Source organism: Medicago sativa, chromosome 6 (genome assembly GCF_051527215.1).
Source record: "Medicago sativa cultivar Bolivia chromosome 6, Bolivia_mono, whole genome shotgun sequence".
NCBI classification, from domain to species: domain Eukaryota; kingdom Viridiplantae; phylum Streptophyta; class Magnoliopsida; order Fabales; family Fabaceae; genus Medicago; species Medicago sativa.
Window position 1 is genome coordinate 31,129,403 of NC_140754.1, and position 72,089 is coordinate 31,201,491.

General features: G+C 34.8%; 4 long non-coding RNA genes across 5 annotated transcripts; 3 read left to right on the forward strand and 1 right to left on the reverse strand.

Moving 5' to 3' along the window:
* The first annotated feature begins 25,952 nt into the window (after positions 1–25,952).
* On the forward strand, positions 25,953–33,453 carry LOC146914507 (uncharacterized). Its single transcript, XR_015016769.1, has 2 exons — positions 25,953–26,092; positions 33,158–33,453. It is a non-coding gene; the product is annotated as an uncharacterized LOC146914507 (long non-coding RNA).
* On the forward strand, positions 27,710–30,022 carry LOC146914508 (uncharacterized). Its single transcript, XR_015014243.1, has 3 exons — positions 27,710–28,205; positions 28,975–29,035; positions 29,809–30,022. It is a non-coding gene; the product is annotated as an uncharacterized LOC146914508 (long non-coding RNA).
* On the forward strand, positions 30,642–32,954 carry LOC146914509 (uncharacterized). 2 transcript variants are annotated; one of them, XR_015014245.1, is made up of 2 exons: positions 30,642–31,137; positions 32,741–32,954. It is a non-coding gene; the product is annotated as an uncharacterized LOC146914509 (long non-coding RNA). The 2 variants fall into 2 exon arrangements; XR_015014244.1 differs by lacking the exon at positions 30,642–31,137 and adding an exon at positions 31,149–31,967.
* Positions 33,454–35,137: 1,684 nt separating the features above from the next.
* Positions 35,138–36,393, reverse strand: LOC146914510 (uncharacterized). Its single transcript, XR_015016771.1, has 2 exons — positions 36,071–36,393; positions 35,138–35,415 (listed from the first exon to the last, which is right to left on the reverse strand). It is a non-coding gene; the product is annotated as an uncharacterized LOC146914510 (long non-coding RNA).
* Positions 36,394–72,089: the final 35,696 nt, after the last annotated feature.

The window sequence follows — 72,089 nt, forward strand, 5'->3', positions numbered from 1 at the left end:
TATTAGCATGTATGAATTCACCACCAACAATCAACATTTAACATGTTCAACAAACAACATGACATAAACATGTTCATCACCATTCAATTAGTATATATATGCATCGACAACAATTCACCACCACTTGACATATATACAATCACCAACAACATCCACAATTCAATCAACATATATTTGTCACATATATATACATCATCAATCATCTCCACATAAATCAACATATAGTTGCCACATTTCCACATAATTCCTTACAATCCAAATAAAGGAACAAATACAACATATGATCACAAACATCATATTCATCACTCAACAACCATTCATACATCATCTCATAATCATATTAATCTATTCATAAAAGGGTTCATAAGCAATTGACTCTCAAAAATCATTTTCTACCAAGTTCGTCTCCAAAAATCACAACATTGAAAATAATTGAGTCATCTAACCAAAACCAAGTAAACAAGTTCCAATGCCTCAACTAAGCACAACTCTAGGCCACATACGAGTGCAGTAGAGGATACCTTGGCGTTTCACCGGCCAAATACGACTAATTCATAAAAATCACAAAGTTCGTCTCTCTTTATCATTTTTCATGAAAAATCCCATTTTCTAATCAAAACAAGTTAAATCCATCACATCATAGTTTAAATGTCATTAAACACCTTAGCTGAACTCATAAAACTCAAGTTTCAAAGTTTGGAAACAATCCATAAGGTTTGGGTCGACTTAGAAATAGTTATGCCGAATTTTCGTAAAATTTCACCAAGACCACCTTGGAGTATTTTCATCATAACTCAAAAACCAAAAATAATTTTCAAGTCAAGCCAAAGCCACTGGAAAGCTAACAAAATTATCTACAACTTTCATGTTTACACAGAAAACCAATTCAAAACAGAAACATACGAAAAAGACGCAAGAACGCGAAACAGAGGATGCTGCCACTATGCAGATCGCCACTGCGAGTAAATCACTCGCCACTGCGAGTAAATCACTCGCCATTGCGAGTTATGACAGTCCAGTCTTGGGAAAAACCTCATTTTCACCCCAAAACCCCAATTTTGACTTCCCAAAGCTCAAATTTGATCCCAATGTTTGTTTAAACATTTCTAAACATGAAAAGACACTCAATTCCATATAAAATTTGCCCCAAAACATCCTCCTAACAAAAATCACCATTTGCCCCATCTTTCACTAAAACTTCAAAAACAACACAAAGTCATAGCAAACTCCACAATTATGATTACCCAAGATTTTAATCATCAACAACAACATCTCTCAGCAACAACAGCAACTAACTAGCATGAATTCATCAATAATTCATCACAACAACACCTCATATCATCATATTTGGACAATAATGCAAAGCACACATATAACCACAACTTAAGCATGAACTTTCATCATCAACAATTCAATTAACATTCAATTTACATACCCAAACATTGCATCAAAACATAAGCACGAATTTACAATTAATTAGGTTCAATTCATCAATTTCACAAAATGGGTAAAAAGAAAAAGTTATGAAATTATGAGTGAAGCCTAACCCTCTTACCTCTAGCACCAAGATTCTCTAACCCAAGCTTCAATTTATCTCCTAGATGATGAATCCCTCTTGCCTCTAACCCTTGTTCTTGTTCTTCCCTCTAGCCTCTATCTCTTCTCTTCTCAAATGAAAAATGAAATGAAAATGTTTGTAACCCTATCTCTTCACTAACATTAGTTTATAAAGACTCACTTAATTGGGCTTATCTCACAAACCTTAATGGACCTAACCCATTTCTATGTCAACCTCAAAAATGTTACTACTCACTTACCGGTAAAATATAACACTAACAGTCACTTAACGGTAAATAAAATAATTACTACACCCTCTAGTAACTTGGTAAAATAATAACGCTCACTAAACACTAAAAAAATAACTTTCTGCAAAATTACAAAATTACCCGTACTCTTAAAATGACCAAAGTGCCCCTAAGTCCAAAATGACTAAAATACCCTTCTAACGCCGAATTCTACGATTCCCAACCAAAAATACACACAGAAGCAATAATCACATAAGAGCACATATAGCACACATAAATAATAAATAAAATAAATCTAGCGAAAAATCGGGCTGTTACAACTCTCCCCCACTAAAAAGAATTTTCGCCCTCAAAAATTACCTGAAGGAAACAACTCCGGGTACGCAACCCTCATTCAACTCTCCGATTCCCAAGTGGCACTCTCACCAGTCGGTCCAACCCAAATCACTTTAACGAAAACGATCTCCTTGCCACGCAAACGCTTCACTTCACGATCCTCAATCCTAACTGGCCAAGTCTCAACAGTAAAATTATCTCTTACTTCCAATTCATCCACTTGAATCACATGAGACACATCATCATACACATATTTCCTCAACAGAGACACATAAAACACATCATGAAGATTCGACAAAGATGGCGGTAATGCAATCCGATACGCTACAACCCCAACCTTCTCAACAATCTTAAAGGGTCCAACAAAACGAGGAGTCAACTTCCGACACTTCAAAGCATGACCAACACCGGTTACATGATTCACTCTCAGAAACACATGCTCACCAACCTGAAACTCAAGGTCCTTCCTCCTCTTGTCATGATAACTCTTCTGCCTACTCTGAGACGCTTTCGTCTTCTCTTGAATCATCTTAACCTTTTCCGTAGTTTCTTGCACAACTTCCGGTCCTAACAAAGCACTTTCACCTGACTCATACCAACACAATGGAGTCCTACACCTCGTACCATACAAAGCCTCAAACGGTGCCATTCCGATACTAGAATGAAAACTGTTGTTGTAAGTAAACTCAATCAACGGTAAACATTCGACCCAACTGACACCTTGCTTCAACACACAAGCTCTCAACAAATCTTCCAAACTCTGAATAGTCCTCTCCGTCTGACCATCGGTCTGAGGATGATAAGCGGAACTCAACCTCAACTTAGTCCCTAAAGCATCTTGCAAACTTTCCCAAAACTTAAAAGTAAACCTCGGATCCCGATCCGACACAATACTAGAAGGAACACCATGCAATCTAACAATCTGCTCAATGTAGATTTCAACCAACTTCGCCACAGACATACCGGTCTTGATAGGAACAAAATGTGCCGACTTCGTCAACCGATCAACAATCACCCAAATAGAGTCAAAACCCTTAACAGTCTTCGGCAACGCTCCAATAAAGTCCATTGATATACTATCCCACTTCCACTCTGGCACAAACAATGGTTGCATCAAACCTGACGGTCTTTGATGTTCAATCTTAGACTTCTGACAAACCAAACAAGCATACACAAATCCTGCAATATCCTTCTTCATTCCAGGCCACCAAAACAACCTCTTCAAATCCTGATACATCTTAGTCGCTCCTGGATGAATACTCAAACTACTTTTATGACCTTCTTCCGAAATCCTTCTCTTAAGCTCAATAACACTTGGCACACAAACACGATCACGAAACATCAAAACACCGTTCTCATCCAACTTGAAGTCTCCACCCTTACCTTGATTAACCAACACCACACGATCCACAAGTTCCAAATCTTCCTTCTGACCATTCTTAATCTCTTCCAAAATATTACTCGTCAGCTTCAACATTTCCAACCTCACACCATCCGGCGTCAACTCACTAGCAAAACTCAAATCTCGAAACCGCTCAATCAATTCCAACTCTTTCACCATTAAAGCAGACATATGCAACGACTTCCTACTCAAAGCATCAGCAACAACATTCGCCTTCCCAGGATGGTAACTCAACTGAAAGTCAAAATCCTTCAGATACTCTAACCATCTCCTTTGCCTCACATTCAACTCCTTCTGGTCGAACAAATACTTCAAACTCTTGTGATCACTGAACACCTCAAACTTAGAACCATACAGATAATGCCTCCAAATCTTCAACACATACACAACGGCCTCTAATTCCAAATCATGAGTCGGATAATTCCTCTCATGCACTTTCAACTGCCTTGACGCATAAGCTACAACCTGACGATTCTGCATAAGCACACCACCAAGACCCATCTTAGAAGCATCACAATACACAACAAACGATTCCTTCGGATTCGGCAAAATCAAAACTGGAGCTGAAGTCAACCTCTTCTTCAACTCTTGGAAACTCTTCTCACACTCAGCATCCCAAACATAAGCTTGTCCTTTCCGAGTCAACTGCGTCAATGGCAACGCCAACTTAGAGAATCCTTCAATGAACCTCCGATAATAACCTGCCAATCCAAGAAAACTTCTAACTTCAAAAACAGACTTAGGTGATTCCCACTGCAACACTGCATCAACCTTCGACGGATCCACGACAATACCACCTTTAGAAATCACATGACCAAGGAAACTCACTTCCCGCAACCAAAACTCACACTTCGACAACTTAGCCAACAACTTCTTCTCTTTCAACACTCCCAACACAATCCTCAAATGCTCGGCATGCTCTTCTTCAGACTTGGAATACACCAAAATATCATCTATGAACACCACCACAAAACGGTCTAGAAAAGGATGAAATATTCTATTCATATATTCCACGAAAACACCTGGCGCATTAGATACTCCAAATGGCATCACAGAATACTCATAGTGTTCATACCTCGTTCTGAATGCAGTCTTGGATATATCTTCCGCCTTTACTCTAATCTGATGATATCCTGATCTCAAGTCAATCTTGCTGAACACTTCTGCACCAACCAACTGATCCATCAAATCATCAATCCTCGGGAGCGGGTACCGATTCTTGATTTTCACTTTGTTCAACTGCCGATAATCCACACACAACCTCATGCTTCCATCCTTCTTCTTAACCAACAACACAGGAGCACCCCACGGAGAAACACTCGGTCTGATAAACTGTTTCTCGAGCAACTCTTTCGACTGCTTCTTCAACTCACCCAACTCTGATTCAGACATCCGATACGGCGCAATCGAAATAGGACTCGTTCCCGGAACCAAATCAATTGCAAACTCAACTTCTCTCTCCGACGGCAACTCGGTAATGTCGTCCGGAAAAACTTTTGGAAATTTTTGCACTACCGGCAAATCACCAACTCCTTTCTCACGACTTTCCTTCAAGGAAGCAAACTTCATGAACACACAAGCCTCACCATCCAAGGACCTCTTCACTTAATCTACGGTTAAGAACCTTCCGCCTTCCTCAGCTACCGGCTTAGAAAACGTTATACTCTTGGTCAAACAATTAATGTTAACACCAAAAGTCAACATCCAATCCATACCGAAAATCACGTCCATATGCTTCAACGGAAGACACACAAGTTCCAACTCAAAATCAATAGGAACCTTAACACAAACCACAACCAACTGAGCCTCCGCAGCCAAAGATATCTTCCCTTGCCATACCCAACGAACCTGAAACAACCTGCTTCTCCCCCACTACGCTCAAACCCACCTAAAAGAACGGAACAACACAACAAGTACCGACAGTACTTCCGTACATGTCGCATACAAACAAGAAATTCAACAGGTTTTGGTCTGGACAAGACCGACCACGGCTCTGATACCAACTTGTAACACCCTATTTCTAATAAGCGGTAAAACGCGCGAATATGCAAACATATTCTAGAAATAGATGCTACGTCTTCGAATCAAACCACAAAAATACATGCATAAAGATCATGTTACACAACATAGCAGCGGAACATACATATAATTCATAAAACGTCTCCAGATCTCAACAAAATACAATTGTATTCTCCAATTCTCAAATAAAAAATAACATCTCAACTCCAAACTACATAGTCCAAAAATAAAAACCAACATACAAGAACTACCATAGATCAGAGCCCTAACCTAGACACTTGCATATAAAAGAGGAACTCCACTCCTAGGCAACATCAAGCAAATAGACTAAGCATCCTGCACTCCATCTACCCGTCCATACGGAAAGGTAGGTGGTAAACCACTGAGGGTTAGCATTACATCATCATAATCCATATGAAAACATAGCATTCAAGGATTCAAGCATATCACATGAACATAAACATCCCTCCTAGAATACTAGCATCACATGATTATTATCCCCCATCACTTACGTTTCAAGCTATCACATTATTTACATGGCATAGCAAGTATATTTAGTCTCTAAACAAATCATCGACATAAGTTCATCAATTATCAATCAATGGAAGGATTACTCTCCTTATTCTCCACTTAGCATACTTAATTCAAAAGTACAATTCATCATTTCAAAGTCATAAGCAAGTAATCATCATCATCAAAGAAATCACCACATCTCATGTATATACATATACAATTCTCACCTCATCATTATTATCAAATTAATTATCATCTAATAGGTTCACCAAGTGTATATTCACAACCATCAACAATATTCACCAATGTACATATACACCAATCCACACAATCACAACATTCACCAAATTTCACCAATACACAAATTCACCAAGTCATATATTCAATTATGACACGACTCATCAACTAATCAAATGCATGCAATGTTCTAGACTCTTCTAGATGCATGTGGTACCAAATCACTTCAAGGTCGTCACCTTAACTAGACCACCAAAGGGTCTCTGCAAGGCCAAAGCCCAAAAACTAGATCACAAATGATCTCTGCAAGGCCGGAGCCCAATGATGCCAACTGAACATCATAATCACCTCAATTAGATATAAAATCCGCCACCATCAGTCATGAATGCATGAACATATGACTCGACTCAATGCATATGTTCACACAAACAATAATCACCTCACCATCACCATCATTTTACATACATGCATTCACCATCAATATTAGCATGTATGAATTCACCACCAACAATCAACATTTAACATGTTCAACAAACAACATGACATAAACATGTTCATCACCATTCAATTAGTATATATGCATCGACAACAATTCACCACCACTTGACATATATACAATCACCAACAACATCCACAATTCAATCAACATATAGTTGTCACATATATATACATCATCAATCATCTCCGCATAAATCAACATATAGTTGCCACATTTCCACATAATTCCTTACAATCCAAATAAAGGAACAAATACAACATATGATCACAAACATCATATTCATCACTCAACAACCATTCATACATCATCTGATAATCATATTAATCTATTCATAAAAGGGTTCATAAGCAATTGGCTCTCAAAAATCATTTTCTACCAAGTTCGTCTCCAAAAATCACAACATTAAAAATAATTGAGTCATCTAACCAAAACCAAGTAAACAAGTTCCAATACCTCCACTAAGCATAACTCTAGGCCACATATGAGTGCAGTAGAGGATACCTTGGCGTTTCACCGGCCCAATATGACTAATTCATAAAAATCACAAAGTTCGTCTCTCTTTATCATTTTTCAAGAAAAATCCCATTTTCAAATCAAAACAAGTTAAATCCATCACATCATAGTTTAAATTCCATTAAACACCTTAGCTGAACTCATAAAACTCAAGTCTCAAAGTTTGGAAACAATCCATAAGGTTTGGGTCGACTTAGAAATAGTTATGCGGAATTTTCGTAAAATTTCACCAAGACCACCTTGGAGTATTTTCATCATAACTCAAAAACCAAAAATAATTTTCAAGTCAAACCAAAACCTTTGGAAAGCTAACAAAATTATCCACAACTTTCATGTTTAGACCGAAAACCAATTCAAAACAGAAACGTGCGAAAAAGACGCAAGAACGTGAAACAGAGGATGCTGCCACTGTGCAGCTCGCCACTGCGGGAAAATCACTCGCCATTGCGAGTTATGACAGTCCAGTCTCGGGAAAAACCTCATTTTCACCTCAAAACCCTAATTTTGACTTCCCAAAGCTCAAATTTGATCCCAAAGTTTGTTTAAACATTTCTAAACATGAAAAGACACTCAATTCCATATAAAATTTGCCCCAAAACATCCTCCTAACAAAAATCACCATTTGACCCATCTTTCATTAAAACTTCAAAAACAACACAAAGTCATAGCAAACTCCACAATTATGATTACCCAAGATTTTAATCATCAACAACAACATCTCTCAGCAACAACAACAACTAACTAGCATGAATTCATCCATAATTCATCACAACAACACCTCATATCATCATTTTTGGACAAAAATGCAAAGCACACATATAACCACAACTTAAGCATGAACTTTCATCATCAACAATTCAATTAACATTCAATTTACATACCCAAACATTGCATCAAAGCATAAGCACGAATTTACAATTAATTAAGTTCAATTCATCAATTTCACAAAATGGGTAAAAAGAAAAAGTTATGAAATTATGAGTGAAGCCTAACCCTCTTACCTCTAGCACCAAGATTCTCTAACCCAAGCTTCAATTTAGCTCCTAGATGATGAATCTCTCTTGCCTCTAACCCTTGTTCTTGTTCTTCCCTCTAGCCTCTATCTCTTCTCTTCTCAAATGAAAAATGAAACGAAAATGTTTGTAACCCTATCTCTTCACTAACATTAGTTTATAAAGACTCACTTAATTGGGCTTATCTCACAAACCTTAATGAGCCTAACCCATTTCTATTTCAACCTCAAAAATGTTACTACTCACTTACCGGTAAAATATAACACTAACAGTCACTTAACGGTAAATAAAATAATTACTACACCCTCTAGTAACTTGGTAAAATAATCACTCTCACTAAATACTAAAAAAATAACTTTCTGCAAAATTACAAAATTACCCTTACTCTCAAGATGACCAAAATGCCCCTAAGTCCAAAATGACTAAAATAACCTTCTAACACCGAATTCTATGATTCCCAACCAAAAATACACACAGAGGCAATAATCACATAAGAGCACATATAGCACACATAAATAATAAATAAAATAAATCTAGCGAAAAATCGGGCTGTTACATTGTGCCCGATAGAGATCCAAGATGTACTTCTAAATTTTGGAAGAGTTTGCAAGAGGCTTTAGGTTCTATGTTAAGGTTGAGTTCGGCGTATCATCCGCAGACAGATGGTTAGTCGGAAAGAACGATTCAGTCGTTAGAGGAATTATTGAGAGTTTTTGTACTTGAGCAAGGAGGAACTTGGGATAGTCATCTTCCATTGATAGAGTTCATGTATAATAACAGTTACCATTCTAGTATTGGGACGGCGCCTTTCGAGGCTTTGTATGGTCGGAGATGTAGAACTCCGTTGTGTTGGTTTGAGTCAGGTGAGAATGTGGTTTTAGGACCAGAAATTGTTCCACAGATTACTGAGATGGTAAAGATGATTCAAGAAAAGATGAAATTGTCACAGAGTCGACAAAAGAGTTATCACGATAAGCGTAGGAAAGACCTTGAGTTTCAAGAAGGAGATCATGTATTCCTAAGATTTACTCCCATGACCGGTGTGGGTCATGCATTGAAGTCAAAGAAGTTGACTCCGAAGTTTATTGGTCCGTATCAGATATCAGAAAGAGTTGGAACGGTGGCTTACTGAGTGGGTTTACCACCGTACCTTTCGAATTTGCATGATGTGTTTCATGTGTCGCAACTTCGGAAGTATGTTCCGGATCCATCTCATGTGATCCAAAGAGATCGTGTGCAAGTTAGAGATAACCTTACGATTGAGACCTTACCAGTGAGGATCGAACGTCGTGAAGTGAAGAAGTTGAGAGGCAAAGAGATACCTCTTGTGAAGGTCGTTTGGGACGGAGCGACTGGTGAAAGCTTTATGCGGGAGCTAGAGAGTAAGATGCTGGAGTCTTATACAGAGCTGTTTGCTTGAGGTAAATTTTCGAGGACGAAAATTCTATAAGTTGGGGAGAGTTGTAACGCCCGTTTTATTTAATTAATTATTTTAATGAGTTTTAGCATATATTTATATGATTTATGTGATTTATGAGATTTATGTGATTTATATGTGATTTAATGTGATTTATAAGATTTATGTGAGTTATATGATTTTTAGAGATGTTATGAGGTGTTGTGACTTATTTTATAATTTAATAAAATAAGATTTGAAAATAAAAATAAATATTAAGTTGTGGGGTTGTTTTGTGAAATTAGATAGTTTAGTGGTAGAAAGAGGAAATAAGATAAATTAGGTGAAGAGATATAAATAAGAGAAGTTAGGTTAGAAAGACAAAGAACGTACGTTTTTGGTGAAAAAGGGAGAAAAGTCAAGAGAAGAGGAGAAGACAAGGAGAGCTACGATTTTCATTGATTAAGGTAAGGGTGAGACTAATTTTCAATCTTATTAAGTCTATGATTCTGATAATTAGGTTTAACATGATGTAGGTTGAGTTTTGTGAGAATTAAGAATTAGGGTTTTGAGAGAGAATTGATGATTAGCTGATGAAAAGTTGTTAGATTCATGTAGAAACTGTGTACAGACCTTAAATAATCCATAAGTTAATAATTAGAATCAGTTTTAAGGTTAGAACCATGTGATTAGGTGAATTTTCGTGAAAATATGCATTCTGCCCGAGCTGACATTCACCGCTCGCAACCGCGAGTAGCTTAACTCGCCTCGCGAGTTATGAACTTCATCGCTCGCCTCGCGAGCAAACCAACTCGCCTCGCGAGTAACCCAGTAGAAAATCATGATTTCGTAAATTGATGTTTCTGGCCAAGTTTTATATGGTTTTGAGTGCCTTAATAGTTACAGAAATGATTAGACAAGTTTTTGGATTGAATCTGGGCATAGGGAAGTTTAAAATGAGATTTTTGGGCGAAAAATGTCAAGAACTCGAGAGCAACCAGAACATAGCTCGCCTCACAAGTACCTGGGCTCGCAACGGCGAGTAATCCAAATTGTGAACTCGCAACCGCGAGTAAGTGAGCTCGCCTCGCAAGTTACTCAGTACCAGACAACCTTGTTTAGGGTTTTGTGATCCTTGTTGCACGAAGTGTTAGGAGTTGGTCTTGGGATGGGAATGTAAGTTATTTATGATGATGTAAGCTGTCCAGAGAGCCTAAACTAGCATGATTAATATTAATAATGATGTGATATTGTTATATAAGCACTATATGAATTATTTATGATGTTTAAGTTGATATGGTTCATTCTTTAATGATTATATCATGTATAAGGGTAATTGTATGCTGCATATGTTGCTGTCTGCTGTTGTTGACCATTAATGTCATAAAGTTGTGTATGTCGGTCTAAGTTGTAAAGTTATAAGATGTTGTCCAAGTTATTGGAATCATAAGAGATGTTCATGATGCTATCTAAGTTGTAGGAAGTTGAGTCCATTGCATACTCATTAAAGATGGGGGCTTGATGCCTTGGAGCCATTGCTCAATTACGTTGGGGGCTTGATGCCCTAGAGCTTTTGCTCAATTTTGTTGGGGGCTTGATGCCCTGAAGCCTTTTTGCGCTCAAATATGTTGGGGGCTTGATGCCCTGAATCGGTACCACATGCATTTGCATATCAAGATGTTTTAAGATGATAAGAGTTGCATTTGTCGAGTCAAGTTGCATTGTCGAGTCGAGTTGCTAAGATTGATTTATAAGTTGATCATGAAGTTGATGTTGATATTTGATTATGAAACTATTTATGATTATGATATGATGCTATATGATTATTGTTTGATATGTTGATGATGTTTATGTTGTTAAATATAATTTGATGAATTATATGCTTAATATTGTTGTTTGTGAAATCTCACCCCTTCTGGTTGAAAATGTTGCTCTTCGTATGGGTAACTTGCAGGTAACCAAGATTAGTTGCGGTCGTGAGTAGAATCCTCACAAGTGTGTCTTAGGTGCTCTGATACGTAACGGGATGAGAATTTTGTTATTGATTTTTTGTTCCTTACGTATTGCTTTATGAATTTTCATGAACTATTGATGAACCAAGATTTTATGAGATTTTTATGATGAGGCCTGCGTTCCAAGACTATTTTTATTGTTGAACTAAATCCGCTGCGAGTTTGAATATCTATGTTAAATAACTTTGAAGGATAAATTGTTATTTATTCCATTTTATGATTTTTAAGAAGTGTAGCATTCCGTTTTAAGTTGTTAAACTCTGATTTTTATTAAGAAATTTTTATGTTGGGAAAACGGGGTGTTACACAATACCTATTATATGTTAAATCCTTCGAACATTCTCTTGAATTTATCGTACCTCACCCTTGGTTTTTTAATGACACAACCGCTCGGATTCTCAACCTACTATCTAATAACTCATGTGAAAGATTAAAACACGGAGGTTGCCTACCCTTCAATCCTACTAGGATAATTTTGATTGATTGAAACTTATATTTCTCATTCTGTAAATGAATACTACTTAACCTATGTCCTTGAAGAATACCCTTCTCTTAAACATATGACGACTATATCTATGGAAACGTCCCACCAATGATTTTCATCCCCGTCGATAACTAATCTAAACCACATCTATCATTCTGCTACAACTTACTGGCTCACGGATAGACTTTTAGCAAGTGTACTGAAACTATCGAAGTAATAAAATTTATAAGTTCGTATCCATAGGGACTGTGTTAATCTCAATTTAGCAATAAGGTTAATATCTAGGATGTGTAAATTATTTTAGTGCCCGAGGCAGTAGTTTTGATTGCATAAAATTAAATAAACAGACAATAAAGATATTTTTGGAAAAGATAAGGACAGAGAGATGAGATCAGGTCTTTCGAATCATCTATGTTCCCTTAATTGGTATACTGCACCTATTCTTATGAATGATTTTCTAGTTCCACAATAGTTAACAAAATAGTCCTAATCAATCCCTTGAGTTAGGACCCTCTTCTCAAACTACGGCCCTTAATCCCTTAGGTGGTCTAATAATCTTTGAAGGATTAAGCACGTTAACCTAATATCACTAATAAACGATTATCCATTCCTAGACTAACCATGTTTATTAGAATAATTCAATTAGGTCTAAGTCGAAAGCTATGGTCAGTAGTCATTCGTTCTCACGAAATCATGTTTATATGGTGTCAATATATAAAAAGCATTAAGAACAATTGAATGGAATAAAAACTAGATTGTCATTCACAATAAATAGAGTTTCACAGCAACATGGTTCAATTAGGGTTACAAAGAATCATCTCAAACCTAATCTATAAGAGATTTAGCTACTCATAATCGAGATTACAAATAGCATAATCAATAATGGAATCAAAACATACATGAACTGATAGAAGGTTGAAGAATTCGCCCTCTTAGCTGTCTTTAGGTCTCAAACTCGCACTTTGCTCTCTATAATTCATAAACCTTGTTTTTGGAATAGACTGCAGCTTAAATAGGCACAGAATATCGCCTAAATCGTGTCACGTTTTAAGTAAATCGTGACACGTTTTCACCTTGTAGAGCAAGAAACTGAATTAGGGTTTCTCCAAATCATGTCCACTACTCTGTTTTGTGTCTACGCTACAGGACAAGAAAACAGCTCCAGAATACGGCTTGGCTTGCAAAGATGTTCCTTTGGATAGGGAATGAAATTCATATTGGTTCTTCATAGGACAACAACCAAATCAGGCAAAAGATCATTGGTGAAAGATCAAGCTTCAACAACGACTCTTTGATGTGCTGGCAATTTCACAACGTCTCTTTCACACCTCTATATAAAGGAGTGAAGACTTAGAGAATTGGTAATGCTGAACAAAAGACTCACAACATTTTTACAAGTGCCAAATCTCTGCTGAAATTGTTCTGCATTCACTTAGAATTTCTGTGTCTCAAAGTTTTATCTTAGAAATTCTTAAGTCATTGAGTCTGTATCTGATTTGTATTGTGAGCACCTCTGATTGTATATCAAGTGTTCAATCTTAAACAATTTTCTGTGTAATTTTTTTTAGTTAGAAGTCTCTTGCAGTTGTGCTTGAGCAGGGAAGTCTTTTGATTGTGTTCTTGAGCATAGGAAGTCTCTTGCAGTTGTGCTTGAGCAAAGGAAGTCTCTTGCTTGTGTGCTTGAGCAATTGTAATCAGATATTACTCTTAGTGAAATCTCCTTAGAAGTGCAAGGGGGACTGGACTACTTCTGGATTGTGGAAGGAACCAGTATAATTGCTTTGTGTCGTTCTTCTTCTCTCTCTCTGTTTTATTCCGCTGCATTTAGATTCTGATTACCACTTCAGAAGCTGTCTCACTTAGCTTGTGACCGGTGTGTTTAGTTTTTAGAGAAACGAAGAATTTTCCAAAAACACAATTCATCCCCCCTTCTTGTGTTTTTCTCACCTTCAATTGGTATCTAGAGCCTTGGTCTGTTGTTAAACACTTAACAGTGTAACAGAAAAGGATCTGAGAAAAACATGACTGGTGAATCCTCCAATACTGGTCACACCAATAACAATTATGTTCCTTATGACTATGGTGATAACAAGAAATCCAGTGTAGGAAAGATTCCAAAGTTCAATGGAGATGCTGAAGAATTTTCTTGGTGGAAAACCAACTTCTATAGTTATATCATGAGCTTAGATTGAGAACTATGGGATATACTAGAAGAAGGAGTTGGTGACTTGGTTCTTGATGAAGAAGGAGCTGATGTGGATAGAAAGAAACATACTCCTGAGTTGAAGAAACTCTACAAGAAGCATCATATTATCAGAGGAACTCTTGTAACTGCTATTCCTAAAGTAGAATATATGAAGATGAGTGACAAATCCACTGCTAAAGCTATGTTTGCTTCTCTCTGTTCAAACTATGAAGGCAGCAAGAAGGTCAAAGAAGCAAAGGCTCTCATGCTTGTGCATCAGTATGAGTTATTCAAGATGAAGGATGATGAAACTATTGAGGAGATGTACTCAAGGTTTCAAACCTTAGTCTCTGGGCTACAAATCCTGAAGAAGAGTTATGTGGCCTCTGACCATGTGAGCAAGATACTCAGAAGCTTGCCTGCCAGATGGAGACCAAAAGTGACTGCCATTGAGGAAGCTAAAGATTTAAACACTTTAAGTGTCGAAGATCTTGTTAGTTCTCTCAAAGTTCATGAGTTGAGTCTTAATGAACATGAGTCTACTAAGAAGAGTAAATTAATAGCTCTTCCATCCAAAGGCAAGTCATCAAAAGCTCTCAAAGTGGTTGAATCTGAAGAAGAAGATCAATCAAGTTCAGACTCTGAACCAGATGCTGCTAAAATGGCTATGATCTCTAACAGGCTTCAGTATCTGGTCAGGAAGAACAGGAAGTTTCTAAACAAAAGGAGTAACTCCAGAAGCTCAAAGAAAAAAGATCAGAAGGGATGCTTCAACGGTAAGAAGCTTGGACACTTCATTGCTGAATGCCCTGATCTTCAGAAGGAGAAATCAAAGGACAAGTCAAAGAAATCAATTTTCAAACCAAGCAAATACAAGAAGCAGATTAAGCAGAGTTTAATGGCAGCCTGGGGTGATTTAGGAAGTGAATCTGGATCTGATAAAGAAGAAGCTGATGAAGACGCAAAGGTAGTTGTTGGGTTAGTAGCTACAGCAACTTCATAACCAGGATCGGATTCAGACTCTAAAGATGAAAATGAGGTATATTCTAAAATTCCCAGAGATGAACTTGTTGAGTCACTTAAAGAACTCCTTACACATTTTGAAGTAAGAACCAATGAGTTGAAAGATTTAAAAGAAAAATATGTTGATTTGGTAAAACAGCAAAAATCAACTCTATTGGATCTGAAAGCTTCTGAACAAGGACTTAGGGGCTTTGACTTCATGTGTAAAACATATGAAGATCAACTCAGGTTCTTATGTCAGAAGCTGTAAGATAAGTGTAATGAAAAACCTTTAAGCAACCATGAAATTGCTCTTGAAGATTTTGTTATATCTGGCATTGACAGAAGCAGAGTGGCTTCTATGATTTATAGCATTTACAAGAACAATGGCAGAGGAATTGGTTTTCCAGAAGCGAAACTTGAGAAAACCAATCTAAAATCTTGTTGTGAATGCATCAAGGAAGGTTTGAAAACCTTTTTTGTACCTGAAGGTGCTGAGTTGGAAACTGTTGTTCAATCAGAACTTGAAGCTTCTAGCTCTAAGGCTAAGATCATTTCAAAGCCAAAGAACTCTAAGCCAAAGGCCATGATCAAATCTGATTCCAAGACTTCAAAGATCAGGATCCTGAAAAGATCAAAACCTGTTCCTCAGAGTCTGGTGAAACCAAAACCTGAGGTTCTGAAGTCTAAGTTTTAGAAGAAGACAGTTACTGCTTCTGAAGTACCAAAACCAAAGGTGATGGTTACTCAGAAGCAACCAAACTCACAGCACAAGGTACAAGAAGTGAAGAGTAAAACCTCAAGTACTAACCTTCCAGGACCCATAGGACAATGGGTACCTAAATCCAAAAATGTCAATAATGCAGGTATGTCTAAGAGCAGTGCCAAAGCAAAGATCATGGTACCTAGACAGTGGTTGCTCAAGACACATGACAGGAGAGAAGTCCATGTTCCTCAGCTTAACAATGAAAGATTGAGGAAATGCGAAATTTGGATGTAACCAGTCTGGCAAAATCATAGGTACAGGAACGATTGGTAATTCCTCTACCTCTATTAATAATGTATGGTTGGTAGATGGTCTTGAACATAACCTTTTGAGCATTAGTCAATTTTGTGATAATGGTTATGATGTGCTTTTTGAGAAAACCAACTGTACTATAATCAACAAGGAAGACAAATCTGTTCTATTCAAGGGAAAGAGAGTTGACAATGTCTACAAAATCAATTTTTCAGAACTGGCTGATCAGAAGGTGATTTGCCTTCTGTCAGTGAATGATAAGAAGTGGATGTGGCACAGAAGGTTAGGACATGCTAACTGGAGGTTAATCTCTAAGCTTAGTAAGTTACAACTTGTCAAAGGGCTACCAGACATTGACTATCATTCAGATGCACTCTGTGGTGCATGTCAGAGAGGGAAAATTGTGAAGTCATCTTTTAAAACCAAAGACATTGTTTCAACCTCCAAACCCTTAGAACTACTTCATATTGATTTATTTGGACCAGTTAGTACTGCATCCTTATATGGAAGTAGATATGGATTAGTTATTGTTGATGATTATAGCAGATGGACTTGGGTAAAATTCATAAAGAGTAAAGATGGTGCTTATGATGTATTCAATAGTTTCTGCACTCAAATTCAATCTGAAAAAGAGTCAAAGATTTTGAAAGTCAGAAGTGATCATGGTGGAGAATTTGAAAATGAGCCATTTGAAGCTTTTTGTGAAAAACATGGAATTGTCCATGAATTCTCTTCTCCTAGAACTCCACAACAAAATGGGGTTGTAGAGAGAAAGAATAGAACTTTACAAGAAACGGCCAGAACCATGATTCATGAAAACAATTTACCAAAATATTTTTGCGCAGAAGTAGTGAATACAGCATGTTATGTCCAGAACAGGATCTATATCAGACCTATTTTGGAAAAAACAGCATATGAACTCTTTAAAGGAAGAAAACCCAATATCTCTTACTTTCATCAATTTGGATGTACATGTTATATTTTGAATAACAAGCTTTACCTAAAGAAATTTGATGCAAAGGCCCAAAGAGGAATCTTTGTAGGTTAATCTGAAAGGTCAAAGGCATACAGAGTGTACAATTCTGAAACACTTTGTGTTGAAGAATCTATGCACGTCAGATTTGATGATAAAGAGCTTGAAGATAAAACTTCAAAGCAAGGTGAAAGTTTTGCAGAGATACAGGTTCCTGAAGCTACTCCAGAACCTGATCAGATAGCTGAATCTGAAGAAAGTCCAGAAGTTGAACCCACATCAGAAGCACAAGATGAAGCTGCTACTGATGAAGCACAAGATGGCTCACATCAAGCAGATCCTCCCAGACACACATTCAAGCACAAGTCTACACATCCAGACGAGTTAATCATTGGAAACAAAGATAGTCCAAGGAGAACAAGATCATACTTTAGACAAGAAGAGTCTATGATTGGATTGATCTCAATGATTGAACCTACAACAGTTGATGAATCACTTTCAGATGATGGATGGATCTTAGCTATGCAAGAAGAGTTGAATCAATTTCAAAGTAATGATGTGTGGGATCTGGTACCCAAACCTCAGCACAAGAACATTATTGGAACAAAATGGGTATTCAGAAACAAGTTGAATCAGCAAGGAGAAGTAACAAGAAACAACGCAAGACTTGTTGCACAAGGTTACAGTCAACAAGAAGGCATTGATTATACTGAAACATTTGCTCCAGTTGCAAGATTGGAAGCAATCAGGTTACTTCTTTCCTTTGCAGTTAATCATGGCATAATATTATATCAGATGGATGTAATGAGTGCCTTTCTTAATGGAGTCATTGAAGAAGAAGTGTATGTGAAACAACCACCTAGATTTGAGGATATTAAATATCCTGACCATGTTTTTAAATTGAAGAAATCACTATATGGCTTGAAACAAGCTCCCAGAGCTTGGTATGACAGGCTAAGTAATTTCTTAATCAAAAATGATTTTAAAGGACAAGTTGATACACCACTCTTCAGAAGGACCCTTGGGAAAGATATTCTTGTTGTGCAGATATATGTTGATGATATAATATTTGGTTCTACTAATGCATCTCTTTGCAAGGAATTCTCTAAGTTAATGCAGGATGAATTTGAAATGAGCATGATGGGAGAGCTGAAGTTCTTCCTGGGCATTCAAATTAATCAATGCAAAGATGGAGTCTATGTTCATCAATCAAAGTATACAAAGGAGCTTCTGAAGAAGTTCAAGCTTTAAGATTGCAAAGTGATGAACACTCCAATGCACCCTACGTGTACCTTGAGCAAAGAAGATGAAGGAGCTAAAGTAGATCAGAAGCTGTACAGAGGTATGATTGGGTCTTTGTTATACCTCACTGCATCTAGGCCAGATATTTTATTCAGTGTATGCTTGTGTGCAAGATTCCAATCAGATCCTAGAGAATCTCATATGACTGCTGTCAAGAGAATCTTCAGGTATTTGAAAGGAACAACTAATCTTGGACTCCTTTATAGGAAATCCTTAGATTATAAGCTAATTGGATTTTGTGATGTTGATTATGCTGGTGATAGGATTGAAAGAAAGTTAACCAGTGGCAGTTGTCAATTTCTGGGTGATAATCTTATATCCTGGGCTAGCAAAAGACAAACAACTATTGATATGTCTACAGCAGAAGCATAATACATTTTACCTGCAAGTTGTTGTACACAACTACTTTGGATGAAACATCAGTTGGAAGACTATCAGATAATTGCTAATAGTATTCCCATTTATTGTGATAATACTGCTGCTATTTGTTTGTCTAAAAATCCAATTTTGCATCAAGAGTTAAGCACATTGAAATCAAACACCATTTTATCAGAGACTATGTTCAAAAAGGAATTTTAGATATACAATTCATTGATACTGAAAATCAATGGGCTGATATATTTACTAAGCCTTTAACTGTTGAAAGGTTTGATTTTATAAAGAAAAATTTGAACATGCACTTTGTGTCTGATTAAATGTTTGCTTGCTCCTGAATAGGATTTTAGGTTCTGAAGTTAGTTCAGAAGCGGTAGTCCATCAGAAGCTCTTTATTGAGATTCTGAGGAAAACTCGCTTCTGATGATGACGTCAGCATCTGAAGTCCAGAAGCTGGATTTTATGCTTCTGAATAGTTGAGTTAGTGGAAACGTTGGGAGTTACTTTTTATGGTAACTTCTGGCCCACTAACTTGGTAGTTACTCTGAGAGTTTCTGATGTGGCCTGTCTGTATTGGTGTATAACTTAAAAGGGCAATGATGATTAATAGCTTTGAAAAGTACTTTCACGCGCCCCCAATGTCATTAATGTTATGTTTGTTTGTCTCTTTTGAATTGCAATCGTTTTTACTCTTAACACTTTGACAATTCACACACTACTCACTCACAACAAACACATTTGCTTTCAAACCTGTACTTGCGAAGTAAGCGCATTCTCTCAACCCTAGAACCCTAAAATCATCATCTTCTTCAATCATCAATGGCATCATCAAGCTCAAAAGTTTCAGAAGCTACTGCACGAAAGGTTCCTGAATATGACTACAGAGGAAGAAGCATGAAACTGGAAGAGTGGGAACTACAGGTTCAAATAGAAAATTCGGTGGATTTTGAATCACTCGCTTTCCATAAGTGTTGGATCAGAAGCTACTATGAAGAGCAAGAGCTTATGCAATACATCAAGATGTTGAATGGACCAACATACGAAGCATTGGTTAGACACTTTTGGGTGAGAGCTAAGATATATGACAAAGCTGCGTCTATGGCTGAAGAAAGTCGAATGGTTCTGATTTATCCAGAACTGGAAGGGAAGACCAGAGAAGAGATGGGACTTGAGCCATTTACTGGTGTTGAAATCAGGTCTAGTATTTGTGGTATTCCAGTGAGCAATGCAGAATGGCAGATAGAAGTTGTACTCCTTAGAGAAGCTTCTGGGAAATACTCTGGAATGGATCTTTCTACCACTGCTGAAGAACGCATCTGGAAAGAGAAAGTAAACTTGGCTTTGTACAACTCCACGCAGGCAGGAAAGTATGCTGATCTAAGCATGGATAAGAAGCTGCTTCTGAAGATTCAGAATGAGAACTTGCTTCCATGTGGTGGGAATGACAAACCCAATTTGGCACAAAAAGTCTTTCTCCAGCACTTCATCAAAAAGGAAAAGGTGAATGTGTCAAAATACATGTTCAAGTACTTGATGGAGTGTCTGAAACAGAGTCAGCTGCAGAATAGAACCTGGGTACCTTATGGAAGACTCTTGTCAGAGATATTCTATCAAGGAGGAATCTTGGAGTGTCTTAGTATTGCTGGAGCTTACTCAGATGAGTTGCTTGATGCTAAGACTGGGAGGTTCATAAATGCTCAAACCCTCAAACATATGAAGCTGATCAGCAACGTCACCAAGCTTCACACTGATTTGAGTGAATCCAATGTTGTGTCTGATCTCATGAAGGATTTTCCACCAATCTGCAAGAAGGATCCTCTTGATGTGCAGATGTTTTACATCAAGGATTACTATGAGACAACCAACAAAGTCATCAGGTTGGAAGATGTACCTGAGGAGATGTATGGTGGTGTTCTGCCACGTGCCAGAGGCAGGAAGTCAAAAAGGAAGATGACTGCAGAAGAGTACCTAGAGGTTGAAAAATCTGCAAAGAAGGCAAAGGTCACGTCTGATAAGCTTAAGATTAGTGGTTCTGCAATACCATCAACTGAAAAAGTAGCTGAAGACATCATTTCAAGTGTGATCCTGAGTACTGATATAGCTCCTGATCAGCCTGCTATACCAAAAAGGAAGAGGAAACCAGCTTTGAGGAGGACCAAGGATTTTCCTCATATTACCAAGAAAGCTGAAGCTGCTTCTGGTTTGGCTGTGAAGGATTTACAAGGGAAGAAGGCAGAAGCTGAAAAAGTCTTGGAAATTGCATTTGAGCTACAAGGGTCTGTAGTCTCAGAAGCTAAAAACTTGATGCTGATGGCAAGTGAGTCTGCTCAGAAGGATTCTGATCCTAAACCAGAAGAGGTAGTCAATATATCGTCAGATTCCACATCCTCATCATCATCAGATTCTGATGATGATATACCCATAGGACTCCTCTTTCGAAAACCAGCAAAATGCCATCCAACATCAACCCAGACCAACAAAAAGCCCTCTCAGTCAAGTACATATGAACCAGTAGGTCATATCATCAATAAAAAGCTAGAAGAAACGACTGAGAATAGACACAAGGTTATTGATAGAATCCTTCGCTATCACCCTCAACCTCTTAACATTCAACCCCTCAACATGATTGTACCAGAAAGTGTTGAGCCTACTTCAGAGAAAGCCTCTGAAACAACTCCAGAAGCAGCTGCTTCTGATAAGGTGGTTTCAGAAAGCCCCCATCAACAAACACCAGAACCACACAAACCATCATCACCACAACAACCACCAACCAAGACCCCCAACACAACATTCAAACATCACCACAACAACCACCAACCAACATTGATACAGACCCCCAACCAAACCCACAGTCAGAGCAAATTTTACCCCAATCCACTCCCATGGACATTGACAATCATCAAGTCAATCTCCAAGCCTCAACTTCAATCTCACACATTCCTATTGACCAACCATCATCCTCAACCCAAGCTGACCAACTCATCATTCCAGAACCCAACCCTGTTCAAGACCTTGTCTTTAGTGATTCTGATCAATCCTCAGACCTTGAAACTCTTGAACAACCACCCCTGGACATCCTGGAATCTGATTATATTGATGTAAAGCTACTAAAGATCCTCTCCGAAATGCATGATTTGGTGGATCAAAGAAGGACAATTGATGTCACCAATGCATACGAGGAAGAATGGGCATCAGTTCAGAAGAGAGCTGCTGAATTGATAGAGACTGTAAAGAACAAGTGCATCAGAATCAAGGAAGGAACTGTCAGAAAATTTCTGAAGGATCTGAAGTTAAGCCTTAGAGCTAAAGGTCCCAGACTGCTTCTGGCAAACAAGCCATTTTACTCAGAAGCTGACTACTTGACCTGAGGAGCAAGGATGTTCAAGCTGCTAAGGCAATAGATGGCACAACAACAGCAAGAAGCTAGAGAAAGGGAACAGGCTCTTCTCCAGAGGCAACAAGTTCTTGAAGAACTGGTGAAGAAGCAAGCAGAGGAATTGGAGAAGATGAAGAAACAACAACAAACCAACCCTTAGTTGCACACCTTAGTGTTTATCTTTTGTTTGTTGTTTGTTTTAGCTACTTTAGTTCTTGCTTCTGAACTTTGTTGTTTTATCTCTTTACTGCTTCTGAATGCTTAGTTAGTTCTGATTCATGAATGCCTGCATATCTCTTTTGTTCATATATATATATTCATTGCTTTGATTTACTTAGTTATTTATGCTCTGATAAGATTATAGGTTCTGATTCTTTGTCATACTCTCTTAGTGTTTGAGTTTTTCTCAAATCTTTTTGTCTTGATTGCTTATTTGCTTTTTACTAATGACAAAAGGGGGAGTATATGTGATAGTATTTAAAGGCTCTGAGCCCTATTAATGATATTTGGAAATTATTTTGAAAAACTTCTATCATTTTTACCTGAAAGGTATAAGCTATGAACGAAAGAAGGAGTATCAAATTTCAAATAAAATTAATTGAACCATTCTTCTTATCTTTAAGTTAATTCTTTCAAATTTTTAAGCTCTGATATTTTTATTGTGCGTAAAATGAATTTAATTAACCTGGATAGAACTTAGGGGGAGCTTACAAACCTCACCTTAAAGACTATCAGACTCAGGGGGAGTTTGAGCTTACAAACCTCAGATTCCGAGCTTACAAACCTCAGAACCCCAAAGTCAACCTGTTAATTAGATTAACAACAATTGATCAATTTTAAATACTATTGTTTGTCATCATCAAAAAGGGGGAGATTGTTGGAACAAAATGTGTTTAACAATGAACCTTAAAGAGTTTTGATGATAACAAGGTATTAAAAATTGTAAATTAGACTAGCTAATATTTGTTCAAGTGTACAGGACCATAATTAAAAGTTACATCATTTATTGGTTCTGAATGAGCAAATAAAGAGCAAAAAGGATCAACAAAATTGAAGCTTAGTCGCTCCTGAAGGCAACTTGCTCCCGAAGTTAGTAAAGTGCTCCTGAAGAATAGTGCTCCTGAAGACAAGAGGTCCAGAAGCTACATCAATAGAAGCTGCGTTATCAGAAGCTGCCCCGCCAGAAGCCATTTCACCAGAAGCTGAAGATCAACTGAATTTGAGAAATTCAAGGATTCAAGAGCTGTGTCATGGATCAAAATTCATCAAAGGACAACAAAAGATCAGTGGAATTTTGCAACGGTCATTTCAAAGATGTTTGAAGACATGTGCTTGCAATTTTGGACGAAAACGTTGACATTGTACTTTGTACGAACTGTACAACCAACTTCTCCACTACTCTGTTTTGTGTGTACGCTACAGGACAAGAAAACAGCTCCAGAATACGGCTTGGCCTGCAAAGATGTTCCTTTGGATAGGGAATGAAATTCAAATTGGTTCTTCATAGGACAACAACCAAATCAGGGAAAAGATCATTGGTGAAAGATCAAGCTTCAACAACGACTCTTTGATGTGCTGGCAATTTCACAACGTCTCTTTCACACCTCTATATAAAGGAGTGAAGACTTAGAGAATTGGTAATGATGAACAAAAGACTCACAACATTTTTACAAGTGTCAAATCTCTGCTGAAATTGTTCTGCATTCACTTAGAATTTTTGTGTCTCAAAGTTTTATCTTAGAAATTCTTAAGTCATTGAGTTTGTATCTGATTTGTATTGTGAGCACCTCTGATTGTATATCAAGTGTTCAATCTTAAACAATTTTCTGTGTAATTTTGTTTAGTTAGAAGTCTCTTGCAGTTGTGCTTGAGCAGGGAAGTCTCTTGCTTGTGTTCTTGAGCATATGAAGTCTCTTGCAGTTGTGCTTGAGCAAAGGAAGTCTCTTGCTTGTGTGCTTGAGCAATTGTAATCAGATTTTACTCTTAGTGAAATCTCCTTGGAAGTGCAAGGGGGACTGGACTACTTCCGGATTGTGGAAGGAACCAGTATAATTGCTTTGTGTCGTTCTTCTTCTCTCTCTGTTTTATTCCGCTGCATTTAGATTCTGATTACCACTTCAGAAGCTGTCTCACTTAGCTTCTGACCGGTGTGTTCAGTTTTTAGAGAAACGAAGAATTTTCCAAAAACACAATTCAATCCCCCTTCTTGTGTTTTTCTCACCTTCAGAGATGTCATCACAACCCCAAACTTGAACCATTCCTTGTCCTCAAGGAATTTACTTGCAAAGCTGACAATCGACAGTAAAATTTCAATTACCTGATCAAGCGATATTACCCAAAAGTTCAACACCTTACTAGCTAAAGATGAGCTAGTTTTACTTGTTAGCAACCACCAATTCACAACTCCACGCAACAAAATGAATAGGGTTCACACACAGTCGACATGCAATCTACATATTACCATACGCTTAAAAAAGTTTCTAAACGTTAATCAAAATCAAAATCAATGCACACTTAGAGGTCTTTAAGGGTTATAACGGGGCTTAGGTGAAGGTGGGATAATATTTGGATAAGTAGGCTACACAAAATTTGAGTTAGGCATTCCTACGGAAGTTAAAGCACAAAATTCAATCCATCACATATTCACCTTCAGGAACAACAATTATTGCAAAGGTACTAGAGAATATTTGAAACTATTGGGACAAACGAGTTTAAAGTTACTCGGATTTTCAATGTTTTGTCCCCTTTTCATTCTATTTACTTTTTTTTTTTATACACCATATTTGTGTGTATTTTTCATTTTTTTCATGTTCTTTCTTTGTTCTCTAGTACTGTAACGCCCTAAAAATTTTATTGACATTCTTAATTTCGTTTAACAAAGAAATATGAGGTGAATTTTTTTTTTTCTTCTTTCGTTTGTAAGAATGAAACGAAAAGTCTACCTGATTCATTACTTAGAAGATATTTACGGACATATAACTTGCTTCTTGTTTTGCTTCTAAACAAAACAACCATAATAATATAAAATAAAGTCAATATCATAGTTCAAAGATACTAAGATAGAGTTAAGAACTTTAATAATAGAGGTTCTCAAAAAAGGGGACCCTTGTCTCACGCTTAAATCTCCCACAACAAATAAAAAAACACTAGTTCAAATTATTGAAAATGAAGTAAGAGCAGCTTGTTATTATCCTAACGTCCCATGCATTCTATTCCCACGCACGTCGAATTAAACAGTCCTGATAGGTATACCACCATAGGTGGCAATACACCTTCTACCACTCTTATGTGGCAATGTCATTAATAATTAAAAAACAGTTAAATTACATGTCACATAAAAAAAAATTAAAAATGACAAAAAAATCAATTTTAACCGTACCCCTCTCTCCCAAATTTCCAATTCATTCGCCCACTGCTCTCTCTCTCTCTCTCTCACCCTTGTTCCATTTTCTTCATTCCTCTTCATTTTGCCGTCACGATTTTTATTCATCGACTTTCTCTCCATCTCTGGTGTCCTTTGTTGAACCACCCTTTTCACTCACTTGCCCCTAATAATCCGTCGTGTGTTCATCTCCGTTGTCAAAGATCTCTTTCCCGAATATCTCTTTCTGGCTGTTCCTTTTTCAACTCAGGTATTTTCTTTCATATTCCTCTTGGTTGATTTTGCTGTTACATTTTGTAATTTCTATTAGGTCTTCATTTTTTGGGTGATCTTTGTTCCTCATATCAATCTAATTTGAATTAGATTTAAGCATTTTTGTGAATATTGTAAACCTCAATTTGCTCCATCCATAACAGTAATATCTAATTAAGGTTTTCTTTGTTTATAGAAATATAAATGCAATTTATCTTAGATTCTGGAGGATCTGAAGTTAATTGAGTGATAAAGTTTGTTTGACAGAAGTTTGGGATAGTCTCTTGTAAATTCATAGTTTTCACAATGACTTTTTTTATTTTTGAAAGAATAGTTTTCATAATGTCTTTGTTAAACTCAATCTAACTTGTTGATTATGATGTTTATTGTTCTAACAAAGGTCTGTTTTAATTTGTTGCTAGCCTAAGAATGTTTGAAACTGTTTGGGAGAGATTATTGATACAACCTATAACATGTACATAAGATATGTTATTAGCATATTTCAATAAGCCCTCCAAGGTAGCTTATGACTTAAATAAAAATAGTTTTGACTAAATTTTTTCTTTTGTTATATAAATAGTTTATAGTTAAAGTTTATAGAGGTATCATAGTGTGAGAATTAGATTGATTCTGATTATGTCTAGTTTATAAATGGATAGAAATATACATAACAAAAAAAAATTATGTAAGTACCATGTGACAGTTAGTAATAGATTCCGAATTTAGTAATATTAATCTTTGTTAGAGCTAAGCTAAGCTAACATAATTATGTGGTTTTGATACTAATCGAGTCTATAATTCTATGCCAAATATTTTGATATGTAGTTAGTTTTCAATGTTGTCCAGTGGTTCTATATATTCTCCTAATCCTATGTACCTTTAAACCTTTTTACAAGATTTATAATCCTCAAGGTTTGCACGCCTAAAGACGGACAATATCAAAATTCTGGAAAAATAATGGTCACGCATCTGAAAGATTATGGTCATGTGGATAATCAATTTAGTTAACTGTAATTTTCCAACACAAAATAATACTTTAGGTCAATCGAATGGTGAAACACACAAATTCAACACATTGAGGTTTGCCGGACCATTAATGACATATTTTAATTTAGATTTGATTAAAGTTTTTGAGTCATTTTTGTTTCACATCTTTCCACCATTGGGACTTTACATAGTAGGTGAAAAAGTGGACATCAAACAAGGCCCTGAATCTTTTACGAAACAAATGTTTGAAAGGGAAGTCTTTCCCACATATTTTCACTTGTATTAGTTTTTTTTCTGCGTAATAACGTAGATAGGGTTTCCTAACATTGTTATGTTATTGTTACTATTATTATTATGATTATTGAAATGCACTTGAATGGTTATTATAATTAGAGATGTGTTAGACTGTTGGATGATGTAACAATCGGATAATTTGTCCCATTCTCGTTAGGGAAATCTACTGTTCAGTTTCGAGGACGAAACTATTTTAGGTGGGTAGAATGTAAGATCCCGGTATCTTATCATATTTTTATTCTGAATTATTTTATCTTAATTTGACTTTAAAATAATTTACCTTTGTGATTTATTGAGTGATAACATTATTTTTTTTTTTTCTTTCAAATTATATAGTCAAAACTCATTATACTAATTATTAAATAGTGTACCCTATAACTATCTATTCCTACTATTATGATAAAGAAAAATGACTTGGTCTTCATTCAATTGCTTTATGTACAAGTTGTTACCATATTATAGAATCACTTTCTTTTTCTGTGTGCACGTGTAGCAAGTCCTCCCCATCTTGATCTCATGTTGCTATTAAATTAATTAAGTAAAATCACCATCCCAATATTATAGAACAAGAAAAAGGAACGTGTATAAGAAAAAATACAGAGCAACGTCCTATTCTTTATGTATAGTGCCACTCTTTTAGGAAGGGAGTTAGTGGGAGGTTATCTCACTATTTAATAACAATCAGTTATCTTTTTATTCTATTCATTCACCTCTCTACCGATCATACACTTAGAAAAATAGGGAAAATTTTTGAGAGAGAGAGAACCAGAGAGGGAGTCTCGAAAGAGAAAGAAAATGGAACTAAGAACCAACAATTAGACTTCACACAAGTAAGACTTTCTTCACTCTTGTTATCATTTCTTATTAATTCTTATTTTTAGAGAGTTCAATCCTTTTATGCCCTTGACACCTTTTAGTGTAGTTTATGTAAAAACTTTGAATTGTTAAGGCCATAGTCAAGTTCGAGTCTTTGCTTTGTTCTAAAAGTATTTTCAAATTTTAGTAACTACTGCTCTTGCATTTCTTATTGTTCTTTAATTTACTTATGGAATTCGATTTTTCTAAAACGGGATAAATTTTATGAGTTTAACCATAAGAAAAAAATTAGTCTAATGTTCTAGCAATCTTGAGTGAGTTAGAATGGTTTATTGGAATGATTAGTTGATCAAAGCTTTTTAGTAAAAACAAGTTAGGTTTGATGCTTAAATAATAGGACCTGATGTGATAATAGAGAATGATACGGTGTGTTTGTTTTGACTACATGAATGAAACCTTTGAGTAAATTTCGAGTCAGACTTTTTGATTATAATTGAAAATGTTACTAGTATTATGATTGAGTCTTTTATTCAAAGTACTTGAAAAAAAATAAGTTTTAGTGGAAGTGATTCTAGAATTTAACTCCTACCATTTGTTTATAATGTAGTAACTATATTCGTACCAGGAGCTTATATTTGTTTACTAATCTAAAAGTTCTATTTTAATAACCAAATAATTAAGCAGGAGTTATTGGTGAATCTTATTTTAACCGAGCCTTGAGTAGGATTTAGGAGTAATAGGAATAGGAGTTGGAAACTGAGTTAGGAAATACTTTTTGTGAAGGTGTAGATTCAGTGGAGCAAAGACCACGAGTAGAAATCTTAATAGCTGCTATATTGCTAAGGTAAGGGAAAGGGCGCTCCATTTTTTATTTTATATATGTATTTACTTGTTGTTAAAATGATGATGTTTTTAACATGTTTATGTATAGTACCATCCTTACATACTATGTGAACTTGATTTTGTATTACTTGGTTGTGAGTATAATTTGTTGTTTTCATGCTTGAATTGTGGTCTTGCATATGTTGTAAGTCGGAGTTATTGTCGGTATAATCTATGTCTCTAGCCGGTGGTTAAGACAATGATTCATTTAGTCGGATACTCATTGTGAGTGATTTATTTTGTGGAGTTAATTACCAGGTGTCGCATGCATCCATTCATTGTCGCGTGGTGCCCATAATTGGTTGGGACCCGAAGTCTTGAGTGCCCATAATTGGTTGGGGCTCGTCGTTTCCTTTTGAGTGCTCATAATTGGTTGAGGCTCATTGTTTTCTTTTGGTGCCCATAATTGGTTGGGACCCGTGGGGTATGTGGTGTCCATAATTGGTTGGAGTCACAGTGGAGTGTTCATAATTGGTTGAAGCCCACAAATATCTACGAAGAACTTTTGTGGCCCTATAAGGGAGGTGATATCCGGATCATTTGTGTCGCATATAGGTTAACCTTTAGGGTGTCGTGCATTTGTCGAGTCCACTGGTGTTTTGGGTGTTGACATTGTGTGTACTTTATATTAATTTTGTACTATTTGTGTGCCTTTAAATACATGTTAAATATATGTATAACTTGTATATTTGTTGTTGTTTGGGAGTTGACCCTTTTTCCGTATTTGAAAATCAGATAATGATAACGATTTACAGTTGGAGGCTCCGAGATATGTGGACCTTTGGTGCGCCTTGGTGAGATTTCTCACAAGTGTCCAAAGTTATGACCAGCTAGGATGTGTTCTTGGGTAGTGAAAGGCTGAAAGCCTTGTTCTTAGGAATTTTACATTTTGATGTAAAAACAACTCTGATTTACTATTCTGAAAATTCAAGAGAAACTTATTTATTCATTTATTTTGAAGCCAATGAATTTCAGTTATTTTTATTATGCAAGAAAAAAAATGTTCATCTTTTTCACTAAGAATTTCATAAGTTAATCTCTCAAATTTTGGGTCGTTACATTTGGTATCAGAGCAGTTCTATCTAGTTCGGACTATGGAGATGGTTGGGTTGTTTGTGTGAGTTGTGTTAGTGCTGGTCATGTCCTCGGATGTCTTCAAGAGAGTTGTTGTGTGTTTCTATACACCAGTCGAACCTTGTTAGTATGTTTCTTTATTGAAACATCGTGCTCTTTAAGCATAAGTGTGTAAATCTCGATCTCACTGATCATAAGTCGAGTTGACTCCAAGAGATAGCAATATCTAGAATTTATATTCGGTATCAGTTTCGAGGACGAAACTATTTTAGGTGGGTAGAATGTAACAATCGGATAATTTGTCCCATTCTCGTTAGGGAAATCTACTGTTCAGTTTCGAGGACGAAACTATTTTAGGTGGGTAGAATGTAAGATCCCGGTATCTTATCATATTTTTATTCTGAATTATTTTATCTTAATTTGACTTTAAAATAATTTACCTTTGTGATTTATTGAGTGATAACATTATTTTTTTTTTTTCTTTCAAATTATATAGTCAAAACTCATTATACTAATTATTAAATAGTGTACCCTATAACTATCTATTCCTACTATTATGATAAAGAAAAATGACTTGGTCTTCATTCAATTGCTTTATGTACAAGTTGTTACCATATTATAGAATCACTTTCTTTTTCTGTGTGCACGTGTAGCAAGTCCTCCCCATCTTGATCTCATGTTGCTATTAAATTAATTAAGTAAAATCACCATCCCAATATTATAGAACAAGAAAAAGGAACGTGTATAAGAAAAAATACAGAGCAACGTCCTATTCTTTATGTATAGTGCCACTCTTTTAGGAAGGGAGTTAGTGGGAGGTTATCTCACTATTTAATAACAATCAGTTATCTTTTTATTCTATTCATTCACCTCTCTACCGATCATACACTTAGAAAAATAGGGAAAATTTTTGAGAGAGAGAGAACCAGAGAGGGAGTCTCGAAAGAGAAAGAAAATGGAACTAAGAACCAACAATTAGACTTCACACAAGTAAGACTTTCTTCACTCTTGTTATCATTTCTTATTAATTCTTATTTTTAGAGAGTTCAATCCTTTTATGCCCTTGACACCTTTTAGTGTAGTTTATGTAAAAACTTTGAATTGTTAAGGCCATAGTCAAGTTCGAGTCTTTGCTTTGTTCTAAAAGTATTTTCAAATTTTAGTAACTACTGCTCTTGCATTTCTTATTGTTCTTTAATTTACTTATGGAATTCGATTTTTCTAAAACGGGATAAATTTTATGAGTTTAACCATAAGAAAAAAATTAGTCTAATGTTCTAGCAATCTTGAGTGAGTTAGAATGGTTTATTGGAATGATTAGTTGATCAAAGCTTTTTAGTAAAAACAAGTTAGGTTTGATGCTTAAATAATAGGACCTGATGTGATAATAGAGAATGATACGGTGTGTTTGTTTTGACTACATGAATGAAACCTTTGAGTAAATTTCGAGTCAGACTTTTTGATTATAATTGAAAATGTTACTAGTATTATGATTGAGTCTTTTATTCAAAGTACTTGAAAAAAAATAAGTTTTAGTGGAAGTGATTCTAGAATTTAACTCCTACCATTTGTTTATAATGTAGTAACTATATTCGTACCAGGAGCTTATATTTGTTTACTAATCTAAAAGTTCTATTTTAATAACCAAATAATTAAGCAGGAGTTATTGGTGAATCTTATTTTAACCGAGCCTTGAGTAGGATTTAGGAGTAATAGGAATAGGAGTTGGAAACTGAGTTAGGAAATACTTTTTGTGAAGGTGTAGATTCAGTGGAGCAAAGACCACGAGTATAAATCTTAATAGCTGCTATATTGCTAAGGTAAGGGAAAGGGCGCTCCATTTTTTATTTTATATATGTATTTACTTGTTGTTAAAATGATGATGTTTTTAACATGTTTATGTATAGTACCATCCTTACATACTATGTGAACTTGATTTTGTATTACTTGGTTGTGAGTATAATTTGTTGTTTTCATGCTTGAATTGTGGTCTTGCATATGTTGTAAGTCGGAGTTATTGTCGGTATAATCTATGTCTCTAGCCGGTGGTTAAGACAATGATTCATTTAGTCGGATACTCATTGTGAGTGATTTATTTTGTGGAGTTAATTACCAGGTGTCGCATGCATCCATTCATTGTCGCGTGGTGCCCATAATTGGTTGGGACCCGAAGTCTTGAGTGCCCATAATTGGTTGGGGCTCGTCGTTTCCTTTTGAGTGCTCATAATTGGTTGAGGCTCATTGTTTTCTTTTGGTGCCCATAATTGGTTGGGACCCGTGGGGTATGTGGTGTCCATAATTGGTTGGAGTCACAGTGGAGTGTTCATAATTGGTTGAAGCCCACAAATATCTACGAAGAACTTTTGTGGCCCTATAAGGGAGGTGATATCCGGATCATTTGTGTCGCATATAGGTTAACCTTTAGGGTGTCGTGCATTTGTCGAGTCCACTGGTGTTTTGGGTGTTGACATTGTGTGTACTTTATATTAATTTTGTACTATTTGTGTGCCTTTAAATACATGTTAAATATATGTATAACTTGTATATTTGTTGTTGTTTGGGAGTTGACCCTTTTTCCGTATTTGAAAATCAGATAATGATAACGATTTACAGTTGGAGGCTCCGAGATATGTGGACCTTTGGTGCGCCTTGGTGAGATTTCTCACAAGTGTCCAAAGTTATGACCAGCTAGGATGTGTTCTTGGGTAGTGAAAGGCTGAAAGCCTTGTTCTTAGGAATTTTACATTTTGATGTAAAAACAACTCTGATTTACTATTCTGAAAATTCAAGAGAAACTTATTTATTCATTTATTTTGAAGCCAATGAATTTCAGTTATTTTTATTATGCAAGAAAAAAAATGTTCATCTTTTTCACTAAGAATTTCATAAGTTAATCTCTCAAATTTTGGGTCGTTACAGATGAGAAAATTAACTTCTTGTGTGAAATGCATGTAGTGTATAATTGTTCCAGACTAAAGGTATTGATGTATAATAAATGGTTCATTTTCAGGTAAGATTGATGCAGGTTTTTGAAACCAAATCATTGATGGAAATCAAGCTCAGATGAATCAACTCCAAACGACTTCGTTCAATTTTTTAATTTTAGTTTTATTATGTGATTTACTTATTCGACCATGTATATCACATGATTAACTTATTTAGTTTTAGTTTTATTGTGTCGAGTACGTATTCACCATGTAAATGATATGATTGTAATGTTCCACGAATTCATGTGTGTACTGTAAAATCACTTATAAATTTACAAAGAAGGAACAATGGAAATATCAATGTTATTTTGCATTGTAATTGTTTCCTTTGCCCCAATTCTATTTTCTTTGTACTCGTAGCTCGAATTTGAGTAAATGGTTTAAACTCAGAAAATTACTCGTAGCTCGAATATGATACTTGAATTATTATTGTTATTTATGCTATTCACAAGAATTTACAAGGCCTTCTGAAAGTATTGCTAGACTCTCTTGTACGTATCTATGTGATTGCTTTCTTTGTTTTCTGGTTTTAGGTATTATACTTATCACAACTTTTGCAGGGTATATTCACAGGAAAATGTGGGACAGCATTAGACCATGGTGTTACCGTTGTTGGGTATGGAACAGAAAATGGAGTCGATTATTGGATAGTAAGGAATTCATGGGGTAAGAGCCGGGGAGAATCAGGCTATGTAAGAATGGAACGTAATCTAGAAACAAGCATGGGAGGAAAATGTGGAATTGCAATGCAGTCTTCCTATCCCATAAAGAAGGGCCAAAATCCCCCAAATCCTGGACCATCTCCTCCTTCACCTGGGAACCCACCAACCGTTTGTAGTAGATATAACAGTTGTGCTTCAAGCACTACTTGTTGTTATGTACTTGGAATCGGAAATCTTCGCATGTATATATTTTGCCTAAAACGATATTATTTACTCATGGGAAAGATAACTAGCCAAATATATGGTCTGTATGACCACATTTTTACACATGCGTGACCACTATTTTTTCATAAATTAGAACTTGTCCGTCCTTAGGCGTGATAAACTTGCCGATTGTAAAACAGGTTATTTATGGTTGGAAATGCTTTTAGTGCAGTGATCAAATGAGATCATGCGTTCGATTCGCCTAAAACGAAATTATTTACATCTGGGAAATATAAACTAGCCATATGGTCTGTATGACCACATTTTTACAAATATGTGACCGCTATTTTCTCATAAATTAGAACTTGTCCGTCTTTAGGCGTGATAAACTCGCCGATTGTAAAACAAGTTATTTATGGTGGGAAATGCTTTTAGTGCAGTGATCAAATTAGATTATGTGTTTGATTTGCCTAAAACAAGATTATTTATACCTGGTAAAGATAAGCTAGCCAAATATATGGTATGTGTGACCACATTTTTTAATATGCGTGACCACTATTTTTTCAGAAATTAGAACTTGTCCGGCTTTTGGCGTGATAAACTCACATATTGTAAAATAAGTTATTTATGGTTGGAAAGGCTTTTAGCGCAGTGATCAAATTAGATTATGTGTTTGATTTGCCTAAAACAAAGATTATTTATACCTGGTAAAGATAAACTAGCCAAATATATGGTATGTGTGACCACATTTTTTAATATGCGTGACCACTATTTTTTCAGAAATTAGAACTTGTTCGTCTTTAGGCGTGATAAACTCGCATATTGTAAAATAAGTTATTTATGGTTGTAAAGGCTTTTAGTGCAGTGATCAAATTAGATTATGTGTTTGATTTGCCTAAAACAAGATTATTTATACCTGGTAAAGATAAGCTAGCCAAATATATGGTATGTGTGACCACATTTTTTAATATGTGTGACCACTATTTTTTCAGAAATTAGACACATGAAGGAAAAAAAAGGTTAACCCTTTGTTAAAAAATGGATAAACGCTTCAAATATTTGGTTAGTTTGCAAGTTCCTGTCAAAACTTTGAAATTTCACACAACTTATCATCAATATTAGAAGACTCAAACCAAATCGCGCATAATCAATAGTTGTATCATAGCCTCACTAGTTACTACATTATGTACATTATGTCCCAAAACTACTTTACAAATTTTTTAGCAGTCAATAATCCTACATATATTCAACTAATTTTTCATTTGGCAATGAGAAAGCTTCAAATTATCCATAGTGGTTTGTCCTTGGCCAATGAGAACACTTTAAATTCTTCATAGTGGTGTCAATACCTATTTGACTTTCTGTAGAGAAATCTTTGCCCGTCAACAATTGAGTTTGCTTCGTTTTAACATAACCTACATTAAACAAAATAAAATTAAAACAATAAAGTGATAAACTACTCACCTAAACAAGTTAATATTTGGATTTTATATGAGAGCAATACACAAAGCTTCCATTATCTAACAAACATAATCCAACAAGTTCAATGTTGAAAACAAATTGAAATAACACCAAAAGAAATTCAATATCACATATTGTCTTTACATCTAGCATAGTGAAAACAATAGCATACCACTTATCACAAACACACCTAAGAAAATCTCCAACATCATACTGTTACACCAAACTCATGATTTGTGACTGATGGTAATAAAATGAGAGGTGAATGATATTTATTGTTTGACAGGCTTTAAGCAAACTAACCAAAAATGATTTGTCCTTAACCAATTATTAACAAAGGCGTATCCATATTTTTTTCTTTACCAGTTTGTCTCCTTTCTTACTATTTCTTCACAAACCTCATTCATTTTCAACCTAGTAACCCATATCTTAATTCATAACCTAATCTTGCAGAAATTTACCAAAAAACTTAAATTAAATAACTGTCTCATATCAATGTGTAACTCATATCAAATATGAAGAACAAATTTCAACACACATAAACATATAAAACCCTCAATGCAAACCCCCAATGTAGAAGTCAAAGAAATTTTTTGAGATGGAACTCACCTTCAAGAACAGAGACAGTCATGACGGTGAATCCAACCCCAAAAATTCTGACAAAACGTAGAGAGGGGAGGAGACAGTGTAGGTGTGGGTGATGTATGGAGTGAAGGTGTGAAAGTTGTTGGCAGAAATGAAACTAAGAGAGAGAACAGAGAAGGTTTGGAGATGAAACTGAACGAGAGAGAGAGAGAGAGAGAGAGAGAGAGAGAGAGAGAGAGAGAGAGAGAGAGAGAGAGAGAGAGAGAGAGAATGGGGATTTGTTTTTTTGTTTTAATATTTCCATGCCAAATCAGTTTCTTATTTTAATATTTTTTATTGCCATCTAAGGAGTGGTAGGAGGGTGTATCACCAAAAGGGTGTTCACCAATCTTTTTCCAATTAAACATCACACTTGAGCATCATCTTCCATACCTAAAATGTTGGTGTAAGGGTTAGTCTTCAACACCCATGAAATAAAGTCATCAATAAATTAAAGGATTAAATAAGAATATACAATCATCTTCAATAAAATCATGCAAGAGACTTTTTTTTTTCCTTAAAAAAAACATATACATCACTCGTAATATAGTTTTTTTTTAAAAAAATGGTTAACATATTGTAGTATAGTTTTTAAGAAATGGTTAACATATTCATACTTGTAATATCATATGCCTACCAATATAAATCAAGCTACATATTTAAACACTAACAGTAGTCAAATATAAGAGAACTTGCATTTACTTTTGTCTTGATCAGGAAGATTGTATTTCCACAATATCTAAACCAAAGAGCCTGGAATAGAACACAAGTATGTGCACAATTAAAAGAACAAAGGCTACAGTGGAACAAAGATAAAATCAAGGCCACCTAAGAAAGTAGGCACACCAGAAAGCTATCACGATACTACACAAACAACAGGTACACAAATGCAGGTTCCTAATTCATCCAGATGTGTAATCATAAACCTAAACACCACGAAGGTAGATTTTAACGCCACGGAGGCCCTAAACCACAAAAGTGGATTTCGACGCCACGAAGGCCTTAACACCCCTAAACCACTAAAGTGGATTTCTACGCCACGGAGGCCTTAACACCACAAAATAATTTTCAACGCCACGGAGGCCCTAAACCACAAAAGTGGATTTCGACGCCACGGAGGCCTTAACACCACAAAGATAATTCCAATTTAAAGAAACATATGAGAATAATGGTAAACCAAACCAATTCCAGACATTATGATCATGTGTATATTTTGATATTCATTGACATCTATCACGGTTCGCTTCAGTATCAAAATGATTCACTAATAGCTATACCCTTTCCATAACCACATGAAAGGCATATTTTGTTCACTGTTCATTAAATTAAAATGTATATTTCTTGACACTCAGTTAATGCCACAAGAAAGAAATCTAATATAAGCCACACAAGTTCACAATCAGAAACATGTGAATGTCACATTCGTAAATCACCCTTTTTATTTATTTATTTATTTGGGGTTGTAGATACTAACTAAATAGGATGCCTTAATTTCTTTTCTGTTTGTATAGTTTTTGAAACAAAATAATCCAATCCACCATTCCCATGAACAATTAACCTACACAACTAACCCATAAAATTGCTCCCTCAATCCAATTAAATTTTATACGTTACATAGTGGTCAATATTCTAACAAACTCATTACATACAATATTCTAACGTTAATACTAATCAGCCACAACAATGAAAGACCTAATCTTTTTTTTTTTCTTCCAATCATCCATCGAATCAGTATGCATATTAAGATTTAATTCACTAATTTATTATCATCATCTAGATCATGGTCAAGACTAGAGCCCTTACCTTTGCCGCTTTCCTTCCTAGTAAGGCTTCTAGTTCCACACAAAAGAGGGTTCAGAAGAGGGACAAGGCAAAACTTCAAGAAAAGTGGTCTCAAGATTAGAATTTGATGAAACAAACATGAAATAACAATAGGGAACGCCTAGTAGGAGACTTACACAAGTTTGACGGGAAGAAAATTTGTTTAGGATCGATAAAGCTTGAAGGCTCCTTGAATGATCCAAAAGTGAAAGACCTGGGTGGAGGCTGCTTACTGTTTGTGTGTTTCTGTAATTCGTAGAAACAACAGCAAGGGAGCTAGGGTTTATTTTTAAGGAGTGCAGTAGGTATAACTCATTGGGCTTGGGTTGAGAGTTAGGTTTTACCGTATTCTAGTTTTATATTATTTGACCATCTTTACTACTATTTATCATAAATAGTAATATATATCTATATATATATATATATATATATGAGACAGGATCCGTTGACACCAGGTGTCAACAGATTCGTTGACACCAAATCTCAACCATTCATTTATTTTGATCCAAAGGCCTTGAATTGTTTGTACAATTTAACTTGGGTGAGCCTTTCCTCCTCACCACCACATGATACTCGTTCATTTTGCCGCTGCTCATGATAAACTCTCCTCACCGATCTGATCTCAATTTCACCTGCACCTTCAAAGTCATACCCAATTGTGATTTTTCTATACTGAAAATTGGCCACTAATTCATTTAGTTTTTAAGGATTTTCAATTCATACCCAATTGTGATTTTTCTGTACTCTAAAAATTGGCCATCAAAACTAATTTGAAAATCAATTGATTTTATACATCCATACCATATGTCATGAATCTTGATATCTTATTGTTTTTAATGATTTCAATTGCCATCAATTTCATAGTTTGACATAATATTTGCAAGGGTTGCAATCGATGAATTAGTCAAGGGATACAAAGATGTCGACAACAACGTTGTTGAGAATAAAAGAAATTCCAGAAGCAAAGAACATGTATGGTAGGTAACACAACAATGTTTTCAAATTAGACTGATCGATTTCTTAAAAAAAAAAAGGCTTATCGATTGAAAACAAAAAAAGTGTGAATGGAACAACAAAAAGGTATAGAAGTATGCCTGGAAATACAAATACAGAGAGAGAAAATCATGAAACAAATTAGGAAATGAAAATCCCAAAAAGATATACTACATGATACACTTAAGTGGTTCACATGATATTTTAAATGAATAAATATGAGCTTTCGGATCAAAAAAAATCAACGGTTAAGATTTGGTGTCAACGAATTCGTTGACACCTGGTGTCAACGGATCCTGTCTCTATATATATATATATATATATATATATATATATATATATATATATATATATATATATATATTTATCTCACTTCCTCCTTCTAAAATACATCACTCAACCATTTTTTTTTCTCTCTAAATTATGATATTAAATAATTTTCACAACACACACGTTTTGAGTACTTATTTATTTATTTCAAAGCATTCAAACTATCAACGATTCAAAGATAAACATCACACAATCAAGGAATCACCAATTAATATAAAAAAAAAAAGATGAGGGCCTTACAAGTACCCCCACCCCAAACTTAATCTTTAGCAACATTCTACAATGCCTAACTCAAAAAAACAATATTGGACAAATCCTAAAAGTCTCTAAGCTTGTAATGTAGTTTGTCACCGAACAAAAAGTTCTAAACCTACCGGCTCAAATTGGCTAAGAAAAGGATAAAATATAACAAGTAAAATCAGGGTAGGCTTCAAAAGGCTCACAGGACCAAGCACTTTTGCCTCAGTGTGCTAATGACAAAGATCAATCTGAAGGGATTTTAAGAGGGGTTTTTCAAAATTTCAATCCTCTTTGCAGAAGATATCCCATTGAAACGGATCTTGATTGAATCATTAATCACAAATCAAACAGAAACTTAAACACTTTAAGATTCATGTGTTTACATCTTGAAGAGCAGAACCTTTGTAGCAGAAATCTTTGTGATCACAAGCAAAGCAAAGCAGCGATGCCTCTACTCAGTCCACACGAACAGAACTTCTCGGATGACAGTGCTAGCCAATTCCAACGAAGATTCAGAGAGAAGAAGGGTTAGAGAGCGGCGGCTAGAGTTTCACAACTTTTGTGAAATAGGTTAAGCACTCACAAAAAGTTAGTAATGCTTCAGCACAAGGGTTGTATTTATAGAATCACTTGTGTGGTCAGCAAGTCAACACTTAAGTACACCGTACCTTACGGTGGAGCACGTTTGTAACGCCCTATTTTATTATTTATTTATTTATTTGAGTTTAGAGTCTGTTCTTCTAGAATTTAATTAACTTATTTGATAAGTGATATCTATATATATATATATATATATATATATATTAGTAGCCCATATTTGTTTATTTAATTATTTTATTGAGATAGAGTCGAATTATATGATTTATTTAATTATGTGATATGTTGATATTTTATTGAGTGACTTTATTTTATTATTTATTAGAATATATTTAGTGGGAGAATATATTTAGTGGAAGAATATATTTAGTGGAGAAATATAATTATTTAGAATAATGAGGCTTTGGGGCAGAATTGGAATTAAGAGAAAATAAATAGGTTAAGGTTTATATAAAAAGGAGAGCTAGAGTTAGAAAATATATTATGTGCAAAACTGTTTTGGAGAAAGAGGAAAAACATAGATATAGAGGAGAAACGAAGAGAACAGAAGAGTCAGAGAATGAGAAGTCTGTAGAACCTTGATGTCAATTAATCTAAGGTAAGGGTGAGACTAACCTTCTTTAATCATATGTATATGGTTCTGAAATAAGGTTTAACATGTTTGTTGTTGTTTTATTTTGATGATTAGATAAGTTAGGGTTTGAAAAGAAGATAGGATTTAACCTTGCTGTTTTGAATTGCAATTTAATTGATGAATTATGCTCAGTTGATGATTTATGTTATGTTGTTGTTGATTTGTGGTTGGATTCATGATTATGAGTTGTGGTTGTTGATGGTTGTTGTTGTTAATGTCATATTATGAATTGGGTATGAATTATGTTGAGTTGTTGTTGTTGATTGTGATGATTTTGAATGAATGTGAAGTTTGAATAATATAAGTTGATTTCTCTAATTTTTTTCATCTATGCCTCGAATTTTGATATGATAATGGTATTGATCGGTGCGGAATTGATCTTAGATGTAAACACGAAAGTTGTAGGTATGGATGTTATCTTTCTAATATCTTTCGTCTGACGTCAAAAAGATTTATAGAACTTGAGTTATGGTCAAATTACTCCACATAGGTCTTAGTGAATTTTTATGAATTTTAACACAACTATTCCCGAATTTTGATATGAAAAGTGGTATTAATCGGTGCGGAATTGGTCTTAGGTGTAAACACGAAAGTTGTAGGTATGGATGTCAGCTTTCTAATGCCGTTGGTCTGACATCAAAACGATTTATAGAACCTGAGTTATGGTCAAATTACTGCACGTAGGTCACAGATAAATTGCACAGTGACAGCATTCTTTGTTTCATGTTTTTGCGTTTTGTTCATATGTTTCTGTTTTGAATTGGTCTTTGGTATAAACATGAAATTTGTTGATAATTGCGATACCTTTCCAGTAGCCTGAGTTTGACATGAAAATATGTTATGTATAATTTATTATGTTTTTACAAAGATGCATGATGAATTGTTGATGTTTGAATACGATGTTATATGATGTCTTAGTTGTTGAGTTGTTAAGATGTTAATGTAATATCCCGCCTGTCAGTATCGGAATATTACCAGTCGATCGTGCCAGAGGATTAAAGTTCATGGAAAGTAAGAGTAATGGAAAATATTTATTATGTGAGGCCAGTTTAATACGGATAAAGTATCAGTGCCGAATTAAACACGCTTAAGGCAGGGGCACAATTATAATTTTGCACGGCAGGATATTTATTTGGTTTAGCCCAAAATATCTCATTATCCTATCTTCTTTCTCTCTCTAGGCTTGGCAAATATTTCCTCTTCCTTCTCTCTTTCTCCCACGCCCTTCCTCTCTTCTCCATACCATCCAAAGTTGTTTCCAAAGTTGAATCAAGTTAAGTAAAGATCCCTCATGATTTCTTAAGCCAAAGGAAAGCTTGGTTCTAGTATGATTCCACTTCTTTCATCATTAAGTCAAGATTGAAGAAGTTAGGGTTTCATTGAGGTAGGGTGAAGTTGAGGCTTGGAAGTTGGTGAATCATGCATGGAGGTTAGCAACTTATCAAGCAAGAGACAACCATGGGTTTGTATTGAAGATTGAGAACTATTTTGGAATCAAGATCATGAGCTAGGTTTTTGGTTGTTTGAGCTTGGGACTTGGTGATGCTACAAGTACTTGTTTAGGTGAGTTCCATAGATAGTATTCCTCACCTTTGGGATTATGTTTATGCCTTGTAAGAATAACATGAAAATTCTAGGGTTTTTAGGTATTATGATTAGTTGCCATTTTGAGCTATGCTTGCCAATACTTGCTATATAAATGTTTTACAAGTTTTCTATGACCTCTGGAGTCATAACATGCTTAGAGGCACTTTGTTTGAGGTTTTTGGGTCAAAAACATCATTTTTACATGTTCTGGACTGTCATAACTCGCCGAGGTGAGCTATTACTCGCCACAGCGAGCAGAAAGCAACAGAACACATGACCTACTCGCCTTCTACTCGCCATGGCGAGTAGGTACTCGCCTCCCCCATGGATTTATTCGCCTAGGTGAGCAAGCAGTGCATTCTGGCACTGTTTGTTCATTCCAGCCAGATTCGGTGTTTTTCGTACCGGATTTTCTTGAGCAGTAATTTTTATAAAATAAACCCCTCAAATCAAGGTCCTAAATGATAATCTTTTGCAAGGCTTTCATGTGAATGAATCAAGTATTTGGTATTAGCTAGTAAGGCATGGCAAACGAGAGAAGTTATGATATGAATTGGGGTAACAAGTTATTCATTCAGCAAGGGAAAGATTATAGAGCCTCGGCATAGCTTGTCGAGAACTAGAACTTAAGCAAGAATCCTATGTAGGATAAGACGCGAAGTATACTCTCTTTGCATATGATCTAGGATGATATAGCAAGCATGTTAAGACGTGAATTGAATAGTTAATCTCTCCACTATGATTAAGTATGTACAAGAATGAATAAGTATGAGTTTACCGCTAATCGGATCGATCAAGGTTCCGAGGTAAACAAGTAATCACGAATAGGTTTAACGTTCATAAACGACAAGACCATGACTAATAAATGTAGCTGGCATGTCTCTTGCTATCCACACCAAGGGGATACAATGGGTTCTCTTGATGGGAACGGTTCAATCCGCAAGGGACCCGCATGTCACTGAGTAATCAAGATGTAGGTGTTCGTGTCTCTTGTTATCCACATCAGGGGGATACGAGAGGTTCTCCAAGGGGAACGATTCAAGCCGTAAGGGACCCACACAACACCGAGGGAGTCCGATGTACCTTGCTAGGTTTCATCAGTCATGTAAGGAATTGTTCTCGGGGTTACTCCACCCAGGGCTCTCCGTAAAATAAATTAAGATAATGAATGTTTGTTCATCGCTAACATAATGAATGAACTTATGTGCGATCATGTATGTTACGATTATGATTATGTTTATGCAGAATGATTTCATGCACGACTATGTTAATGATCAAGAGCACGAGATGCTAGTTGACAAGTACAAGTTATGAATAGAACAAGTAAAGAATGTAATGCCGATGACGATCTTAGGTTTCCCTAATCATCCGGTTTAGGATCGTGTCATGAACATGTTACAAGTAAACCTCGATCCGTTTACCGTATCTTGGCATAGTGGTCTTAGGTTCCCTCGACCGCCATGACACGTATGATGTTAGTAAATGAACCTTTGACGGGTCTAGCATGCACTACCGTCTAGGAAAGCAAGACCACACACGTATAATCAACCGTCAGGTTGTATTGTAGACACGTGGTGATCGTAGGTTTCCCCTGAGGTTACCTATAGCCTAGGATTTAGGGGAACACACTGAGACATTATGTCTCATCCCAATCCTTATTTGTTTCAGATAAACAGGTTGGATGGCAAGCTAGTAGCCGAATGGATGTTTCAACAAGAGATTGTTCGTACCCGCAGCAGGATGTTATGGATATTCAAGGATGTATTTAATATACTTTAGAAAATATGAGTCGTATTATCATTGTACGAACGCATGTTGTTGTATAAAATATTCATTTGGAGCTCTATTGTTGTAAATTTTAATATATGCAGTACTAAAATTAACGCACGTACTAAACTTTCTAGATATGTTTAGTATAGGTGTTACATTTGGTATCAGAGAAGGTCGATTCTGATCTTGCCTTGGGTCATTAAGTTACAACTAAGGTAGTGGGGTCATTGGGTTCCGGGTAAATGTACTAGTTGTTGATGTTAGTTGAGCCTGATTAACTCAATTTAGCATTCGACAATTAGAACGGATGCCTGAGAGCTGAATAGAACCCAGGTGGAACGAAGTATATGATGGAGATGCACTGAAAAGTGTGGACTCAGAAGTAAGAACTCGGAATGAGTATTAGTAAGAAGTTTGATCATGCCCAAAAGGTGGCCGGTGAGCTAATTAGTAGAACTGTGAATCCTCCGGGAATGTAAGGCAATGTTAAGAAGGAACGTTCCAACAATGTCGGGTAAGAGTCATTATTGGAACGGGTTTATTGTATAGAAAGGGATTGTATTCTGGAACATAAGTGCAAGGCTGCAAGATAGGGAGAAGTCGGCATATGTTGACGGAGTTAGTAGGCTCTCAGAATTAGCATTATGTGATTGAAGCTAAGGACTTGTATGTTCATAGTGGACAAGATTCTAGTGTTCATGAAGTTGCGTTAAGCGGTAGCGTAATGAGGTAAGCTACTTGTAGTGGAAGAAGTTAAGGATTTAAGTGAAAGTTTTACGTTATCAGGACTAAGGCATTAATTTCTGACGTGCTGAGAATTGTATCGAAATAGGTTGATGTTTGCCATGCATACGTTATAAATATTTCACGATGTTAGGAATGAATGATGTGTATTGGATACTTGAGAATAAGAATTTCCATGAAATGCATGTTTTCCAGAAAATTGAACTGAAGAAACTCGCCAATAGCGAACCTGGGGCGAAATTTTATGTTTTTCTGAAAATGGTCAGTTCGTCTCTAGGGACTGCAGTAACTATTGGGGAGTTTTCTTCTTAATAATCTTTTATGCGACGAAAACCTTTTATGACATTAAGTAACGAATGCATATCACATCCTAAGGTTTCCAAAGGATTCGGTTTATGGTAACTTTGGAGGTTAATGTGACAAGAGTTAAGAAGGACTTTAGACCAAGAGTTTAGAGGTTCTGGCAATTAGAATGGACGTCACGGATGTGAATACATGAAGTAAGAAGTTAAGTGGTGAAGAGTTATATGAAATCACAAGGTTCTCGGTTTTGTGGAGTTATGAGTATCTCTCGAACCTATGTTTTGCTTAATTGACTTGCTAAGGCTCGTTATGATGATAAATCATAAAGTTTACATGAGTTTAGAAAGATATACGCGTATGGGTGATTGAAGTTGTCATTTTTGAAATTCAAAAGAAATTTTGTCGGTTCCGGTTTGTTACGATTCGCGTAGAGTGGACTAAACTCATTAGAACCTAGATTTGATGGCACATATATGTTATCAACACGTTCTATGATTTTAGAGTAACAACTGGGGCCTAGATTTAGTATATATACATATACATAGTGGAAAATCATCAACGTCAATGACCCGTGTGCAAGTTTATGAATTTTTCTTTAAAAGAAAAATCAACGAGCAAGCATTGGTATGATTAAGCAAAATATAGTATGAGAAGGTACAAGGTTAGATGTTTAAGGAAGGTATGTCCGAGTGCAAGATGAGTCTACCATAGAAAGTCTTGAGGAAAGTCCAAGAAGATGTTAATGAGATGATAGAAGGAGTGTGAAGTTTCACTCATCTCAACAGATTAGAGTATTGGATAAAGCCAACCGGTGGGAATCAGAGTAGCGCAATGGAAATTAATCGGTAAAGTTGTTAATCGGTAATCACGGAACATGGAATTTTGGTATGTATGAATCTTCGTGAAGAATGTTTGGTTGGTAACACGAACTTAGTAAGAAGCATCATGAGCTGAGCGAGGAGTTCATGATAAGATAAGTAAGTATTGATGCTCATACAGTCAGTATTGGTTAAGGTAAAAGTTTAAAGGATGTATCTTCACCTAGGTAAGATGAGAAAGACTAAAGTCACTACATATGAATTAATCAGGTTACTTAAGTTGGTAATATTGAATACATGTACGATTCAGAAGGTTTCCTCTTGTGGCTTAAAGTAGTGATCGAAGCATCAAGTATGATGTTTGGTATTTGAAAAAGATAGTAACACTTGAGCAATATTCGAGTAAGATATCTTGAAGATTCAAGTTTAGTGTTCCTGGAGAAGAGGAACGAGTTAACGTCAACTGGGTCAAGGATCTTCTATGGTTTATGCTATGCATTAATGTGTGTCTAAGGTATGTATGTCATTTAAGAAGGGAAGAATCCACCTTCAAAGTTAAGCATGTTATCATGAAAGGAGATGCAAATCTTGAGTTTTGTGCAATGAGATTCATACTCTCGTATGCAATACTTGTTGAGTGAAAACGATACTTATTAAGATATGTCAAATCATGATTTTATAACCTTTAAGGTTAAGATAGGTATTAAGGAACTTGGGAACAACGCTTAAAAAAAATGAAATTTTACATTATCGAAACTGATGAGATACGTCATAAGTAAGTAAACTCACTTAAGACGTACAAACTTCAGGACCAACCTGTTATAGGCAAGTTTGGGGCGAGTTGTAAAATCTTTTTCAAAATATAGAGACTCGTCCTGTGGTTATGTAGTACCATTACAGATTCAATTTTGAAATGATAATTCTTTCTAAGTCATGTATCTATTCGTTCCAAGAACCCGTATATCAACGTTTAGAAAAATTTCTTAAAAAAAGCAAGATGCTGGAACACGTATCGTTATCATTTAACAAGAAAGGGCATTTGAAAGTATGCAGACGTAATGGAAATGGCAATGTTTGTGTGATATTAATATCATACGAGATGCATGGTTTTGTGTTAAGAGTGTTCAATGCAAGTGCAAATGGACTTAGCAGAAAGTTTCAAGAGCAAGCATGTAAACCACAACACTGGGTAATGAATGCTAGATGTATCAGCGTATTGATTTCGCTTCTCCATGTCAAGCTATATGAGTTGCCCATTAATTTGGGTGCAATAAGATTGCAAAGAGATCAGAAGATTTCCTAAGGCTCTGAAAAGAGATAAGAGATTAGTGGAATCGTCTAAATGAGTAATGTAAGTAAGAGGCATGTGTCTAAAGGTACAGTTAGTAAGATGATGTATGAACTATATGTTTACACGATAAGATGTTTATGATGCAAATGAGCACTCCAGGGCAAACCTGGATTCCAGTAAGACTCCAGTTGAAAGGCAAATCCTGAGTGTTTTAGTTAATGAAAGGTTACTTGTATGAATTGTAGGCAGTCCACATGTAGAAAAGGTGCGTTTCAAACACGATGTTCTAAGATAGTTCTATGATTTTAAGGAAAAGGAGGAATTATATGTTTTGATAAGAAGTATGCTTCAAACTCTTTGGAGTGGCTATGATAAGACTTTATTTAACTAGAACCAAGGAGGCAGATTTTAGTTGCGATGATTGGTAGATGATTTCTAAATTTTGAGGACAAAATTTCTTTAAGGGGGTAGAATGTAATATCCCGCCTGTCAATATCGGAATATTACCAGTCGATTGTGCCAGAGGATTAAAGTTCATGGAAAGTAAGAGTAATGGAAAATATTTATTATGTGATGCCAGTTTAATACGGATAAAGTATCAATGCCGGATTAAACACGCTTGAGGCAGGGGCACAATTGTAATTTCGCATGGCAGGATATTTATTTGGTTTAGCCCAAAATATCTCATTATCCTATCTTCTTTCTCTCTCTAGGCTTGGCAAATATTTCCTCCTCCTTCTCTCTTTCTCCCACGCCCTTCCATTCTTCTCCATACCATCCAAAGTTGAATCAAGTTAAGTAAAGATCCCTCATGATTTCTTAAGCCAAAGGAAAGCTTGGTTCTAGTATGATTCGACTTCTTTCATCATTAAGTCAAGAGACAACCATGGGTTTGTATTGAAGATTGAGAACTATTTTGGAATCAAGATCATGAGCTAGGGTTTTGGCTGTTTGAGCTTGGGACTTTGTGATGCTTCAAGAACATGTTTAGGTGAGTTCTATAGATAATATTCCTCACCTTTGGGATTATGTTTATGCCTTGTAAGAATAACAAGAAAATTCTTGGGTTTTTAAGTATTATGATTAGTTGCCCTTTTGATCTATGCTTGCTATGCTTGCCAATACTTGCTATATAAATGTTTTACAAGTTTTCTATGACCTCTAGAGTCATAACATGCTTAGAGGCACTTGGTTTGAGGTTTTTGGGTCAAAAACATCATTTTTAGATGTTCTGGACTGTCATAACTCGCCACAGCTAGCAGAAAGCAACAGAACACGTGACCTACTCGCCTCCCCCATTGATTTATTCGCCTAGGTGAGCAAGCAGTGCATTCTAGCACTGTTTGTTCATTCCAGGCAGATCCGGTGTTTTTCGTACCAGATTTTCTTGAGCAGTAATTTTTATAAAATAAACCCCTCAAATCAAGGTCCTAATTGATAATCTTTTGCAAGGCTTTCATGTGAATGAATCAAGTATTTGGTATAGCTAGTAAGGCATGGCAAACGAGAGAAGTTATGATATGAATTGGGGTAACAAGTTATTTATTAAGCAAGGGAAAGATTATAGATCCTCGACATAGCTTGTCGAGAACTAGAACTTAAGCAAGAATCCTATGTAGGATAAGACGCGAAGTATACTCTCTTCGCATATGATCTAGGATGATATAGCAAGCATGTTAGGACGTGAATTGAATAGTTAATCTCTCCATTATGATTAAGTATGTACAAGAATGAATAAGTATGAGTTTACTGCTAATCGGATCGATCAAGGTTCTGAGGTAAACAAGTAATCACGAATAGGTTTAACCTTCATGAACGACAAGACCATGACTACTAAATGTAGGTGGCATGTCTCTTGCTATCCACGCCAGGGGGATACAAAGGGTTCTCATGATAGGAATGGTTCAATCCGCAAAGGACCCGCATGTCACTGAGTAATCAAGATGTAGGTGTTCGTGTCCCTTGTTATCCACATCAGGGGGATACGAGAGGTTCTCCAAGGGGAACGATTCAAGCCGTAAGGGACCCGCACGACACCGAGGGAGTCCGATGTACCTTGCTAGGTTTCATCGGTCATGTAAGGGATTGTTCTCGGGGTTACTCCACCCGGGGCTCTCCATAAAATGAATTAAGATAATGAATGTTTGTTCAACGCTAACATAATGAATGAACTTATGTGCGATGATGTATGTTACGATTATGATTATGTTTATGCAGAATGATTTCATGCACGACTACGTTATCAAGAGCACGAGATGTAACGCCCCATTTTTATTCTAATATTTTAGTAGATGTGTGAGTATTTTTATATGATTTTATTTGTTAAATAGATGATTTTATGTGAAATATGTGTTTTTGGTGATTTTATTTGATATATGGTGTGATGCTATTTTATTATATGATTTAGGGAGTTGTATATTATTTAAATGAATATGGCTTTATTATTTGTGGAAACATTAGGAGAAATAAAAATAGGAGTAAAATATTAATATTTTGGTTAATGGGAGTTAATTAGTAATTATGTGAGTTTAAGGGAGTTAAGAAAAATAAAGGAGAGGTTATGTTTATTGGGAAATAGAATAGAGAGAGTCAGAAACATTTTTCACGTACAAAAGAAAAACATAAGTTTTGGGAGAAGAAGAGAAAACCTAGAAGAGGCAAAGAGAAGAGGAGGAACAATTCTGTAAGCTTTTGATTCACCTATACTAAGGTAAGGGTGGGATTCCTTTCAATAATCTTGATATATAATTCTGAAATTTGATGAATTGTTGTTCTTGATTTTAGGGTTAGAAAGATTATGATAAATGATGAATTGTAATGATTTATGTTGTTGGATGCATGATTATATGTTGTTTTGCTCCCTATGTTGTCTACTGAACCTGTAAACATGTTTATGAAACAATTTGGGTGATTAAGGGATCAAAAATTGGGTTTTGGAGTGAAAAATGGTGCAAAAATCGAACAGCCTGTGCCAAATCGTGCTCCGATTTTGCCAAATCGTGCTCCGATTATTTACGAATGAAAATGCAAATTTTGACCCAGAAAATCGTGCTCCGATTTTCCAAATCGTACTCCGATTTGACAGCTTTCCCTGTTTCGCGTTCTTGCGTCTTTTTCACCCGTTTCTGTTTTGAATTAGCTTTGGGTGTAAACATGAAAGTTGTAGATAATTGAGTTAGCTTCCTAATGGCTTTGGAGTGACTAGAAAATTATTTGTAGATTTTGAGTTATGATAAAAATAGTCCAAGTGGGTCTTCAGAAAACTTTAAGAAAACTTAGCATAACTAATCCCAAGTTAGTCTAAAAACATATGGTTGGTTTCCCAACTTCAAACTTAAGTGTTAGGGATTTAGTTGATGTGTTTTATGGATATTTGACTTATGTTCTATTGATCAAAACTTAATTGCTTTTAGGGGATGTTTTAGACTTTGAGATGAATGTAATTGATTTATTAAGCCATGTTTATGAAGTGAATATTATTATTGAAGGTTGTACTATATGAAATATATGTGTAAACACTTTTGTATAATAAAAGTTGTTGTTCCATTGTTGAAAATTATTGTGTCGTTGAGTCATAGTAAATTATGCACATTGTCGTTGTCGTAGATGTTGTAGTTGTTATGATGATAAATGATTACTGATGATGATGTCTTGATGATGATGTTTTGATGATGATGTTGTTTATGATTGATGATGATAATAGTATGATCCTAAATGGTTATTAATACTGATGTTTATGATGTCTGAAGCGGTTAAATATATGATGATAATTGATTATGAGTAATATTATGATGTTTTTTTGACAATTATGTTGATGTAATTCATTCCTTAAATGATGTTAATGCATTCTATTATGCTATCTTGTTTCCTTTCCGTCGTTAACGTTGTTGTATCATCTGATGTCGAAGTTGGGGAGTGTGTCATAATTGTTTTAGGCACATACGTTGTTGTCGTTGTTGTTGTTGCCGTTGTTGAAGTTGTATGTTGATATACACAAGTTGAGTCCATTTGCATACTCACATCTGTTGGGGGCTTATGCCCTGGAATGTTTATCATTCAACCCGTTGGGGGCTTATGCCCTGGAATGTTTATCATTCACCTGTTGGGGGCTTATGCCCTGGGATGCTTTAACCATCCAAATTGTTGGGGGCTAATGCCCTGGAATGCTTAGCATTCAACGCGCGTAGATTGGGTGCTTATGCCCTGGGATGCTTTAACCATCCAAATTGTTGGGGGCTAATGCCCTGGAATGCTTAGCATTCAACGCGCGTAGATTGGTACCACCTGCATGATGCATTAGTTGTTGTTGTCGTAGCATTGTTGGGTTGTTGTTGTCGTTGTAGCATTGTCGAGTTGTTGTCGTTGTCGCATTGTCGAGTTGTCGGTGTCGTTGTGGATAACGTTGTTGTTGTTGTTGTTGCTGTACCTTGTTGCTGAAAATAATTATGTCGTTGCTTATGTGTTTATTTAAATACATTATTAATGATGCCTGTTGTGATATGCTTTGTTGTTTTCATTAATTTGATGAATTATATATTATTATTATTGGATAAGTTTCTCACCCCTTCTGCGTATATGTTGCCTCGACCGTGGGTAATGTGCAGGTACTGATGACTTGTAGGTTTGGTCGGCTCAAGTGTCTAGGGCTCTGATACATACTAGGATGGGGAAATCGTTGCGAATGTCTTCTCATTTCTTTTATGTATCACATATTTTGGAAAAGACTTGCTATTAGAGTTTATCGTTGTTGAAAATAAAGTTGAATTATGTTGGGGCCTTTGTGCCAAGATTTTCATTGATGTTGAATTTTGGTTGAAATTATATCTTTAAAGAATTATTCCGCTGCAGTTTATTAAGATTCTTTATGTTGGCCTTAAATAAATAGATATTTTCTATTTATGAATTTTTGAAAAGTAGTGTGACACTCCGTTGTGTGATTACTCTGATTATAATAATTAATATTACGTTGTTGGGAGAACGGGGTGTTACACGAGATGCTAATAGACAAGTACAAGTTATGAATAGAACAAGTAAAGAATGTAATGTCGATGACGATCTTAGGTTTCCCTAATCGTCCGATTTAGGATCGTGTCATGAACATGTTACAAGTAGACCTCAATGCGTTTACCGTATCTTGGCATAGTGGTCTTAGGTTCCCTCGACCTCCATGACACGTATGATGTTAATAAATGAACCTATGACGGGTCTAGCATGCACTACCGTCTAGGAAAGTATGACCACACACGTATAATCAACCGTCGGGTTGTATTGTAGACACGTGGTGACCGTAGGTTTCCCCTGAGGTTACCTATAGCCTAGGATTTAGGGGAACTCACTGAGACATTATGTCTCATCCCAATCCTTATTTGTTTCAGATAAACAGGTTGGATGGCAAGCTAGTAGCCAAATGGATGTTTCAACAAGAGATTGTTCGTACCCGCAGCAGGATGTTATGGATATTCAAGGATGTATTTAATACACTTTAGAAAAGATGAGTCGTATTATCATTGTACTAACGCATGTTGTTGTATAAAATACTCAATTGGAGCTTTATTGTTGTAAATTTTAAGGTATCCAGGACTAAAATTAACGCACATGCTAAACTTTCTAGATACGTTTAGTATGAGTGTTACAGTTAAGATGTTAAGATGACAAGTTGTTGAGTTGTTAAGATGTTAAGATTCCAAGTAGTTGAGTTGTTAAGATGTTAGGATGTTAAGATGTCAAGTTGTTGAGTCTATTCATACAAACGATGAGGGCTTAAGCCCTGGAGCATGTTGCTCAATAGCAACGAGGGCTCAAGCCCTGGACCCTTGTGCTCAATAGCGACGAGGGCTCAAGCCCTGTAGCCTTGTGCTCAAAAGTGACGAGGGCTCAAGCCCTGGGAGCCTTTTATGCTCAATAGAGACGAGGGCTTATGCCCTAAATGGTACTGCATGCATGATGTCTTAGTTGTTGTTGCATTGTTGAAGTTAAAGAGTTGTTGTTGCATCGTCCTTGATGTCTAGTCGAAGTTGTGGATGTCGTAGTCCATCTATTGTCGTTGTTGTCAAGTTATCAATAAATTAAGGAGTTGAATTAAGAAGTATTATGATGAAGTAACATAGTTAAATAAGTGTTATTTATGTTGTTAAATTCTGCTGACGAATTATATGCTTATTATTATTTAATGTGAAATCTCACCCCTTCTGCTTGGAAATTGTTACCTTACATGGGTAACTTGCAGGTGACCAAGAATAGTTGCAGTCTTGAGTAGTCTCCGCCGTCTCGACTTAGGTTGCTCTGATACGTAACGGGATGGGGATGTTGCTTGTTTCCATGTGTTAAGTATTTGCCATGAACGATGTTATTTTATCATGAACTATGTTATTTGTCAAGAACTATGTTTGATTATGAATTATGTTGAAGAACCTTTGATTTGGATTTTAATAAGTTGAATGATGATGAGGCCATAGTGCTATTATGATGAATTAATTAAGATGTTTTATTTTCCGTTGCAAAGTAATCGAAATATTGACAGGTGCTATTTGAATAAATAGCGACTTTATCCTATTTTAAATTTGTCAAAGAAGTGTGACATCCTTTTTTAAGTTGAATACTCTGATTTATTATTGAAATTTTTATATGTTGGGAAAACGGGGTGTTACAATTGGTATCAGAGCAGGTCGGTCCGTCCGGCCAAGTAGATGAGTCGTTGAGTCGTGTGACGGTTGAATATTGTCGTTGTGTTTTCTAATTAATAGTTATGTTTTATTATGTGATCATGTTTAACTGACTAACTTTAATGTGGTTTTTGTGTATTGTTTGAAGTTTCTATTTTGTTATATATGGTTTAAGATATTTAAGCAATAATTAAATTCATTTTCTCCTGTGCTCTGAATTTCGAGGACGAAATTCTTCTAAGTTGGGGAGAGTTGTAACGCCCTATTTTATAATTTATTTATTTATTTATTTGAGTTTAGAGTATGTTCTTCTAGAATTTAATTAACTTATTTGATAAGTGATATTTTTGTTATGTGTTGATATATATATATATATATATATATATATATATATTAGTAGCCCATATTTATTTATTTAATTATTTTATTGAGATAGAGTCGAATTATATGATTTATTTAATTATGTGATATGTGGATATTTTATTGAGTGACTTTATTTTATTATTTATTAGAATATATTTAGTGGAGAAATATAATTATTTAGAATAATGAGGCTTTGGGGCAGAATTGGAATTAAGAGAAAATAAAAAGGTTAAGGTTTATATAAAAAGGAGAGCTAGAGTTAGAAAATATATTACGTGCAAAATTGTTTTGGAGAAATAGGAGAAACCTAGAGAAAGAGGAGAAACGAAGAGAAGAGAAGAGTCAGAGAAGGAGAAGTCTGTAGAACCTTGCTGTCAATTAATATAAAGTAAGGGTGAGACTAACCTTCTTTAATTATAAGTATATGGTTCTGAAATAGTGTTTAACATGTTTGTTGTTGTTTTAATTTGATGATTAGAGAAGTTAGAGTTTGAAAAGAAGATAGGGTTTTGAATTGTAATTTAATTGATGAATTATGCACAGTTAATGATTTATGTTATATTGTTGTTGATTTGTGGTTGGATTCATGATTATGAGTTGTGGTTGTTGATGATTATTGTTGTTAATGTCATATTATGAATTGGGTATGAATTATGTTGAGTTGTTGTTGATTGTGATGATTTTGAATGAATGTAAAATTTGAATAATATAAGTTGATTTTTCTGATTATTTTCATCTCTGCCCCTAATTTTGATATGAAAACTGGTATTGTTCGGTGCGGAATTGGTCTTAGGTGTAAACATGAAAGTTGTAGGTATGGATATTAGCTTTCTAATACTATTGGTCTGACGTCAAAATGATTTGTAGAACTTGAGTTATGATCAAATTACTGTACTCTGGTCACAGTGAATTTTTATGAATTTCAGCACAACTTTTTCCGAATTTTGATATGAAAACTGGTATTGATCGGTGCAGAATTGGTCTTAGGATAAAACATGAAAGTTGTAGGTATGGATGATAGCTTTCTAATATCGTTGGTTTGGAAACAAAATGATTAATAGAACTTGAGTTATGGTCAAATTATTGCACATAGGTCACAGTGAATATTTATGAATTTCAGCACAACTTTTCCCGAATTTTGATATGAAAACTGGTATTGATCGGTGCAGAATTGGTCTTAAGATTAAACACGAAAGTTGTAGGTATGGACATTAGTTTTCTAATGTTGTTGGTCTGACATTAAAATGATTTATAGAACTTGAGGTATGGTCAAATTACAGCACGTAGGTCACAGTGAATTTTTATGAATTTCAGCACAACTTTTCCCAAATTTTGATATGAAAGCTGGTATTGATCGGTGCGAAATTGGTCTTAGGTGTAAACACGAAAGTTATAGGTATGGATGTTAGCTTTCTAATGCTCTTAGTCTGACATCAAAACGATTTATAGAACTTGAGCTATGGTCAAATTACTGCATGTAGGTCACATCAAAATTGCACAGTGACAACATTCTCTGTTTCATGTTTTTGCGATTTGTTCATATGTTTCTGTTTTGAATTTGTCTTTGGTATGAACATGGAAGTTGTTGATAATTGCGATACCTTTCCAATAGCTTTGGTTTGTCTTGAAAATATGTTATGTATAATTTATTATGTTTTTACAAAGATGCATGATGAATTGTTGATGTTTGAATACGATGTTATATGATGTCTTAGTTGTTGAGATGTTAAGATGTTAAGATGCCAAGTTGTTGAGTTGTTACGATGTTAAGATGTTAAGATGCCAAGTTGTTGAGTTCTTAAGATGTTAGGATGTTAGGATGTTAAGATGTCAAGTTGTTGAGTCTATTCATACAAACGATGAGGGTTTAAGCCCTGGAGCATGTTGCTCAATAGCGACGAGGGCTCAAGCCCTGGAACCTTGTGCTCAAAAGTGACGAGGGCTCATGCCCTGGGAGCCTTTTATGCTCAATAGAGACGAGGGCTTATGCTCTGAATGGTACCACGTGCATGATGTCTTAGTTGTTGTTGCATTGTCGAAGTTAAAGAGTTGTTGTTGCATCGTCCTTGATGTCTAGTCGAAGTTGTGGATGTCGTAGTCAATCTATTGTCGTTGTTGCCAAGTTATCAATAAATTAAGGAGTTTAAGAAGTATTATGATGAAGTAACATAGTTAAATAAGTGTTATTTATGTTGTTAAATTCTGCTGACGAATTATATGCTTATTATTATTTAATGTGAAATCTCACCCCTTCTGCTTGGAAATTGTTGCCTTACATGGGTAACTTGCAGGTGACCAAGAATAGTTGCAGTCTTGAGTAGTCTCTGCCGTCTCGACTTAGGTTGCTCTGATACGTAACGGGATGGGGATGTTGCTTGTTTCCACGTGTTAAGTATTTGCCATGAACGATGTTATTTTATCATGAACTATGTTATTTTTCAAGAACTATGTTTGATTATGAATTATGTTGAAGAACCTTTGATTTGGATTTTAATAAGTTGAATGATGATGAGGCCATAGTGCTATTATGATGAATTAATTAAGATGTTTTATTTTCCGTTGCAAAGTAATCGAAATATTGACAGGTGCTATTTGAATAAATAGCGACTTTATCCTATTTTAAATTTGTCAAAGAAGTGTGACATCCTTTTTTAAGTTGAATACTCTGATTTATTATTGAAATTTTTATATGTTGGGAAAACGGGGTGTTACAATTGGTATCAGAGCAGGTCGGTCCGTCCGGCCAAGTAGATGAGTCGTTGAGTCGTGTGACGGTTGAATATTGTCGTTGTGTTTTCTAATTAATAGTTATGTTTTATTATGTGATCATGTTTAACTGACTAACTTTAATGTGGTTTTTGTGTATTGTTTGAAGTTTCTATTTTGTTATATATGGTTTAAGATATTTAAGCAATAATTAAATTCATTTTCTCCTGTGCTCTGAATTTCGAGGACGAAATTCTTCTAAGTTGGGGAGAGTTGTAACGCCCTATTTTATAATTTATTTATTTATTTATTTGAGTTTAGAGTATGTTCTTCTAGAATTTAATTAACTTATTTGATAAGTGATATTTTTGTTATGTGTTGATATATATATATATATATATATATATATATATATATATATATATATATATATATATATATATATATATTAGTAGCCCATATTTATTTATTTAATTATTTTATTGAGATAGAGTCGAATTATATGATTTATTTAATTATGTGATATGTGGATATTTTATTGAGTGACTTTATTTTATTATTTATTAGAATATATTTAGTGGAGAAATATAATTATTTAGAATAATGAGGCTTTGGGGCAGAATTGGAATTAAGAGAAAATAAAAAGGTTAAGGTTTATATAAAAAGGAGAGCTAGAGTTAGAAAATATATTACGTGCAAAATTGTTTTGGAGAAATAGGAGAAACCTAGAGAAAGAGGAGAAACGAAGAGAAGAGAAGAGTCAGAGAAGGAGAAGTCTGTAGAACCTTGCTGTCAATTAATATAAAGTAAGGGTGAGACTAACCTTCTTTAATTATAAGTATATGGTTCTGAAATAGTGTTTAACATGTTTGTTGTTGTTTTAATTTGATGATTAGAGAAGTTAGAGTTTGAAAAGAAGATAGGGTTTTGAATTGTAATTTAATTGATGAATTATGCACAGTTAATGATTTATGTTATATTGTTGTTGATTTGTGGTTGGATTCATGATTATGAGTTGTGGTTGTTGATGATTATTGTTGTTAATGTCATATTATGAATTGGGTATGAATTATGTTGAGTTGTTGTTGATTGTGATGATTTTGAATGAATGTAAAATTTGAATAATATAAGTTGATTTTTCTGATTATTTTCATCTCTGCCCCTAATTTTGATATGAAAACTGGTATTGTTCGGTGCGGAATTGGTCTTAGGTGTAAACATGAAAGTTGTAGGTATGGATATTAGCTTTCTAATACTATTGGTCTGACGTCAAAATGATTTGTAGAACTTGAGTTATGATCAAATTACTGTACTCTGGTCACAGTGAATTTTTATGAATTTCAGCACAACTTTTTCCGAATTTTGATATGAAAACTGGTATTGATCGGTGCAGAATTGGTCTTAGGATAAAACATGAAAGTTGTAGGTATGGATGATAGCTTTCTAATATCGTTGGTTTGGAAACAAAATGATTAATAGAACTTGAGTTATGGTCAAATTATTGCACATAGGTCACAGTGAATATTTATGAATTTCAGCACAACTTTTCCCGAATTTTGATATGAAAACTGGTATTGATCGGTGCAGAATTGGTCTTAAGATTAAACACGAAAGTTGTAGGTATGGACATTAGTTTTCTAATGTTGTTGGTCTGACATTAAAATGATTTATAGAACTTGAGGTATGGTCAAATTACAGCACGTAGGTCACAGTGAATTTTTATGAATTTCAGCACAACTTTTCCCAAATTTTGATATGAAAGCTGGTATTGATCGGTGCGAAATTGGTCTTAGGTGTAAACACGAAAGTTATAGGTATGGATGTTAGCTTTCTAATGCTCTTAGTCTGACATCAAAACGATTTATAGAACTTGAGCTATGGTCAAATTACTGCATGTAGGTCACATCAAAATTGCACAGTGACAGCATTCTCTGTTTCATGTTTTTGCGATTTGTTCATATGTTTCTGTTTTGAATTTGTCTTTGGTATGAACATGGAAGTTGTTGATAATTGCGATACCTTTCCAATAGCTTTGGTTTGTCTTGAAAATATGTTATGTATAATTTATTATGTTTTTACAAAGATGCATGATGAATTGTTGATGTTTGAATACGATGTTATATGATGTCTTAGTTGTTGAGATGTTAAGATGTTAAGATGCCAAGTTGTTGAGTTGTTACGATGTTAAGATGTTAAGATGCCAAGTTGTTGAGTTCTTAAGATGTTAGGATGTTAGGATGTTAAGATGTCAAGTTGTTGAGTCTATTCATACAAACGATGAGGGTTTAAGCCCTGGAGCATGTTGCTCAATAGCGACGAGGGCTCAAGCCCTGGAACCTTGTGCTCAAAAGTGACGAGGGCTCATGCCCTGGGAGCCTTTTATGCTCAATAGAGACGAGGGCTTATGCTCTGAATGGTACCACGTGCATGATGTCTTAGTTGTTGTTGCATTGTCGAAGTTAAAGAGTTGTTGTTGCATCGTCCTTGATGTCTAGTCGAAGTTGTGGATGTCGTAGTCAATCTATTGTCGTTGTTGCCAAGTTATCAATAAATTAAGGAGTTTAAGAAGTATTATGATGAAGTAACATAGTTAAATAAGTGTTATTTATGTTGTTAAATTCTGCTGACGAATTATATGCTTATTATTATTTAATGTGAAATCTCACCCCTTCTGCTTGGAAATTGTTGCCTTACATGGGTAACTTGCAGGTGACCAAGAATAGTTGCAGTCTTGAGTAGTCTCTGCCGTCTCGACTTAGGTTGCTCTGATACGTAACGGGATGGGGATGTTGCTTGTTTCCACGTGTTAAGTATTTGCCATGAACGATGTTATTTTATCATGAACTATGTTATTTTTCAAGAACTATGTTTGATTATGAATTATGTTGAAGAACCTTTGATTTGGATTTTAATAAGTTGAATGATGTTGAGACCATAGTGCTATTATGATGAATTAATTAAGATGTTTTATTTTCCGTTGCAAAGTAATCGAAATATTGACAGGTGCTATTTGAATAAATAGCGACTTTATCCTATTTTAAATTTGTTAAAGAAGTGTGATATCCTTTTTTAAGTTGAATACTCTGATTTATTATTGAAATTTTTATATGTTGGGAAAACGGGGTGTTACAATTGGTATCAGAGCAGGTCGGTCCGTCCGGCCAAGTAGATGAGTCGTTGAGTCGTGTGACGGTTGAATATTGTCGTTGTGTTTTCTAATTAATAGTTATGTTTTATTATGTGATCATGTTTAACTGACTAACTTTAATGTGGTTTTTGTGTATTGTTTGAAGTTTCTATTTTGTTATATATGGTTTAAGATATTTAAGCAATAATTAAATTCATTTTCTCCTGTGCTCTGAATTTCGAGGACGAAATTCTTCTAAGTTGGGGAGAGTTGTAACGCCCTATTTTATTATTTATTTATTTATTTATTTATTTGAGTTTAGAGTATGTTCTTCTAGAATTTAATTAACTTATTTGATAAGTGATATTTTTGTTATGTGTTGATATATATATATATATATACATATTAGTAGCCCATATTTATTTATTTAATTATTTTATTGAGATAGAGTCGAATTATATGATTTATTTAATTATGTGATATGTGGATATTTTATTGAGTGACTTTATTTTATTATTTATTAGAATATATTTAGTGGAGAAATATAATTATTTAGAATAATGAGGCTTTGGGGCAGAATTGGAATTAAGAGAAAATAAATAGGTTAAGGTTTATATAAAAAGGAGAGCTAGAGTTAGAAAATATATTACGTGCAAAATTGTTTTGGAGAAATAGGAGAAACCTAGAGAAAGAGGAGAAACGAAGAGAAGAGAAGAGTCAGAGAAGGAGAAGTCTGTAGAACCTTGCTGTCAATTAATATAAAGTAAGGGTGAGACTAACCTTCTTTAATTATAAGTATATGGTTCTGAAATAGGGTTTAACATGTTTGTTGTTGTTTTAATTTGATGATTAGAGAAGTTAGAGTTTGAAAAGAAGATAGGGTTTTGAATTGTAATTTAATTGATGAATTATGCACAGTTAATGATTTATGTTATGTTGTTGTTTATTTGTGGTTGGATTCATGATTATGAGTTGTGGTTGTTGATGATTATTGTTGTTAATGTCATATTATGAATTGGGTATGAATTATGTTGAGTTGTTGTTGATTGTGATGATTTTGAATGAATGTAAAATTTGAATAATATAAGTTGATTTTTCTGATTATTTTCATCTCTGCCCCTAATTTTGATATGAAAACTGGTATTGTTCGGTGCGGAATTGGTTTTAGGTGTAAACATGAAAGTTGTAGGTATGGATATTAGCTTTCTAATACTATTGGTCTGACGTCAAAATGATTTGTAGAACTTGAGTTATGATCAAATTACTGTACTCTGGTCACAATGAATTTTTATGAATTTCAGCACAACTTTTTCCGAATTTTGATATGCAAACTGGTATTGATCGGTGTAGAATTGGTCTTAGGATAAAACATCAAAGTTGTAGGTATGGATGTTAGCTTTCTAAGACCATTAGTTTGACATGAAAATGATTTATAGAACTTGAGTTATGGTCAAATTACTGCACGTAGGTCATAGTGAATTTTTGTGAATTTCAACAGAACTTTTCCCAAATTTTGATTTGAAAGCTGGTATTGATCGGTGCGGAATTGATCTTAGGTGTAAACACGAAAGTTGTAGGTATGGATGTTAGCTTTCTAATATCGTTGGTTTGGCAACAAAATGATTAATAGAACTTGAGTTATGGTCAAATTATTGCACATAGGTCACAGTGAATATTTATGAATTTCAGCACAACTTTTCCCGAATTTTGATATGAAAACTGGTATTGATCGGTGCAGAATTGGTCTTAAGATTAAACACGAAAGTTGTAGGTATGGACATTAGTTTTCTAATGTTGTTGGTCTGACATTAAAATGATTTATAGAACTTGAGGTATGGTCAAATTACAGCACGTAGGTCACAGTGAATTTTTATGAATTTCAGCACAACTTTTCCCAAATTTTGATATGAAAGCTGGTATTGATCGGTGCGAAATTGGTCTTAGGTGTAAACACGAAAGTTATAGGTATGGATGTTAGCTTTCTAATGCTCTTAGTCTGACATCAAAACGATTTATAGAACTTGAGCTATGGTCAAATTACTGCATGTAGGTCACATCAAAATTGCACAGTGACAGCATTCTCTGTTTCATGTTTTTGCGATTTGTTCATATGTTTCTGTTTTGAATTGGTCTTTGGTATGAACATGGAAGTTGTTGATAATTGCGACACCTTTCCAATAGCTTTGGTTTGTCTTGAAAATATGTTATGTATAATTTATTATGTTTTTACAAAGATGCATGATGAATTGTTGATGTTTGAATACGATGTTATATGATGTCTTAGTTGTTGAGATGTTAAGATGTTAAGATGCCAAATTGTTGAGTTGTTAAGATGTTAAGATGTTAAGATGCCAAGTTGTTGAGTTGTTACGATGTTAAGATGTTAAGATGCCAAGTTGTTGAGTTCTTAAGATGTTAGGATGTTAGGATGTTAAGATGTCAAGTTGTTGAGTCTATTCATACAAACGATGAGGGTTTAAGCCCTGGAGCATGTTGCTCAATAGCGACGAGGGCTCAAGCCCTGGAACCTTGTGCTCAAAAGTGACGAGGGCTCAAGCCCTGGGAGCCTTTTATGCTCAATAGAGACGAGGGCTTATGCTCTGAATGGTACCACGTGCATGATGTCTTAGTTGTTGTTGCATTGTCGAAGTTAAAGAGTTGTTGTTGCATCGTCCTTGATGTCTAGTCGAAGTTGTGGATGTCGTAGTCAATCTATTGTCGTTGTTGCCAAGTTATCAATAAATTAAGGAGTTTAAGAAGTATTATGATGAAGTAACATAGTTAAATAAGTGTTATTTATGTTGTTAAATTCTGCTGACGAATTATATGCTTATTATTATTTAATGTGAAATCTCACCCCTTCTGCTTGGAAATTGTTGCCTTACATGGGTAACTTGCAGGTGACCAAGAATAGTTGCAGTCTTGAGTAGTCTCCGCCGTCTCGACTTAGGTTGCTCTGATACGTAACGGGATGGGGATGTTGCTTGTTTCCACGTGTTAAGTATTTGCCATGAACGATGTTATTTTATCATGAACTATGTTATTTTTCAAGAACTATGTTTGATTATGAATTATGTTGAAGAACCTTTGATTTGGATTTTAATAAGTTAAATGATGTTGAGACCATAGTGCTATTATGATGAATTAATTAAGATGTTTTATTTTTCGTTGCAAAGTAATCGAAATATTGACAGGTGCTATTTGAATAAATAGCGACTTTATCCTATTTTAAATTTGTTAAAGAAGTGTGATATCCTTTTTTAAGTTGAATACTCTGATTTATTATTGAAATTTTTATATGTTGGGAAAACGGGGTGTTACAATTGGTATCAGAGCAGGTCGGTCCGTCCGGCCAAGTAGATGAGTCGTTGAGTCGTGTGACGGTTGAATATTGTCGTTGTGTTTTCTAATTAATAGTTATGTTTTATTATGTGATCATGTTTAACTGACTAACTTTAATGTGGTTTTTGTGTATTGTTTGAAGTTTCTATTTTGTTATATATGGTTTAAGATATTTAAGCAATAATTAAATTCATTTTCTCCTGTGCTCTGAATTTCGAGGACGAAATTCTTCTAAGTTGGGGAGAGTTGTAACGCCCTATTTTATTATTTATTTATTTATTTATTTGAGTTTAGAGTATGTTCTTCTAGAATTTAATTAACTTATTTGATAAGTGATATTTTTGTTATGTGTTGATATATATATATATATATATATATATATACATATTAGTAGCCCATATTTATTTATTTAATTATTTTATTGAGATAGAGTCGAATTATATGATTTATTTAATTATGTGATATGTGGATATTTTATTGAGTGACTTTATTTTATTATTTATTAGAATATATTTAGTGGAGAAATATAATTATTTAGAATAATGAGGCTTTGGGGCAGAATTGGAATTAAGAGAAAATAAATAGGTTAAGGTTTATATAAAAAGGAGAGCTAGAGTTAGAAAATATATTACGTGCAAAATTGTTTTGAAGAAATAGGAGAAACCTAGAGAAAGAGGAGAAACGAAGAGAAGAGAAGAGTCAGAGAAGGAGAAGTCTGTAGAACCTTGCTGTCAATTAATATAAAGTAAGGGTGAGACTAACCTTCTTTAATTATAAGTATATGGTTCTGAAATAGGGTTTAACATGTTTGTTGTTGTTTTAATTTGATGATTAGAGAAGTTAGAGTTTGAAAAGAAGATAGGGTTTTGAATTGTAATTTAATTGATGAATTATGCACAGTTAATGATTTATGTTATGTTGTTGTTGATTTGTGGTTGGATTCATGATTATGAGTTGTGGTTGTTGATGATTATTGTTGTTAATGTCATATTATGAATTGGGTATGAATTATGTTGAGTTGTTGTTGATTGTGATGATTTTGAATGAATGTAAAATTTGAATAATATAAGTTGATTTTTCTGATTATTTTCATCTCTGCCCCTAATTTTGATATGAAAACTGGTATTGTTCGGTGCGGAATTGGTTTTAGGTGTAAACATGAAAGTTGTAGGTATGGATATTAGCTTTCTAATACTATTGGTCTGACGTCAAAATGATTTGTAGAACTTGAGTTATGATCAAATTACTGTACTCTGGTCACAGTGAATTTTTATGAATTTCAGCACAACTTTTTCCGAATTTTGATATGAAAACTGGTATTGATCGGTGTAGAATTGGTCTTAGGATAAAACATCAAAGTTGTAGGTATGGATGTTAGCTTTCTAAGACCATTAGTTTGACATGAAAATGATTTATAGAACTTGAGTTATGGTCAAATTACTGCACGTAGGTCATAGTGAATTTTTGTGAATTTCAGCACAACTTTTCCCAAATTTTGATTTGAAAGCTGGTATTGATCGGTGCAGAATTGATCTTAGGTGTAAACACGAAAGTTGTAGGTATGGATGTTAGCTTTCTAATATCGTTGGTTTGGCAACAAAATGATTAATAGAACTTGAGTTATGGTCAAATTATTGCACATAGGTCACAGTGAATATTTATGAATTTCAGCACAACTTTTCCCGAATTTTGATATGAAAACTGGTATTGATCGGTGCAGAATTGGTCTTAAGATTAAACACGAAAGTTGTAGGTATGGACATTAGTTTTCTAATGTTGTTGGTCTGACATTAAAATGATTTATAGAACTTGAGGTATGGTCAAATTACAGCACGTAGGTCACAGTGAATTTTTATGAATTTCAGCACAACTTTTCCCAAATTTTGATATGAAAGCTGGTATTGATCGGTGCGGAATTGGTCTTAGATGTAAACACGAAAGTTATAGGTATGGATGTTATCTTTCTAATGCTCTTAGTCTGACATCAAAACGATTTATAGAACTTGAGCTATGGTCAAATTACTGCATGTAGGTCACATCAAAATTGCACAGTGACAGCATTCTCTGTTTCATGTTTTTGCGATTTGTTCATATGTTTCTGTTTTGAATTGGTCTTTGGTATGAACATGGAAGTTGTTGATAATTGCGATACCTTTCCAATAGCTTTGGTTTGTCTTGAAAATATGTTATGTATAATTTATTATGTTTTTACAAAGATGCATGATGAATTGTTGATGTTTGAATACGATGTTATATGATGTCTTAGTTGTTGAGATGTTAAGATGTTAAGATGCCAAATTGTTGAGTTGTTAAGATGTTAAGATGTTAAGATGCCAAGTTGTTGAGTTGTTACGATGTTAAGATGTTAAGATGCCAAGTTGTTGAGTTCTTAAGATGTTAGGATGTTAGGATGTTAAGATGTCAAGTTGTTGAGTCTATTCATACAAACGATGAGGGTTTAAGCCCTGGAGCATGTTGCTCAATAGCGACGAGGGCTCAAGCCCTGGAACCTTGTGCTCAAAAGTGACGAGGGCTCAAGCCCTGGGAGCCTTTTATGCTCAATAGAGACGAGGGCTTATGCTCTGAATGGTACCACGTGCATGATGTCTTAGTTGTTGTTGCATTGTCGAAGTTAAAGAGTTGTTGTTGCATCGTCCTTGATGTCTAGTCGAAGTTGTGGATGTCGTAGTCAATCTATTGTCGTTGTTGCCAAGTTATCAATAAATTAAGGAGTTTAAGAAGTATTATGATGAAGTAACATAGTTAAATAAGTGTTATTTATGTTGTTAAATTCTGCTGACGAATTATATGCTTATTATTATTTAATGTGAAATCTCACCCCTTCTGCTTGGAAATTGTTGCCTTACATGGGTAACTTGCAGGTGACCAAGAATAGTTGCAGTCTTGAGTAGTCTCCGCCGTCTCGACTTAGGTTGCTCTGATACGTAACGGGATGGGGATGTTGCTTGTTTCCACGTGTTAAGTATTTGCCATGAACGATGTTATTTTATCATGAACTATGTTATTTTTCAAGAACTATGTTTGATTATGAATTATGTTGAAGAACCTTTGATTTGGATTTTAATAAGTTAAATGATGTTGAGACCATAGTGCTATTATGATGAATTAATTAAGATGTTTTATTTTTCGTTGCAAAGTAATCGAAATATTGACAGGTGCTATTTGAATAAATAGCGACTTTATCCTATTTTAAATTTGTTAAAGAAGTGTGATATCCTTTTTTAAGTTGAATACTCTGATTTATTATTGAAATTTTTATATGTTGGGAAAACGGGGTGTTACAATTGGTATCAGAGCAGGTCGGTCCGTCCGGCCAAGTAGATGAGTCGTTGAGTCGTGTGACGGTTGAATATTGTCGTTGTGTTTTCTAATTAATAGTTATGTTTTATTATGTGATCATGTTTAACTGACTAACTTTAATGTGGTTTTTGTGTATTGTTTGAAGTTTCTATTTTGTTATATATGGTTTAAGATATTTAAGCAATAATTAAATTCATTTTCTCCTGTGCTCTGAATTTCGAGGACGAAATTCTTCTAAGTTGGGGAGAGTTGTAACGCCCTATTTTATTATTTATTTATTTATTTATTTGAGTTTAGAGTACGTTCTTCTAGAATTTAATTAACTTATTTGATAAGTGATATTTTTGTTATGTGTTGATATATACATATATATATATATATTAGTAGCCCATATTTAAATATTTAATTATTTTATTGAGATAGAGTCGAATTATATGATTTATTTAATTATGTGATATGTGGATATTTTATTGAGTGACTTTATTTTATTATTTATTAGAATATATTTAGTGGAGAAATATAATTATTTAGAATAATGAGGCTTTGGGGCAGAATTGGAATTAAGAGAAAATAAATAGGTTAAGGTTTATATAAAAAGGAGAGCTAGAGTTAGAAAATATATTACGTGCAAAATTGTTTTGGAGAAATAGGAGAAACCTAGAGAAAGAGGAGAAACGAAGAGAAGAGAAGAGTCAGAGAAGGAGAAGTCTGTAGGACCTTGCTGTCAATTAATATAAAGTAAGGGTGAGACTAACCTTCTTTAATTATAAGTATATGGTTCTGAAATAGGGTTTAACATGTTTGTTGTTGTTTTAATTTGATGATTAGAGAAGTTAGAGTTTGAAAAGAAGATAGGGTTTTGAATTGTAATTTAATTGATGAATTATGCACAGTTAATGATTTATGTTATGTTGTTGTTGATTTGTGGTTGGATTCATGATTATGAGTTGTGGTTGTTGATGATTATTGTTGTTAATGTCATATTATGAATTGGGTATGAATTATGTTGAGTTGTTGTTGATTGTGATGATTTTGAATGAATGTAAAATTTGAATAATATAAGTTGATTTTTCTGATTATTTTCATCTCTGCCCCTAATTTTGATATGAAAACTGGTATTGTTAGGTGCGGAATTGGTCTTAGGTGTAAACATGAAAGTTGTAGGTATGGATATTAGCTTTCTAATACTATTGGTCTGACGTCAATATGATTTGTAGAACTTGAGTTATGATCAAATTACTGTACTCTGGTCACAGTGAATTTTTATGAATTTCAGCACAACTTTTTCCGAATTTTGATATGAAAACTGGTATTGATCGGTGCAGAATTGGTCTTAGGATAAAACATGAAAGTTGTAGGTATGGATGTTAGCTTTCCAATACCATTAGTTTGACATGAAAATGATTTATAGAACTTGAGTTATGGTCAAATTACTGCACGTAGATCATAGTGAATTTTTGTGAATTTCAGCACAACTTTTCCCAAATTTTGATTTGAAAGCTGGTATTGATCGGTGCGGAATTGATCTTAGGTGTAAACACGAAAGTTGTAGGTATGGATGTTAGCTTTCTAATATCGTTGGTTTGGCGACAAAATGATTAATAGAACTTGAGTTATGGTCAAATTATTGCACATAGGTCACAGTGAATATTTATGAATTTCAGCACAACTTTTCCCGAATTTTGATATGAAAACTGGTATTGATCGGTGCAGAATTGGTCTTAGGATTAAACACGAAAGTTGTAGGTATGGACATTAGTTTTCTAATGTTGTTGGTCTGACATTAAAATGATTTATAGAACTTGAGGTATGGTCAAATTACAGCACGTAGGTCACAGTGAATTTTTATGAATTTCAGCACAACTTTTCCCAAATTTTGATATGAAAGCTGGTATTGATCGGTGCGGAATTGGTCTTAGGTGTAAACACGAAAGTTATAGGTATGGATGTTATCTTTCTAATGCTCTTAGTCTGACATCAACACGATTTATAGAACTTGAGCTATGGTCAAATTACTGCATGTAGGTCACATCAAAATTGCACAGTGACAGCATTCTCTGTTTCATGTTTTTGCGATTTGTTCATATGTTTCTGTTTTGAATTGGTCTTTGGTATGAACATGGAAGTTGTTGATAATTGCGATACCTTTCCAATAGCTTTGGTTTGTCTTGAAAATATGTTATGTATAATTTATTATGTTTTTACAAAGATGCATGATGAATTGTTGATGTTTGAATACGATGTTATATGATGTCTTAGTTTTGAGATGTTAAGATGTTAAGATGCCAAGTTGTTGAGTTGTTAAGATGTTAAGATGCCAAGTTGTTGAGTTGTTACGATGTTAAGATGTTAAGATGCCAAGTTGTTGAGTTCTTAAGATGTTAGGATGTTAGGATGTTAAGATGTCAAGTTGTTGAGTCTATTCATACAAACGATGAGGGTTTAAGCCCTGGAGCATGTTGCTCAATAGCGACGAGGGCTCAAGCCCTGGAACCTTGTGCTCAAAAGTGATGAGGGCTCAAGCCCTGGGAGCCTTTTATGCTCAATAGAGACGAGGGCTTATGCTCTGAATGGTACCACGTGCATGATGCTTAGTTGTTGTTGCATTGTCGAAGTTAAAGAGTTGTTGTTGCATCGTCCTTGATGTCTAGTCGAAGTTGTGGATGTCGTAGTCAATCTATTGTCGTTGTTGCCAAGTTATCAATAAATTAAGGAGTTTAAGAAGTATTATGATGAAGTAACATAGTTAAATAAGTGTTATTTATGTTGTTAAATTCTGCTGACGAATTATATGCTTATTATTATTTAATGTGAAATCTCACCCCTTCTGCTTGGAAATTGTTGCCTTACATGGGTAACTTGCAGGTGACCAAGAATAGTTGCAGTCTTGAGTAGTCTCCGTCGTGTCGTCTTAGGTTGCTCTGATACGTAACAGGATGGGGATATTGTTTGTTTCCATGTGTTAGGTATTTGCCATGAACGATGTTATTTTATCATGAACTATGTTATTTGTCAAGAACTATGTTTGATTATGAATTATATTTGTCAAGAACTATGTTTGATTATGAATTATGTTGAAGAACCTTTGATTTGGATTTTAATAAGTTGAATGATGTTGAGGCCATAGTGCTATTATGATGAATTAATTAAGATGTTTTATTTTCCGCTGCAAAGTAATTGAAATATTGACAGGTGCTGTTTGAATAAATAGTGACTTTATCCTACTTAAATTTGTTAAAGAAGTGTGACATCCTGTTTTAAGTTGAATACTCTGATTGATTATTGAAATTTTTATATGTTGGGAAAACGGGGTGTTACAACGTTTCTCTATTTTTCGTAAATTAAATAATAAAGTCATATTTAATTATTTAATTACTAATAAGTCTTACTTATTATTTTACAAATAAGTCTCACTTACTAATTTTATAAATAAGTCTTACTTATTTATTTCTCTCATCTATCTGTCCTTTGTGTGTGACCCTATAAGTTCTCATAATGTTGGCAATAATATTAAATCACATATTTATTATTATAAACAGTGAGCGGTATTTAGCAACACATCACTGCTACCCAAGTGACGAGAATGTCATGTGATCTGACGAAACCTTTCTGTGATAATGATCGTGTGTATAATTACCCTTTTGCCCTCATGTCTATATTGAACACAGGGCATAGACTGTGTCATCCTTGTCTAGTTCAATATTGGGCCCGTAGACATTTCTCATGTTATGTAGGAGGGGCAAATTCCATCTAGGTCACTCATGTCCCTCAGCATGATTCATGAAGTATCCATCAACCAACTTTATAGTCATCCTGTTACAAACAATGTTTGAATAGTGACAAAGCACTCGACTCCAACATCTAGGGTACATAGTGGTTTCAGGTCGAAGGGTGGAATACACCACTATCACTATGAGAATATCTTATGACACTTTTCATAACTTTTACTATGTAGTATTCTCATGGTGGGTCAATCCAATATAAATATTACTCCTAATATTTATATCTATGTGAAGACTTGATAACTCTTTATCCATGATCTATGAGATGTGATCATCAGTCTACCCACATAATAGTCTCTATGTTTTAATGATATCCCATTTCTCAATAAACTTTGACTACGGATATTTTAAGAATAGTTTCCTTATGTTTAACGGGGTCTCACAATTAAGTTATACTTAATGTTCCATTAAACGGACTAACTATTCTAGGGACTTTATTATTTTGAAACAAAACAAAATCAATAAAGAAATGCCTTATTATTATATATTCACAATATATACTTATATCAATATCATGATACAAAGCCAAACCCAATCAACATAGATTGGCTATTAGGGCTTACTCCAACAAGCTCCCACTAGAACTAAAAGCCAATCAAATATTAACTCAATATATATTGGTCAAGTGTTAGCATCCAGCTCACTATGGGTAAGATACTCTACTAGCAGATAAGGAACTCCTTCCTATGTTGGTCGGTTATACTTCTTTCAATTTCCACTTTCGATCTTCTATCGAAAAGAAATTGAAGTGTCAAAGTATACATTTGGATCATTGGTGAGATCAAGTTTTCATTGCTCGCAAGATTTAAACCAATTTTACCTCAAACGAGATCAATGGAATCCACAATGCAAGAAACACATGTTTTCACTCAGTTATGAGCTAAACAATCCAAATCATATATATTTGGCATCTGTAATAGGAACAACAACTATCTGAAGCTTGTACTTTTACAAATTTCATAGGTTATATCCTAGCATAACATTTATTCCAAATTACGATCTGGATATACTGTACACCGATATGAAAGTCAACATCATTGTAACTCATTTACAGTGTTTCTTTGATCAGTGTTCAAGAAGCAATCCATAGTCCTTTAAGAAATCCAAGGATATTCTTGAAGGTTTTCTAAAAGTTTTCATAAAACTTCATTAATAAAAGTTTTCATCCATGGTCGGTTATTCTTGAAGGATTAATAAAAGTTTTCATAAAACTTCATTAATAAATAAAAAATTCAACTTCAAGAAGTTTTCTCTAATTCATAAATGAATTTTATAATACATCTACCTTTCTAGTATCCTTTGGATTAACGAAATCCCACATATATCAAATACATATATAAGGTTCTTCTAATTAAGGAATACAATCTCGTTATCCATCTTCTAGAACATGAATTATACAACAATGGGAATTCAGATCGTTAGATTTAAGCATTACGATGATGGAATGGTTTCGTCCTGATATGCATCATGAATTACATGAAACCTTCTACAATTAATCACATCTTAAAGGTATTCATAATACCATCCATGTCATTTTTCTATAAGAAAACTCACATTCATCTTATGAGTCATA